The sequence below is a fragment of the Rhipicephalus sanguineus genome, chromosome 8 (assembly GCF_013339695.2).
Source record: "Rhipicephalus sanguineus isolate Rsan-2018 chromosome 8, BIME_Rsan_1.4, whole genome shotgun sequence".
Classification (NCBI taxonomy): domain Eukaryota; kingdom Metazoa; phylum Arthropoda; class Arachnida; order Ixodida; family Ixodidae; genus Rhipicephalus; species Rhipicephalus sanguineus.
In genome coordinates this window covers 112,194,849-112,266,937 of record NC_051183.1, presented here as the reverse complement: position 1 = coordinate 112,266,937, position 72,089 = coordinate 112,194,849, and the positions used below count along the sequence as shown (strand labels likewise).

Sequence of the window (72,089 nt, the reverse complement as noted above, 5' to 3'; positions counted from 1 at the left end):
CACAAACACTAGCGCTGTGTTTGTGTCATTTTATGTGTGCGTGAATTTGTCCTTTTGTGCGCTCCTTCATCAAATATCATGGCTTACCAACTAGCCCATCAGTACATATTAAGCAAGCTCATAATCAGATCGCATGTTTGGCACATAAACCCCCAGAGATTAGTATTATTATATGTACTTTGTTTCATCCAGTTTTCTAGCTCCATTTGAATTATTTTTTAGTTGTGCAATAGCGGAGAGCGCTTTTCTACTTACGTGAGCATTTTTTATTCGCACTAGAAAGGTAGCAGCTTACCTTCAGTGCTGCTACGAACGACGTTTGTCCCCGTTCTCAGATGGGAATCACCTTCGTATTCGGATGTGCTCCGGTTACCCATCGCGCCGGGTGCTTCGTTTTACCGCGATGTTCCTTTCGTATCGTCCATGTCGTTGTACGGGAAACTCCAGCGTAATTACGCGAGGAGTGACTTGCTTTGTCTTTTAAGCTGCACGTTTGTGTCAAGCACAGTTTCTATTAAACTGGATACCTGAATCACGTGTTTCATTTTTCTTTGCCAGACTGGCAACGCACATATCCAATTACTTTTTTAAGCAATGCAGCTGGAATTTCAATCTTCTCTTTTGGCAAACAGGCAACCACCTGCAACAAAAGGTAGCGGCAGCGTGAACATTTACTTTTGCATGAAATGTTTACAACTCACCAGCACACGCTGAACATTAAACATCCAAAGCAATCGATCAAAAGGAAACAAAAAGAAAAGGACGCTTGAGCTTCGCCTTCCAGAGGAGAACGCGATAACGTAAGTTGGCCCCGTTCAAATAGAATTCACAATCGGTGCCCTGACTCCGCCTTTCGGTGGACACCTCATCGGCGCGACAAGAAATGAACCTCTGTTCGCGTAACATTGAGAGTTTCAAACTATCCTAGAATGATACTGCAACTACAGTTGCGCAGTGCCCATTACAACATAATTCTTCTATTTTCGAATTGGCGAGATGGTGCGCTGCCCTGCGCAGCTCCCACCTCGACGATCAGTTATGGGCCATCCAGCAAGCCCGCGAGGCGGCGAAGAGGCAAGACCTCGACGTCCCCACGTGGGAGGCCTAGGCCAAGGCACTTAAATTGCTGGTTCTTAATAAAGTTTATTCCTCGTCCTCCTCCTCCTCGAATTGGCGAGGTAGCCACTATGTATCCGTAAGGCAACAAGCGCACCTGCGCAGTTGCACACTTTGTTGGTGCTGTTACTTATGATAATTACTAATGATACCTGAGCGCTATGTAATGGGTGGACCTTTCAACCACCCATTCGTTGCGCAATTTACATGTTTTGACGGCTGTAGCGATTCTACGCTGCTGCCACGTAATCCTAAGTGCGTTAAGGAGAAGCTTCGCACTACAGGACATTCATATAGGGTTCCGAAACTGTGTCAAGCACTGGCGCTCTCCGTAATAAAACACCTGCTTGCTACGCAGAATGCCTATGTTCGATTACTAACTAGTCAAACAACAATGTCGTTCCTTTCTTTTCATGATTTGCATGTCTCTAAAATGTTAACTTACGGACAACGTCGATTTTTTGCTCGCGACCAATTACACAGACACCATATTTTTTTTCGAAACGAGCCCTTTAACGCTGCCGTGCTAAATGTAATCAAATGAGCATCCCAGCCCTGACAACTCAAATGGCACCTAATTCTTCTCTAAATACGTCATTCCTTGACAGAATTGTTGAGCCTGCGAAGAATTGGAAACCTGCCCAGAAGCAGGTTTCCAATAAATTGACGGGGATAAGGGGGCGCCTGTTTCGAAACTGTGTCGACATTTTACACGATAGGAGACATTGCACCCACGCGAACATTTTATTAAACTGGATGCAAAGGAAAACTTTGGTTGTTTGGAAATATCAGCCACATGTGACGAAAACCGACTCTATAAGCAAGTTCGAGTACGTACAATGTTACAACGAAGAAATAAAAGCTTGTGCGCTATTTTTATAGAGTTGATGTGACGGCACCCGTATGTGCAAACGCCTCGTAATAATATGTTTCATTTGCATACAGTATTTTTCACAATATGGGTCACATCAGGGGCAATATTGTCTGACGCATTTAGTTGTGGGCGAGCGAGAAATAAACTTTATTTTGCGACTAGGCTTGAGCTCAAAGGCGGGTTGCCTCATCAGCCCAGGTAGTCATTGCTCGCTGCTGCCGCCCGAGGCCTACCCAGCGACCATAGATTCAAGGAAGCAAAAAAAAAAAGAAGAAATGCAATGTGTCGCCGCACAAGCGAAGCAATGAATGCGATACCAAAAAAACTGAAATGTTATACGAAGTTAGGCTAACAGTTAACTCCTTTAGCATACGACCTCGCGTACTCAGCAAAAGGCTAGCGTAAAGATACACGGCCGCTGCAGCGAGCGAAGCGATCTTCGTACGGTCGATGGCCTCAACGCAAACATCGCGATGAGAGCACAAGTATAAACGTATTAACCGTCTGCTGATCTGTGTAAAGATGGGGCGCGCGACCGCGTGCGAACACGCACGGCCAGTCCAATTACGGAGCTCCTGCCGGAAAACGTATCTCCCCCTCTATCTGGGACCTTCCATGCACTTTGCGGGTGACGGAGACATCCGGGCATGTCATCTCCGCTTGAGCAGTGACCGCGGGCAGCCATCGCATGCTCGCAATCGCACATAGGGCATACGACCCGTGGGGCTATGTTATAGATTTGGTCTTTATAGGGCGACTCAAGGCGGCACCGGCGCTGACGGAGACAGCAAAATTGCGCCGGAAGTGACCACATAATTGCTATGTCAATAAAACAAGTTCGATATCAGTTACACAGAGAGACAGTAAAAGAAATACTCATTACTACGAAAAACTGCGCAAACTTTCCGCCTTTTTTTTTTTAAGAAACCCCCTTACCCCTCCCCTTGTGTTTTCTTTGCGCGAAACAGCCACATCCGTGGCTTCTGAAAGAACATGAACCGACTAGCCCAACAACGTGTGCTTCTTCTTAAACTTTCCCTTGTCCAGTTTGAGCAGTTTTTCGTACTAATGGAGTACCAACTCACCCAGCACTCAGTCCTTTTGAAGAAATGGTCCCATTTTCCTAACGCATCGCAAAATAGTTGACTTTATAAACAAAGCTAAACTTGCCTTGGACAGTGTTGTAGGCAGGCCCGTAGCAAGGAACTATCTTCCGGAAGGGGGGGGGGGGGCACTTGTTGAAAACCTCGACAATTTTAGAAAAACGCCTATTTTTAGTCCTTAGTTTTGGTGAAACACCGATCTTCTGGAGGGGGGAGGGCGGGGGGTTCAAGGAGTACATGTAAGCAAGATTCAGAGTGGCGACAACTCCGACAGAATTTCCATTCTGTTAAGGAGCACGCAGACGCGCGCTAAGGCAGAGACCTCAATTATAACGGCCAGGTTTGCTATATTTCTGCAGTTTCACCCGCGTGTGTATCACCGTGTTCGCCTATCACCTTAAGAAGAGGTGGCGTCCGCGTGAACGACTTCGACGCAATATGGCGCTCGCCTTGACAAAGGGTGTCACCACCCTGCTCCCAGTGGAGTTGGAGCTGACTTCGAGGAAGGAAAAATAGGGAGAGGCCCTGACGTCACATTCGTGAAGCCTCCACATCGCAAACACCCGCATCGCCTCCTAGCGAAGGAGCCTCGAAACATTTCGCGATTTCCATTATGTGACTTAGTCCGAGCAAACGCGGTAGCCATTACACAGCAGCTCCTTCGTCAGGCTCACCCGGTATCCCTCTTTACCCTTATGCTTTCACTTGTCACGCCTAGAAAATGGCCGAAATACTACCGTGGGCTTGAAGAAAGAACCAATCCAAGTGCCACAAGGTGATATGATTGTGATAGCGCCACGTGCTGTCGATAGCATCAGCAAATTAGGCTTTGAAGTAGTCACGTGAGCCAACCACGATTGCTTATAATGCTGACATCGTTTTCTTCTATGCACTTGCATTTTGTAGTGCTGGTCTTGCGGCACGATGCAGCAATGAAGTGGTTGCTACTGCTTTACGTTCGTCAACGGACGCACTTATGACGTAACAACTGGCGACCAGTGTGATTCGAACACACAGCAGACATACATCTGGTGACTTCGGAAAAACAATTCCAGGGGTGCTATGCAGGACGGCCCGAGCTTCTCGGGCACACGAGTTTGATTGGAGCTCGAACTAGGGCGGTCATGATAAGAAGACTGTGCGGAGCGCCCGATAGCAGCGTTGATAAAAACGTCGACAAGGACGAGCATGGCGCCACAAGCGCATGCACGGAGTTTACGGCGGTTTTGAAAGGAACACCACGTGCGAACGCGTCAGCGCCGCCACTCAGTCAACATTTCAACAGTGCAGCGACGTCAGCGTGATTGTCACGCTATCGTTTTTCGAACTGAACATCGCGCCTCCCACAGGCGTGTTCGTGGGCGTTTGTCCTCTTTCGGGCAAGTTCTTTTCTTCCACCTGCAGCATGGAAATGTCCACTCTCGAAGACAACAAGGGAGCACACGCAGCACTCTCGTGCAGCTCGTTTCGCTTCTCTCGAATGTTAAATAGACAGGTCAATGCTACTTACATTACACGTCTGAATATTTTTCTGTAGTAACGAATCGATAGACAATATCTCCACAAACAAGTAAATAGTAACATCTCTCGCCTCAAATGCCACTAGGGGCGCTTGCCTCATGGCTGTGAGTGGTTCGTCGTGAGCGCGGTGAAATTGAATGCGAGACATTGTAGCCACGTGATGATATACCCTTTAGTTCTCCGTGCGTGTGTACATTGTCTGTGCGAATGAACTCGCCGCTCGCTGGCGTAGCGACGTCGGCACTCATCCTCGGCAAGAGCAAACGCGGTGGGCAGACCTTATCTTCACCGCGGGCGTCTGTCAATCAAACTGATTGACGCGAGAACTTGGGAACAAACTCGTTGACTCTGAAAAGGCCCCAGTTCAACTCGTGAGTGTCATAGTTCCGGTGTGCCTGTCGTGCGTTTCATGCTGTGGGCGCTAAGCAGCAGCTTCTCTGCATATAAAATAATTGGTTCAGCTTGCCCTACTTGTGCAAGACTGGAGCCATCGGAGGAGCTTGTGATCACCTAGCTTCTTCCAGCTTTTTACGTGGCTCGTGTACTCAGTCTGCTCTGTCTGCTTCGAAGTGAAGACCATGACAGTTCGGTCTCAATTTTGATGCTATCAGTTATGTAGGTCTTAATTACCATAATATTAGGGGTGTGCGAATAGTGAAATTTCATCTCGAATCGAATTCGAATCGTATAGTGCCGAATAGTGACCAAAAATATCGAATATCGAGTCGAATATCGAATAGTATATTTACGCGAAACGTGTACCGCCATTTACGGCATGACAAAGGAAAAATCACTGACGCTACGGCTTGGCGGCAGCTTTATTACGCGCTTGTTCGGGAGATTTTTTTCCCCCTTTCATAAGCGCGCATGCATGTTTATAGAGGAGCCGCCATCCCAGTAAGCAGCGCCACTCCTAACCTCCCAACGGCAAATAGAAGGGGGTACGGTAGCTAGTTCTTTTCCCCTATGATAGCGTAATACGGCTCATCTTACAGTTGTAATGTTGTGCTTCATCGCAATCAGTGCTGTAGGCCTAAAAATCTGCGGGCGCCCGTTCCCAGCAGCGTTTTAATTGCGCGCAAGAACAATGGGAGTTTCTGAACGAGCGGTGTGGTGCGGCAGTGGCGACTGCACAGCGTGAACCAATTTTCACACGTGAAGCCAATCACCGAGTGTTTTGCGGGCCAAAGTCGGGACGTCTTACGGAGCATGCGGCATACGCGACCGAACTATGCAAGAAGTCCGTGCATTAGTTTTGGAAGCGAAGTTGTGATGGGCTTGACAGTTATCTCATGCATTCTTTCTTTTTTTGCGTACGCAAATGACATAATCTCCTTTAAAATAAACACACGCTCGCTTTCGAACCATGATATCGGTGAAAGTTTTAAGGAAAAGCCTATTGCAACGACGTTAGCGTTAGTTTTAGCCACCCCACTAAAACCAAGTTGCACCATTGGCCTTTGTCGCGTTTTATGTATTCGTCCTGTCGAATAATTCGAAACCTCGAATACTAGTTATTCGAAAGTCGAATCGAATTATTCGATTAGTTATTATTAGATTCGAATTCGAAACTCGAATATTCGCACACCCCTACATAATATTCAATAGTTCCGTCTCACCCTATTGGAAAACCCAATGGCACTGTCCCAGTGCCATACAAGATTATTGGACAACTGTGGCTCTGGGTACTGGGACGCTGGCACGTTGCATAAATCACGCTGGACGCTGGCGCGCTGTACACTGGGACACCACGTACGGGACGAAATGGGGCTTTTAAATTGTTTTTTAGAAACTGTAGTCATGCCCAGATCATCATTAGGGCTGAAACACGAGCACTGCGACAAAAGAATCTAAGAAAAATGTTGCAGTGGCTTAGCTCGGCTATGCCAGGATAACGTAGCGTTAGCAAATGTTCAGCTGATTGTTCTTAGCTTTCCTCATTGTCTTACTGCTGGTCCAATGACACACACATGGTATACGTATTATGTGGCACATGCATATTTATTTTGCCAGGCAACTACGTCGGGATCCGATGAGTTAAGCTTCTTCGCTCTTCTGCGTCGTTGAGCAGCATTTGCGCTCTCCTTCTCCATAGCTAAACCACACTTGCAAACGCCAGTCAGAGGCGCTATCAAGCGGCTCCAGCGCAGTGTCAGACGGCGACTGCATAGCGAAGGCGAATAGCGGCGCGCGCGCCGGCGCCAGTAAGTCTACCTCGGCTATGACGTCACTCCTCTGGAAAGCGAAGACCGGCGGCAGCGAGTCGCACGCAGCAGCGCCGGAGTACGCGGGCGGTGCCGGCTCCAATGCGCCAGCTGTGTGACATCATTGATCCTCGCGCATGAGCTGTACGGCTCTTGAGGAGCCTCGCAAAACTGGCTCGGTTAGGCCAGTGCATCTAACGCTACAAAAAAAAAAACGAGCTAACGGGAGTCGAACCCTCCACCTCGACGCACCGTACATCCTGAGTCTGACACGTTACCGCTACACCACACGTGGAAGACGAGAGTCCTGTTTTTTTTTTCTTCATGGTTAAAGCTACTTCCGGTAGCCAGTATTTTCATTTTTTCTCGTTTAGAAACGCCGATTTCAGTCTCTTTGTGCTCGCGAGAACCTAGCAGAAGATAGTTAATTTGTTTGTTATGTGCTGCCTAGGATCAGAACGTCTATCTGGCACGTTTTGCCGGAAAACATATTAGCGCAACCCCAGATGTGTTGGGGCAATCGCACTGACTCGCTAAGCAGATATTCATACCTATGTAGAAAAAAATGTGACCTCTACTGCACACTGAACATTTTAGTTTTCGCCACCCATTTGGACATATTTTCTGACCTTTTGATTACTTTCCGCGTTCCATACAGCCGCCGCAGTAGTTCACTCTAGCCGAACCGACCATTAGACTTAGAGCTGTACTCCATGCGCCACGATCGCTGTGAAGAACGTGGATATTAAATTACGAAGAATCTTAACACCGTTCAAATGTAGTTTCGGTCATACCTGAAACAAGCGAGGCCATATTTGCACTTCGACGACACAAATCAGAAGCTAAATTGCCGAGATTGAGCGTTACGTTGGCTCTAATGTTGCCGGTGAGGTGCGGCTTTCAGCGGTACGAGCCCAAATGGAAGGACTGACTGCTAGAGGAGGTTGACGTTGAATATCAGACGAACACTAATGTCATACTGTGCTGCGAATGATCAATTCTTTTGATGTAGTTATATGAACTACATTCACGACGCTCGATCACACACTTCAGAGAAAGCGCACGCTCGCGCGCTCGACAGATAATTGTTTTAGCGTATACGTACGTCCGTCTCTAAACTACAACTAAAGCTATATTCGTGTAGGACACACAATAGAATAATATTTTGAAAATATTCGATCAGTTTTAAATGCGAAGCATTTCTTAGCGAACCTCAGGCACTTTCGCCGTTTCTATCTACGTATCTATCTATCTATCTATCTATCTAGCCGCCTACGTCGGGGCGCTCTTCTGGTCGCCTCCATAACTTGTAATATACCAAAATTGGCATAGCAGGGGAGTAGTGTATGACGAACACGATTCACTGGTCATGACATGAATAACGCAAAATGCCCGTCGCGTGCGTCACGGAACCCTTTCTCTCAGTCACGTGTGGCACATACCCGTAAACCAGAGTTAACGTTATGCGGGTATGTGCCACAGGTGAACAGAGTCTCAACCAACACAATAGCCGCGAACACACACACTGACACGCAAGAAAAGTGATAATAATAATATTTTTTGGGGTTTTATGTCCGCAAACCACGCTGTGATATGAGAGACGCCGTAGCGAAGGGCTCCGGATTTTGGCCATCGGGTATTCTTTAACATGTACCGATATCGCACAGAACACGGACATCTTGCATTCTGCCTCCATCGAAAAGCGACCGCCGCGGCCGGGATCGAACCCGCGACCTTCGGGTCAGCAGCCGAGCACCCTAACCGCTACACCACCGCGGAGGACGCAAGGAATGTGAGGAAACTGAAGACAGAACACACCTGGAAGACGCTGACGTGACATTCACTCGTCCACGTTGTCCGCAACGTGGACCACGTGGATTACGCAACAACCGGCGTCAATGTTTCCTACAATAAATCTGCTGAGGGGGCCAGGCCTCTCATCATTACCGGTGACTTCAACATCGATTTATCAAGACCCAACAATGCTTGGTGCTTATACTGCGTGAAAGACGGATTGGATGTGGAGAGGGCATCAAAAGACCTCGCTGCCACCTCCACGTCAGGAGGCATAATAGATCATTTCATTGTAAGAGGCATCCAGGATTTCCACCAGCTGCACTATACGTCCCACTTCACTACACTTAAACTCCTCATAGCCGCGATTACGAACGGATCCGAATTGAAAGTTCGGTCCCGCGGTGCTCACTGATCACGGTGATGATGGTGTTATTCAAGAACAGTCAAGAACCCCTTGCACACATACACACGGGTTAGTGAAGGGTGCTTGCGTTCTCCGTCATAACGGAGAAGTATAAGCATAACATCTGTAATTGTGACAGTAACGTACGTCCAGTGCGCCTGCGCATGCCACTCGGCTGTGCATATATCTAGGGAAACTTTCCTGAATGAAGCTTAGTTGCAAGTAACGCCCGTCCTGTGCATCTGTATTCCTTCTTTGTCCTGTTCGGATTCGCGCTATCCAGTTTTGAAAAGCACTACATATCAGCTTACCGCGTCTGGTGTTGGTAACACCCATGTTGCTGTTGTCATCGTTACGCAACTGTAAGCAACTGGTTATATATTAGATATGCGACTCTTTAACATGTGAGTGTGCATACCCCTTCCACATTTCTATAACGTCATTCCGTGACGTTTCGCTCAATGTGAAAAATTACGCCAATCACCATCCCGCGCATGCTTCGTATAACATCGATTCCCACGGTACGTGGGATCTGCCCATTTTTTTTCTTTCGACTTCTCGCCATGCAGTACGAAATCTTATGCGAACTCCACGCGGCACGCCTAGTTCCTTCCATTTTGCCGTCACTGCCTCCCAGTGCGCTGTAAAACACTGGGCCACATTTTAGAGTATTCGCAGCGTCTTTCGGCGAACTGGGCGGTACTGGCCACGCTGTACAGTCTGTCCCACTGCGTCCCAGCGCGCTGTAGTACACTGGGACGCACTGGGCAGCGTTTTCAATGGCAACCATTGCGATGAAGGGCACTGGGAGGCGCTGGAAACGCTGTTTTTTCCGATAGGGTATGTGTTAATGTTTTAATTAACGCGACATTATTTACTCAGGTTTAATTAACAAGGTGTTATTTAGTGCGGGCTAATTAGCATAATCTTAGTTAGCACGATTCTAACTATATTACGGGAATGAGTAAGGCCCTCATTAGCTTGGTTGTAATGAGCGCCCCACTACTTAGCGCCATGATAATTAGCATGGTCTTAATTTCCTGGGTCCTGGCCTTACACGGCTTTCATTAGCAATGCCTTATAAGATGCGCCTGAATTAGCTCGGCGTTAGCATGACTTGGTTTAATTAGCTTGGTGATGGCATGTTCTGACTTAAGTGGCCAGGTATAGCGCCCAGCCAATTAGCTAATCAGCTGGGCACACGGGCTCGGGGAGCAAGTAGACGATGAGTGATGTTACGAAGAGGGCGCGCACCGGCCTAGGAACGCGCTAGAATGTACAGGGTGACCATCATCAGGGTGACACGTGGCCTCGGCGATTAGATCCGGCCACGGTGTTGTAAGGCGCTCGGCCGGCGCTAATCTCCGAAACCGTGGTGCTGATTATTCTAAAGGATACTTAGTGCAGATATTAAACGCTTAAAAATAATTTAAACTATCCCTACGTACCGCTAAAAAATATCGTCAGGAAAAGTTTCTAACACTTTTCTTGCATGCACTGTAAAAAATTCACCGTACGTTTTACGGTGAAAGCATTCGCAGCTGATGCCTGCAAACTTGTACTGTAAAATATTGTGACCCGTATTGAAGTGTACGGCATGAATGCCGTCCTATAATGATATCGTGTAGGAAAAATCTAGCCGCCGTTTTTTCACTCCACAGTACTTTTCCAGTAAAAATAAACCACAGCCCGTGAATTTTGCGTTGCACCAATTTTGTGTTATCTAGTGTTTGAGCCTTTAAATATACGGTAGTTACACGGTATTCATCGTTACACGGTGGTGTGTAAATAATCGTTACACAATGTTGTGTAAAACCTCAGCAGCAACGTTTTCTCATGTTGTAGCAGACTGTAAAACATGGAGGGTACTGTCAAACATGCATACCAACATTTTCGGAGTTTCTAACCTCTAGGCCGTAGTATGTGACGCGGCCCGGGAAATGAGCACAACGACATTTCGTTAGTTATTTAGATTTGCAGTGCAAAATGAAGACTAATATCCCATTAACGTATAGGTAACTGTCTACCAATACTACTGCAACGGAAATCATGTATATTTGTCAACTTACGTGATTTGTAATGCACCCACAAGATATTCTCGATCTTCAATGCCCACGCATTTCTTGGTGTGCAGTTCATTCGACCTGATTTACACAGTTGCAGCGCTGCTGTTTTTCTACTATGCAGGTACCTATGGCACTCAGACTAAGCCTAAAAACTGCATGCTTTGAATAGGACACTGCTGTAAAATGTGAAGTGCAAGTATGCTGTGCACGAAGATATAATACTGCTATTTATTGCTATACTGCAGGGGGTAATACTGCTATTTATTAAAGTTCTCCACGCACCTGGATTCTGCATTTCGCATATGTCCATTCCAGGCAGAAGAAATAGCTTTGTCATAATCTCTTTGTAACATTTTGACCCATATTACACTTTTTAGGTCCTCAAAAATCTGCAAAAAACAAACAAATGAGCGTAAGCCAATACAGTATTCTGCTCTTCGTGGAGAGACTCTATAACACTACCAACATCTTTTAGGCTATGGCGGTTTAAATTACAGTACTCAGGCTGTTAGTATATAATGAGCGGTCACAGCAGAATAGAGCATCATAAGAGTAGAGTGATTTCAGGCAGTGATCTTCTCACGGCACCTTTGTATGAAAGAAGAAATCGGTTGTAAAGAGACAGATGCCTGAGTACCTCAGTATGTGCTTTACTTCTATTATGAGCCTAAACAAGTCCGCTCTGAAACAAGGCATCTCAAACTTTCCTTTTATTAACCCGTACCTAGTAGCTGCACCAGCCTCAGCGCCCTAGATTTAATAATTTCAGCTTCCCTTGTCCTTTTTGTCACCACTACAACACTTGCTATTGCTTCGAATCCACACCTTCTTACAAAGTGACGATCTGTTCATTTTTTTTTGCACTTAGCGCAGTGCCCATTCATATATTTTTCTTGGTTTCAGCAACTGTATCATTACCACCATTTATTTCATAGTTTATTCCGTTCTCTTCCGGCCCTTTCATGTTAACCTTTCATTTAATCTCAACCCCATCTATTATCCTGCCCTATATACTTGAGTAGCGGTAATATATAGCTTACGCAAGCTTTCGTCCTGACAGATACTGGAAAGCCGCAACTATGGGTACCAGCGAAGTGTATTTCACGCGATTCTTAGTTTCTTAATTATTCCACTCTTAGGCCTGAGTTAATGGCAACTGCATGGCCAAAGCAAATGTACTTATTTATCAGTTCTATTCATTCACATCGTATGGTTAACTGCTGTTCTGTTCCTTACCAGTTGAACATTAGGTTTTCCTCCAAATCCTTGTTAGGGCCACCCTAGCGCTTCACTTTTTTTTTTGATTTCTCCACCATCCTCTGAAGTTGTCTCGTGATTGAAATAATGAAACGTTATCATCAAAAAATTTCAAGCCGCAAAAAATTCACTGTAAGTTTTTACATGAAAAACTCTCCAATTCCATTTCTCTGATGCCTCCTGTAAGCATGCAACGAATACCATTGCATACGTAGTCGCTCTATACCTGACACTTTTTTAATTGCACTTTTACCACTTTTTCAAGGGGAACTTAGCTTGGGGCACAGTCAGAATAGATATTTGACATATGCCTCATCTGTAGTCTAGGTGCAAAACGATGGCCTCCTATTTACATTGCATGAAGTCCACAAAACATTTGGTCTTCTAAATAGGTAACGCAGCTGCTCTCAGGTCACTGCACATCACCTACTGTCAACTTATGATGCGTGAAATGAAATGAAAGTAGGTGGACTGACGCTAACAAGACCACCTGAAATTAAATTTAACATTGACAGGTAAAAACTAATCAAGCTAGGAAAACTATACAGGTGACAAAGTAATCAATGCGCCCATCTGTAATCTAATAGTATAAAAGCCATAGGAGAATGCCGGAGAACAAAATGCAACAGGCTTACTTAGTTTATCCCTCACGGTTTCTGTGTTCCTCTAAGCCAACATTTCCCTCTCTTTTACTGGAGGTGTCTTGATAGCAACATTGGCCAGCAAAATAGCTTCAGGCTAGGTTGTATTTGCAAAATTGTGCCTCCATACAGAACTGGAAAATGCTCAAGTGGCATCTCCAGCAGAAGCTACTCGGGCATTGAGCGAACCAAGCTGCCCAAAAAATGTGTTTCCATTGTTGGCTTTATTTTCGTGCACTTATAAAGCGCGAATTGAAATAAATTTCAAGCATACTTGAAATAATATTTCAAGTATGTACAACCAGCTAGCCCAGTCAGCTACTTTATTAAGTTATAAAGCTTTACTTTAGCCAGTAGTTTTAACGTGTGAAGTTCATTTGCTGTAGTGGTAGGATGGAGAACTGCTATGGTCAGTTATATTTAATACTTCTATCTCAAGGAAAGGAAGTCAGGAATTGTGCTACTCACCTAAACATTCCATTCAGAATTGGTGATTTTTTTTGTCAAACTGAAGACTTTTGAATTCTATTTCCTTGCTTTTTTTCTTAGCCTTGCTTCCAAGATCTGGGATAAGCCAAAAAGTGCCCTGTACCAAAAGCAGGAAAATGCAATGCTAAATATTGCAGTAATGAAGCTGCTCATGAGCTTGTACCCAGAGTCATAGTTTTTTTTTTAAATACATCCAAGAATTATGTAGCTTCTAAATGTTGAAGTTTGGTGTCTCAAGGCTATCCATAAGTGTTGTTTATATAGAGATTGCTCCTTCAAAATCACCTAATCTAGCATAAATGTTAACCACTAACCTGCAGCAAAGTTTAACTGAACTACAATTGATGTTATGCTGCAGCAGTTGCGTAGTGAATTAAGCAACTGCCTCACATGCAGATGGTACGAGGCCCGATCCCCAGTGCGGCTGGGCGTCCGCCAGTGATGAAATAGGTACAAACTTGCCTTGGCCAGCTGCTCGGCATATCTGTGGTATATCTGGGAACACTTGGAAAATAGGTCTTATATGTGACCTTGTATTGAGAAACATATCATGAGCCATGGTCCTCTTTGGCCAAAGTTGCCTTTGCACTACAAAATTCTTCGTGATTTGCGGCAGCATTATACTCTTACCACGTTGTTGACTAGTTGCACACACGCTCACTGGCACCATCTGCCAACTTGAATTTGAGGATGAAAACACCTTTAGCAGAAGTCCTACAGGATGATGGGACGTCACATTCGGACGTTAAACCCCCGGCATACCTCAATAAAGGCACAATTAATATGTAAAAAAAGACGCCTCTTAACTGCAACAGCCTATGAGATAGCATTCAGGGCATGTAGTACATATTTATACGCTGATGCACCCCTGGGTATGTGAATTATGCAACTATTGCAAAGACCTGATTTTTGTTACAGTCCACGTTGAGAATGAGTGAGCATCGAGCATGAACGAGAAAGCAGACAGGTTGGGTGCTTTAACTATGGAACAGTGATTATAACTGGGAGCTTCAAAAAAGGCACTCAGGGCAAAAAGTTGGCGTTCAATGGCAAATTTATGCGCCTTGAGATTGCTTTGCTAATAAAAATGAAGTTTTTGTAAGCTAGAAACGACAAACGTGTAGTGGAAGCGTCACCATTACCGGCCATTTCACAGGTGCACTGCAAAATTTTGGGTGTGGATCACAGACAGTGGTCACGCATTTACCGCCACTTATTTTCAAAGCTAAATTCACGGAAACTTTCCCCTCATAGAAGTAATGAGTTTGAATCAAATAGGAGGAAAACTTTTTTGAACAGTTCTTACAGTAAACACGTATTTTCCTTTCAGGCAAACGTCCCCATTGTCAGAAAGAGACACAGGCGATTTTCGCTGGCAATAACCATGTGTCCTTAGAGCTGCTTCAAAGTGCCAGGCCTGTAGGTAGAGAAGGCTACTATTGGGAGGTGCTTTCAAGAGAAAAATCTGTAGAATGCTTGCAGATACCACAGCAAGGACAAGACGCCATCTTTGCAGATCCCCTGACACCAATATTAAAGAAACAATGCTTATGTTAGCAGCTTTTTTTCTACAAAAAGGAGAAGAAAATGCTCTCCAGAATGATTTAAATACACACCTTTGAACAAATTCCAGAGTAGACTACAATCTTTCAGCATAACATGCATGAAAGGAAACGTAACTGGTAAATAACATGCAGAATACTGTAGTTAAGTTCTCCAGCCGCTCCCAACACGTGGCGATCAACTAGAAGGTACTCCGCTGGGTTCCTCAGGTCACCACCTATGGTAAAGAGAACTTTCCATGAAATGGCATTCTTATTAGTTCAAGCAGCTCCATTTTCAATTTCAGCATGTATTGTGCAATTAAATGGCAGAAAAAGTCAACTAGTGCTAATAAATTGTGCGTACTGACACAGCTCCTGTATGATATGCTGATACAACTGCAACAAAATGATGCTAACTGGTCTCAAGTGTGATAAATTTTTTATTTCAAGAATCTTTGTCACATTTTGGAGCTTTGAAGAAACGCAAAGTATATTCCTCCACTTAGTGTGTTAACAGAGGAGGTGCACATTTTGCAACTACACAACCATCCAGTGCTGAAATACAAATGTATTTTGATAATCTAGGTTAAATACAAAACCAATAAATTATTCTAGGCACAGCTTACAGTTGCAACCATCTAACTTACTCTGCATGGCTTCAACAAACATCCCATCCAATCGACAGGCATCCAGCAGTTATGCGTACGGGCATCAGTTCGGAAAAGTCACCCTGCGAGCTGTAACATTAAAAAGCGGGCATGCAACCTGCAATACACGTAAAAAAAACGTCGCTATGCCGAAGTCATGTCCAGCTTTCTGGGACATCGACTACTGCGGCAAAGTCGACCCCAAGGAATGCGCTCGGGGTAACTCTATAGGAAGGGATATTTAAAAAAATTATTACTAAGCAATGCCTCATTTTTCGCAATTTGCCCTCAAGGTACTTAACGCCGACAACGTTCTTATGCTGTACATCGCGATTAGTTTTAATCCGTGAGCAGGATTTTTTTCCCGAGACACTTCTGTGCCTCCACTGAAAGTGCATGGGGTGGTTGTTTAAAAGTAAAATGTAGCGTAACGATAAATTATTCTCAATTTGCGCTCTAGTGGCAGGTACACAGGACAACCTTTCTAAGTGTTTGCAATTTGGTGTGACTACGCCGGGTGGAATTTCGTCCCGGATAGTTTTTCTCATTCTATACTGCGGGAGAGCCGCCCAACAGGCGTAAAAAGATTGCCTGTCGCTAAAATGACGGAAAAGCGTAGGTGTGCGCAGGGTTCCCCATCGGGGGGGGGGGGGGGGGGGGAGCAAACGCTCATCACAGCATCCCTCACTCCCTACTAAGTCAATGTACGGGGCAGATTTCGCGCCCCCCTCTCAGGTGATCAGGTGGGGCGGTCGCCCCCCTGCTCCACCCCTGTGCGCACGCCTATGCCGAAAAGTGCTTGTTGATTGCGTTAAAACTTGGGAAAAGTGAGCAGACGCGATGCAAATTGTCACTCCGACGTACAGAAAATTAGCAATAGTAATAATTAATAATAACGAATCGAAAAATTTATGTTAAACTTATAGGGCCAGATATCAGTGTGGAAGCGCATGTATAGTACAGATGGTATTTTAATTTCTAGTGTTACGATAATTGATAGATCATAATTTTATATAATATACTTGTACTGTTCATTGAACGAATAATTAACAATGCTGGTTAATTATCATTATTTGATTGTATGCAATATAGCTGGCCCGTAGCCAGGAATTTTTTTCGGAGCGGGGGCCCACTTGCCGAAGACCTTGACTATTTGAGAAAAACATTATTTTCATTATTTATTTTTGGTAAGAACACGTACTTCATCGAAATTTCGGAGGAGGGGGTCGGGCCCCTAGCCCCCCCCCCCCCGGCTATGGGCCTGCGATATATTCTGTGGTGTCTAACGAATAGTATCTGAGATGGCAATATAGCTTTTAGCGCAAAACAATTCTTAGCGAACCTCGGCGACCTTGAGCGTATCTATCTATCTATCTATCTATCTATCTATCTATCTATCTATCTATCTATCTATCTATCTATCTATCTATCTATCTATCTATCTATCTATCTATCTATCTATCTATCTATCTATCTATCTATCTATCTATCTAACCGCCTACGACTTTGTGCTATCATGGTCGGTTGCATCATGGGGTGTATACCAAAATTGCCATTGCGTAACATGACTGTATAACAAACATAAATGACAGGCCGTATCATAAAAATTATGACATGCATGTCATAAACGACACGATTTATGTTTCATTGTTTTGGCGCTCTTGAATCCGTTTCGTTCACTTGATCTATACCAAAATTTGTATGCAATGACAACGTGTATCATAGTGTATGTCAAGTATAACTGACAAGCCTTAAGGAGCAAATCATGAGAGGCATGTCATGTAATGCATGACTTATGTGCCACGCTCATGGTGAGCTCGCGGTCGTTTCGCGCGCTTGATACACACCAAGATTAGTGTTGTGTGACGTCACCTAATGGCGAACATTTATGAGAGGTGAGGATAAGAAAATAATGACTTGCATGTCATGTGCGCCATGACTTACGTGTCACGCTCATGGGGAGCTCGCGGTCGTTTCGCGCGCTTGATATGCACCAAAATTGGTGTTTTGTGACGTGACTACATGAAGAACATTTATGACATGTGAGAATAAGAAAATAATGATTTGCATGTCATGCAAAGCATGATTTACATGCCACGCTCGTGGTGAGCTCGCGGTCGTTTTTCTCGCTTGATATACACCAATGTTGGTGTTGTGTGACGTGACTATATGACGGACATTTATGACGGGTGGTAATGAGAAAATAATGGCTTGCATGCAATGCATAGCATGATTTGCATGCCACGCTCATGGTGAGCCCATGGTCATTTTTCGCGCTTGATATACACCAATGTTGGTGTTGTGTGACGTGACATGACGGACTTTTTTGACAGGTGGTAATGAGAAAATCAGGACTTGTATGTCATGCATAGCATGATTTACATGCTACGCTCATGGTGAGGTTGCGGACGTTTTTCTCGCTTGATATACATCAATGTTGGTGTTGTGTGACGTGACTATACGACGAGCATTTTTGACAGGTCAGGATCGGAAAATAATGAATTGACTGTCATGTGCACCATGACTTGCATGCCATGCTCATGAGGGGCTCATGGCCATTTCGCTCGCAGGATATACACGGAAATTGGCGTTATGTGACGTGACTATATGACGAACATTTATGACAAGTCAGAACAAGAAAATAATGACTTGCCTGTCATGTGCGCCATGACTTACATGCCACGCTCATGAGGAGCTCATGACCATTTCGGTCGCTGGATACACACCAAAATCCCGTCCCCTCCTTTTTTGACAAAGGAAATACTCATTCATTCATCCATTCAAAAGACACTTGACCTCCGCCAAGTGAACAATGACGCCAAGTGACGAAGTATTCACTTGATGTCATCACGATGCCACAGATCGCAAAATTTTGCTGCGTCACACGAAGACATCAATACATGATGCCCCATGATGTCAATAATTGACATCGTCGACTGGTCAACGGTTGGCCGATCCTGGAGACAGTGCGACCGATATAACAGGCGGCCTCTTCGCGGAAGATGTACAGAAAGTTTAAGTAGAGCGATACGCCTATTCGTGCGTGTTTCGCCGCATCAGTCGTTGGTACGGTCTTGCGTGGTAATTATGAGCCCACCGTTCATTGTTAGCACACCCGAGTAGCAGCGCTTATGAGGAACGCGACGACAGCAGAGGCGGGGATACGCCCGTCAGCTCCACCGGTCATCCACCTTCAGAGAGTGAAATAGCTCCAACTTTTTTTAGCGATTCGCCTAACTTTGTGATGAATGCACGGACATGCACTTCTCTCGTTTATACTTTGTTGGTAATTATTCGTGCAGGTAGTAGTATTTTAGCCTCTGTTTTGACAAATAAAAAGAGGAAGAATTTTTCAGCGAATAAGGTGCGCTGTTGCATAGTTACATGACCCTGAATCAGATAGATTTATTACTGCAATTACATTTATCTTTAGGCAATGAGAAATACAAATTTAAGTCAAACCTACTGCTAATACTATTGCAGCAAAATGAGTTGAATCAACATTAGAGTCGCGCAATAAATAAATTTCCGGAATATTTGTTCAGTAAGTAGTCAACAGTACTAGAGAGATTACAGCTGAAGAATTTTGTCAGCAACATCCCGGTCATTTATTGGAGCATTCTTGGTCTGCCCCTTCCCTTTATTGCAGCATTATTGTTCGTTGTTTGTCAAATAACAACATCCACCCTTATGTTAGCAAAAAACAATAGCTTGGAACTTAAGAAAGCGCATAGTGTGAATAGCTAGACTCTGTCTTTAGCCTATAGCACTTATGTTGTTCTAGGCAAGCTTCACTCGAAAAAAAAAAACTGCTGGATTTCATTTCGTACAATTAGATTTCTACATATGAAGAGTTGAAATTGTTAAACATTTTGCAAGGATCTGCAATTGTCACCAACGTGAGCTGTGTGGTGGCCTTGTGTGCGGTTTTAGAAAAAAACCTTTCCAACACAACATTCCACAGACGATTAAAAATTGGCGAAGGTTGCACTAAGCCGCGCAAAGCTTGAAACAGCGAAACTGGACGATTCAGAAGACTAATCTGCTTGCTTCTAGATTGTTTCTAGGCCTTCCTAGGTCATGCAGGTTGTTTCTAGGTTGCTTCTAGGTCGTTGCTTGGCTTTCGCTAGGTGGTGCTAGGTTGTCTCTACGTTGATTCTCAGTGCAGAAAGGTTCGAGGTAAGCCACAAACAGTCGCAAAACGACAGGATATCCAAACTGCAGAGATAGAACCTCGCGCTGAAACCAAGCGTTCGCACCTTTCAGAGAGCTACGGGCGCGTCGTCGTTTACCCAATTTCTGTGGCTCACACCGTTTATTATGATGATATGTTTTTGGTTCGCCGTACAAGGACCCGATTTGCTAAACAGCTTCGCTGTTAAAATAAACGCAAGAAGGTCTCAAATATATGTCAATCGCAAAAACGATGTAGCTTGGGAATCAAGTGGCATCAGCTGCAGTTTGTGACAGACTCGACTCTTTGAAACCTGTTTGGACTTTTCTTCAAGAGTGCTAGATGATGAACTGAATTCTTTCACCCAGCCAGGCAGACCTTTGTCAAAGGTGTTTACATAAACGATTAGGAAGAGCGCGTAGCACCATGCACAGACAAAATACAAACATGCAATAGCTAATGGCATTTGTTACGTACACCACATAGAAAAATAAAATATGAAAGAAAGTCGATACTTCTGCGGAACACCAATTCGTTTATTTAGTGACAAACGAAATACACGCGTGAAAAGAAAATATGCGCACTTTCCTGTCAACTCAACAACCAGAATTACGATCCCACTACTTCAGGTGTTTCTTCATGTACTGGTATACATTTTTTGAAACCCAGAAAATCAGTATAGCATGAGATCTCGAAAAAAAAATTTTCATGTATGGCAATAAAGGACGCCTCATCAAGCAATAGGACACTCCCATTCGGCATAGCGACCACAACGACGTTCTTGCAGTGGGGTTCATGAGAGTGCAATATTGCCTAAGGTGGTGTAGCGTGAAGTAGGACAAGGCACGCAACGACAATGAAGACTTCTACTGATTCGCGCTGCACCACTTGAACAGAAATTGGAAACCATCTAACCCACATGGCTACTCTTCCAAGTACAGTAACAGCTCGTTAATTCGGTTTTAACGGGAGTGGAAAATATGTCCCAATTAACCTAAGGCTGAATTATCGAAAGTATCAAGACAACAATAATCACATGTCAGTTACATCAATACAGTTTCATCTTTTTGGTGAATACGCAAATCCTGTACTTATTCTGCGTAGGAACAGTGTAAAAGCCGCAATTTTTCTCTTTCTGTGACTTCATTCTCAATGCGAACACGGCGCCAGACATCCGCGTTAAATTTCCCGAAACGTGCTCTGCACCTCTACCTGACTACATACCGCAAACACCACCGCGCGCACGTGTTGATAGTCCCTTCACAAGTAAAATGGCCGGCAACCGATAGCTCGTCCGTCGCGATGTAGCAAACAAATTTTCTGCCCACATGCCGACAGCGGCTCCAAGGCCTTCATCTTCAACAGCCTACGCCATGTTTGTGTTTTGTGACATTGCGCGCGGGTCGCATCAGGCTAGAATGAAGCTGCTGAGTGCCCGATCCACATGTGGACAAACGTGTGCTCACTGACTGATATATAATAATGATTGTTGCGGTTTGTCGTCGCAAGACAGCGGTATGATTATGATGGACGCCGTAGTGGAGGGCTCTGGAAATTTCGACCACCTAAGGTTCTTTATTGCACCTAAATGTAAGTACACGGGCATCAAGCATTTTCGCCTCCATCGAAGATTCGGCTACCTCATGGACATAGCGTTCCGAACAGCACCACCTCGTTCAAATTGTTTATGAGTGCTGCGTTCACTTTTTGGCTCGGTACTTTTGCGGCGCTTCGCGGATCGTCCAACTCAACCGGGTTGCCACCAAATGTGGCCGCGTTAACGCGAGTTGGATGCCATTAAACAATGCATATTCTTGCCAGGAACAGGAATCGCTTCCGAATTATCTGATTTTTCGAATGAAGAATGGTTCAATTAAAGATTTTCGAATAGGCAGCGCAAAAAGGGCAACAAATAGGTACACATAAAAAGACGTAAACTCAAGCGCTTGTGTTTGCCTCTTTTTATGTGTACGTATTCGTTGCCCTTTGTGCGCCGCCTATTTCAAAATTATGGCTCACCAACTAGCCCATCAGTGCATATTAAGTAATGAATTAAGAAGCTCATACTGTGATATTATTTCCAATGAATTGTGACGGTGAAGAAGACAACAGTGAAAATGGTAAAAAATGAATTCTTACTGGGCGAACAATATACAGCAATAAGGAAACGCTCACAAGACGACAGTGGCGATTGCGATTGTCGGTCGACGATGTTCTTATCTGTGACTGAAACGCGTTGTCATTTGTGCATACAGCATGTGCAGATACGATGAAAAGAAGCGTGAACAGCGCGGCGTACTGCTTGCACCTCGCTCTGACTCGTGGCCAAAAAAATCCCCCGCGATTACGATACTGCCTAATGCCAATTCTGAGCGAAGCTTCGTTCTGGGGCAACGCCAAGTGTGTCTGAATTTTTGGCTATCCGCAGTTGTAGCAAAGTAACATTCGTTACATATGGCCACAGAAACTGCCATCGCTCGAGTGTTACGCACACCACTTTGTGCATTGCAGGCGTCGCGAAACAAGCCAAACGCCGACAGCACAGCGCCGTTACGACAAGCGAAGCCAGCCGCTGTGCGCGTGCCAGCCCTGCATGCGCACGAGCTCTGACCGAGGGGCCAGCCTGCGTGACGAAGGAAGAAAGTGAGGTTAGAGGTCAGTGGCTCGTGATACCGACAGACACCGCGTTTGCTCTCTTTCGTTTTCGTACACTCTATCGGTTACGCTAAAGACGCCAGCCAATGACGACGACGTTCAACGCATGAACGGGCGCACAATAGCTGCGCTCTAAAAGATGCTACAATAGCTCTTGAATGTATCATGGATGACTCTAGTCATCAGCAGCTTTTGCTCGGGGCTGTGTCCGGCAGCGGTGGTGGCGTCCGCGCTCCACTGCGCATGCGCCTACTCTCCCTCCCACTCTCTTCCTTTACGAAGGTGTCCGGTCGCCTTCTCTCCTCTCCTCCCCGTTCTGCAGCCGCGGCGCAGCCTTTCCTCCTACGTGATGCAGCGGCGCCGCAGCCAAATACAGCCTGTAACCCACTCTCTCCTGTCCCTCCCTCATTTCATGTGTATATAAGCGCGTGCGCTCGGTCAACTTCCGTCATTCTCGCTTCGCTCCCGTTAAAATTAGTTGTAACGTCAACTGTCGGCGCCACTCGTTCCCTCGGTGCTAATGGAAAGCAACACAAAAACACAACATAGTGTTCATCATCATCAGCCTGTCTACGCCCACTGCAGGGCAAATGCCTCTCCCATGTTCCGCGAATCAACCCGGTCCTGTGCTTTCTGCTGCACGTTATATCTACAAACTTCCTAATCTCATATACCCACCTAATTTTCTGTCTCCCCCTCACGTGTTTGCCATCTCTTGGGATTCAGTCAGTTACCCTTAATGACCACTGGTTATCCTGCCGACGTGCTACGTGCCTGGCCCATATCGATTTCTTCTTCTCGATTTCAACTACGATATCCTTAACCGCCGTTTGTTCCCTGACCCACTCTGCTCTCTTCCTGTATCTTAAGGTTACATTTATCATTTTCATTTCCATCGTTCGCTGAGTAGTCCTCAATTTAGGTTGTCCTCAACGTAGTGATAACACACACTCAATACAAACCTCACACACTAACGGAAACGCCGAGTAAACGTAACGGAAATTTGGTCTGCGCCCCCAATGCTGCTTCGCATCCCATCATGGTTCTCTTTAGTGGGAGATGGTGTAATTTTTATTAGCATCCAGGCTACAACCGCTTGAAAATAAATGCGATACAGCAGATAATTTAGAGGCCACACTGTTCGCGTTTCTTTCCATCCCCACTGGACGAACATATCAACGTTATCATTGGTACTGGCGTAAGTTCCAGGATGTACTCATCTGCAGGCGTCTTGCATGCACTCTCAGTAGAACATTAGGGTAAATTCTACAACGTTTCTGTAGATTCAGTCATGGCCTGCGCTGAGCGGTACCAGGGGTAAAAATTTTTGGACGTTGAAATCCACGGTCGTCATGAAGAACGAAAATACGTGCCAGCAGTGTCGCACGCGTTTCTTTCAACGTCGTCGCATTAGGTACAGCCGCGGCCACGTCTGTGTATAGCGCGCGAGCAGCCGGCCGCGCTCTGCGGGGCGACACCTTGCGGTAGTTGCGGGCTCTGACGTGGTGTGCCTAGGAGCATGTGCGGCCTTACAGACATGCAGACCTGCTTTGCACGAGTGGCAACGTTGAAAAGCGCGCTTGTAAGAAGACGCAACGCGTCTTCTTTAGGAATCAAGGTGCTGACAGCGCCCTGAGGGAGCGTGCATCTTCGGTTAAATAAGCGCACTCTTCAACGTTGCCACTCGTGCAAAGCAGGTCTGCATGTCTATGAGGCCGCGCATGCTCCTAGGCACACCACGTCAGAGCCCGCAACTGCCGCAAGGTGTCGCCCCGCAGAGGCTGTACACTCCCGTATTGCTGTATTGCGTCATGATTATACTGATTATACAATGTGCTCTGACGTGTCACGCAACACACTCTCAATGATGTGCTGAAACCAGCCATGGGCCCCTTACCGGTAAAAAGTTCAAGTGTTACAGTTACCTAAGCCAAAAAAAGTAACTCTGTTACAGTCATAGTTACCAAGTTTCCAAAAGTAGCTTGTGACAGTTACAGTTACCGTGAAAAACTAACGCCGTCACTTATTCGTTACTGTAGAGAATACTTGATTACATACAAACATTTAATAATAAAGTACGAAGTAGAATGGGCAGTGCGTAACGAGTGAAGACTTCGTCCAATTGAGTCTATTAAGGTGAAAGCCTGTAATGTCTCATGCTCACGTCCCTCAGACCGTGGCCATTCATGATACAGACCCACAATTGTGTCGCTGATTTCATTTGGGAAGCTTGAACGTCTGGTAAATTTCGTTCGGTATTCTAGCATCGCTGCTCGGCCAAACATAATATTAACAGTAACGACGAACCTTTAATTACACTCTTAAAAAAGTTAGCAAAACGCTTGTAACCACTTGCACATAATACGAGCAGCTGTTACTAACTTTCTTGGACCATTACTAACTTTTTGCTGCATTTTTGCTACCTACGTAGCAGACATAACTTGCAATGGTTACTACCTCTTGCGTACGGTACTAATGTTTTGCCACGGACCTGTTAAACGAACTTCTTGAACGATCCTTATATGTTATTATTACGAGCTTTTTAGAGCCTATTTACTACCTTGTGGTTCCATTCAAGTTCACTGAGGCGATATCAGTAAGCTTAGTACCCCGTCTTGGGTACTGTTATGTCTTTAACAATGCGAGAAGACAGCGAGTAATCATTACTGTAGTCGCTGCGTGCATGCGCCCCGTTACTTACCGATTCAGGTAGTCGGAACGAACGAAAGCGATGAACTCGGACAGCCAAAATAGAAGGCGAGGCAGCGCTGTCAGCTATCCACGCTTGCCGCCTTTATTTCTCGTGCGACACGCCCGGGAGCCGATACAGTTTAACACGTGAATCGTGTGCCTTGTCTGCACTGTTGCGGCTGGCCACTAAACCGCAATACTTCGGACCACGCTTGCGCTTCCGCGGGGTCGCTTCTGCCATTGTGGAAGTGCGCATCTTCGCACAGCAAGCCTGTCGGTTCAACGTACCCAGCTGACGGCCTCCCAGTTACCCGCACCGAGAGAAGAACGCGTGCGCACGTGCGCTACCGCTACGCTACCGTGAAAGGGGCTGAGTCGGCCGCGCCACGTTCCAGAGCTTTCCGACAGAGCCGCGGCGTGGCTGGCGCGGCGCTGTCGTCGCGCCGCAAACTTGAGCTTGGGTTCCCTATTGAGCTCCATTACTCCCCTTTCGGGTAATTTGACCTTAAAGTGTAGTGACGATTTGTTCATATGCGCAATGTCTTTATTTTCTTTCTCTTCCCCTTCTTAAGCATTCTATTTTCCCCAAACTCCATCGTTCGTTCTTGTGTTTTACAGGGATGACATCCAGGTTGCCCTTTTGTGAACATTGCAGCTGTTTAACCTAACAGTTAGTCCGTGCAGATACCAGAACACTATCATCATCAAGACCCGCCACGCGCCATTTTTGTCCTCTCCTTCCTCTTCGTCCTCTTCGTCCTTCTGCTTCCCTCCTAGAACACGCGCGCAGGCTTGTCCGGCGTAAGATGCGATAATTGACAGGCGACAGAACAAGTACACGGCGAGAGGAAGAAAATGATAGGAAGAAAGAGAAAGAGAGAAATAGAGATAAACAAAGCGAAGAAATACAGACAAATACATAACGCAGAAAAAATGGACATAGAAGTATAAAGAAAGAAGCAGACAGAAAACGAGATGGAAAAAAGGCGAAAGTTTGCACTCGGCCACGCAAGGCTTGAGGCAAAGCGCAACTGGCCAAGCACAGCGCCGCTCGTACTCGCTTTATTGCTACGCTGGATCCTGACGCAGAGCTCGCATGCACGCAGCATTCCACTCAGGATGTTCAGCAGTAGCTTCTCGTCGCCTCTTGTTCTCCCTGTCTCTGGCCGCTTTTTCTGGATCTGGTCGTCGTCGACAAGCCTCGATTCACGATGGGCTGCTTCTTCATCGGGTTACGTAGTACCTTTGCACGTCTCGTGGCGGTGTCTTATCGAGCGGTGGAAGCACGGCGGGACTCGGTTGCGCGAGATGTCTCCGTCACTGGGCGTACCTTAGGATAGCAGCTGCGTGCTTGTCGCTACTGCGCCTGCTCGGTTTGGGATGACGCCAGGCATTAGAGTAGCTGCGGCGTTGCCGGTTGCCATGGCAACGGCGCCAGTGGGTTTTCGTGAAACGCGTCCACATCAGCGGCGGCCTAAACAGCTTAGCTGTTAAAGAAGAAAGTGAAACACAGAATGTGAGAGAGATAGAATGAAAGAAAAAGAGAAAGAAAGAAACACATAGAAAGAGGTAGAAAGAATGAGGAATGGAAAAATAGAGAGAAAGAAAGAGAGAAACGAAGAAAGCTGAACAATGAAGAGAAACAAGGCAGGCGAAGCAGCTCTGCACTTTTTTAGTCTTGGCACCGCTAGGGGGAAGCTACCTTAATTTTTTACAAATTCATTTTGTTTTTATTTGAAAGAAGAGCGTTCTGTTTTGAAGAAACAAAATGGCGGCATGTGCGTTACCACCCGTGTCGTCGTTTTGTGTTTCATTTTGTTTTCGCCATTTATGAGTTATTTATTTATTTATTTGAAATACCCTCAAGATACATCAAGTACATTATAGAGGGGTGGGGCAAGTACACGATTATATGTAACACGGAACAAGATACGAAGAGAGAAGAAAAAAAAGCATAACAATCATTCAAGTGAGTACAGTATCAATATACAATAAAGACAAATAGAAAAGGATAACACCGATATAAACACTGGTTATACAAAACATACCGCTGGATTGACTAAATCCGATATGAATCTGTAAGGATAAGAAGACAATGCACAAGAGCACAAGGCCAATCTGAAGTTCTCCTGAAGGAGGTAAATGCTACGACGATACTGTTCTGACCGAAACGACGAAGCACATGGCATGGCTTCGATGCGCCGGTGGCGCGTGAGAGATAATGCTGACATGTCGCAGAGAATGTGGTACTCTCGCACGAGTTCTAAAAGACTTTTCCATTACTATGCCGTGATTGCAAGCAATGCCTGAAATTCAGAAAAACGTGCAGACCAAGCCGAATGAGCACTGAAGCGTCTGCGACACCAAGGCCTTTTTCTATTTTTCAATGCCAGTGCAAACGCTCACTCATCAGTATGAACCGTTGGTCCTTGGCATCCGCGACCGCCATAGGCAGAGCGCTGCCGGTGCCGATTAAAGAGGCCACGGTTGGTCCACTTTAGTTCACGGAAATGACCTGGTGGGGTGCCACCTAAAGGATACCACTAGGGTGCTTCGATGCGCCCGCCCCCGCTTAGGGTGCTGCCACCTTTTGTACCAGTTCCGCCATTGTAATGCCTACATTAACATTTCTAATTAATGAACTTCTTCAGAGTGATGAACTGTCTGCTACTCTTTACCATTCTGAGTCCGTTTGGTGCAAGGTCCGACTTAACAATAGAAAGTGCTTGGCACTTGGTTCCTTCTACCGATCTCCTAGCTCGACTAACCCAGAATCAGTCGACGAGTTATCACGATTTTTAAACACCATAAATTGCGACCTCATTCTTGGAGGAGACTTTAGTATGCCTCTGGTTGGCTGGAAAAAATGGTAAACCTGTGTTCTCCGACTCGAGTTCACTGTCCTGTTCTTTCTCAGAGCTTTTCACGACTAATGATCTGACTCAATTCGTATTTGAGTGCACGAGACAAGGTCACTCTTCTGTCAGCATTCTGGATTTGGTGTTCGCTAACTCTGAGTCGTTGCTCCATGGTGTAGTTGTCATTCCAGGTATTACTGACCATGACTGCGTCGTTGCCACTTGGAATAATATATCACTAAGATCAGCTCACAAACAACCTCGAAAAGTTTATTTTTATGAGCGATGTGACTATGCGTCATTATCTCAAAAACTTTGTCGTTTCTACCTTGAATTCTGTGAAGTCGCCCAGTCACTCAACATTGATGAATTGTGCACTGTTTTTCGTGATAAACTGATGACTTTAGTTGAAGAATACATTCCTTCGAAACTGTCAACAAGTCGACGAACCATAGGTAAACAAGAAAATTCGAACTTTAATTAGCAGGAAACGCCGCCTCTACGCTGCATATATAAAAAATTGCAAACAGAGCGTGTACCAAGAAATGCGCAACATAGGCTACAAAATAAAACATTCCATTAAATCAAAAAAGGAGAAATTTATTCTTCGCTCGATGTAGCGCTCATAAATTATTCTAAAGAATGCTGGAAGTTTATCACAGTTAACAGTAAAGAGGTGAACGCGATAACAAATCGATTAGTCGACGGACCAGCAGTGTTTGATCACTACGGGAAGGCTTGCTCTTTTAACTCCTATTCTAAATCCGTGTTTTCTAACATGTGCGCTAATCAACTTCTTGTAACGCCAGATTTACCCTACGAGAATATGCCCCTGGGTAATGTCACGTACAGTGGCGTTTTTAAGCTGCTTAGTAACTTGAAAAACAATTTAGCTGGAGACCCTGACGGCATACCAACCAAGGGTATCAAAGCATGGCCTCAGGAAATTGCGAACATCTTAGTTGTTTTGTACAATAAATCTCTACACAGTAGTTCAGTTCCAACACAATGGAAAACAGCAGGTGTTGTTCTCTTTCATAAAAGTCGTCCCAAACATTCTATACAAAACGGTAGACCAATTTCGCTAACTTCTGTATGTTGCAAAACATTGGAACATATCATTTACAGTGGTGTGATGAAACACCTGCAAAACAATGGTTTCTTCTCCCATGCTCAACATAAATTCTGGTCTGGCTTGTCCTGCACAAGGCAGTTGGTTGAATCTTGCCATGATCTTTTTTACTCCTATGATTCTGGATTTCAAGTAGATAGTATTTTTTTGAATTTCAAAAAGGCCTTCGATACTGTTCCTCATGATTTGTTATTGTATAAATTATTATCTCTGTATTCACCCTGCTATAGCCGATTGGATTAGAAATCACCTTTCCGGAATAACACAGCATGTTACGATTAATATTGTTAGGTCAACTGGAATTACCTTTATTTCAGGCGTGCCACAAGGATCTGTTTTGGGACCTTTGTTAGTTTTGATTTATAACAATGACATTGTACGGGTTCTTCAATGCAATGTCACACTATATGCGCATGACTGCGTCAGTTAGAGGAACATTATAAAAGAACACAATGTTAGCCTACAGACCAATTCAAATAGAATTCAAAGTTGGTGTTCCACATGCTGTATGTCTTTGAACAGTGTTAAATGTCAATTTATATATTTTACCCGCAAACATTTGCCTGTGTGATCAGACTATTACTTGGACGATATATCACTTGAACGAGTACGACCTTACAAATATCTTGGGGTTTATTTTTCAGAAAATCTCTCCTGGACTAGCCAAATTGAACATGTACCCTAAAATCTTACCGAATGCTCAACCTCATTAGACGCAATTTTCACAAAGCCCCAAAAGCGTTAAACAACATTAAAATGCGAATGTTCGCCCTATACTTGAGTACGCTTGCGCAGCATGAGACCCCGACACCTCCTGTCTTATGAATAAATTTCAGCGTATCCAGAATCGCGCCTTCGCACGCTATTTACCCTTGAAATAAATTAACTTTCCCAGCAGGCCAACGAAGCTGCTAAGTGACACGGTCTCTCCGTGGGCTCCAAGATAGCAGCCCAGGCCAGAAACCCGCGGAAAGTAAAGAAAAAATTATTCGTTCAATACCTACATTATTCACTCACTAACTGCTTATTCATTTGGCTTAAGATATGCATTCCTTGTGTTTTCTCTATAGAAGGAAATATATGTGAAGGAGTACATTGCGTCGCATTTCTTTAGAACAAGTCGTATGACAGTTCAGAAGCCACTGCAGCCTAACCGAAGTGACCAAACGACAATATTTTTACGGCTGGCATCTGTAACAGAATTAATCTAATGTGTTATGTAAGGAACCTTTATGAATGTACGTACTCTAGCTTTAAGTGTTCTTTGTCTATTATCGAGTCACATTTGTTGCGCGATCAAAAACGTTCTTACTGGATATCTAGTAAAATTTCACGTAGCTGTTAAGTGCACGCTGCACACTTTAGAACTACACAATTAATACATTGTGCTGTCGACGTTTCTTCTTTTTATGCAGCATCAGCAAGCTAGCAAGCACTCTGCGTCCTGCCGTCCTCTCCACCTTCAAGTGCAGCAAAACATTTGCGTTGCTGCAGGTGTCTCTGTTGTAACATCTTATTGTGTGCTATACGAAAGGACAAAGTTCTTGGAAACAACCACTGCAGTAGCTATGTGGGGAACACAATTGGCGTATTTGTGTTTTAAAGAACTCTCAACTCTTTAATGCGAGTTGCATCCTGCTTGAAATTCTTTTTAAAAAATGTACTTTTTATATAATTTGTTAAAAGCCATGAAATATGCGCACACAGTTCCTATAAATGGTGAACGAAGCATTCGAGCACGGATGCCTGAAGTATGTGCTAAAGTTATAGGCGGCGTCATTCCAAGCATTTTGCTACTCCAAGGAGAAACAACCGATATGAAAGCTACATATATATGCTTCCTTTCTGCGGCTGTCCTCGTTGTGATTACCAAGTAAGTAAATCTCAACGAATGTAATATACGTCTAGCTGGAGTTCATGGTTAGCCTATATTAAACATAATTGAATTTTGCGCTGCATTTATTTATCTTTACTATGGTTTTCTTTCGGATCCTCTCCAACTATGCTTGAAGTGAAGTATTACATATATCGAAAGCCACCATATGTGCTAATGTATCATTCAACGCAATCCATCCGGATTCATCTGCGCAATGTGTGCTAGCTAACTAATGAAAGAATGTGCCGCGTGAAAAATATTATTACTAAATGACGCCTAATATGAGCATACAATTCCGTTACATGAAATAACGTTGGTCTGGGTTGATTCGGGTTCTCAATGAACGTTTCTTACTATACAACAAATATTTGATAATTTAGTGACCCCATTTATATTAGGCTTTCAATTCCATGAAACGAAACAGGATTCTATATAATCACAACTGTTCTGTTGTAAATGATTATGGTCTAACAATTGATCTTTGCATTAGAATACTTAGGCAATTTTTCGAAAGAAGTATCAAAAACTTCCTTCTAAAACGTAGGATGTTCCCTGCAATTGGGCAGCACTGCTTTGTGGCAGTAAATGAGTTATTATTGCAGTGGCGGCCTGCCAAATGACAAGGAACCTGATCCAGAAACCTGCACACCAAGTGTAAGTATGTTATGAAATCCATTCAATAGGTTAGCCTTCGCCACTAAAGTAAATGGCGCCGGGACTTGCATTTATTACGGTTCACTTGCGGGCGCCAAGTGTTGCGCCCATATACAAAGAAGGAGACAGCGCATGGCTCGCAATTTACATCATTTACCATGTATTTCCTTTTGTGTGGTAAGTCAATGTATGTCTGCTAACCCTATGACAAAGTTTTAGCAAACATATTCCGTGTACAGCAGAGCTGCTATGCTCCAGTTTTTCCGCGTGTTGTGGATAGAAAATTATCACCATAATCAACCGGAACGCGCTCTCATTATACTCTTCACCTTCTCCTTCGCTCCCAGAAAACGTGAGCCTATTTCTCCGGCGTGGGATACATTAACTCTATGAGCGAGAGAAAGATTAGAGGGAGAGAGAAATACAGAGAGTGAAGGAGAGAGAAAAAATTCGGCAGATCCCAAGCGTTGTGAGAATCGGTTTCATGCGAAGCAGTTAGCGAGTACTTCTATGCTGTAATTTATGGCTTTGAGCCAAGCGTTACGAGGTGGTTCGACGTGTTTTTCTAAGTGTAGTAACTGTGTGCACATCGTGGGCTCACCAGGCACGTCGACAATCTGGCAGTAAAGGTTAACTTATGATGCGACGTCACGTCAGCCCTCACGTTAGAGTACATACGTCAGTATTATCGAAACTAAGTGCAAATTGTGGTGCAATCATGCGAATATCATACCCAAGTATCCTCAATGTATTCATCCAGAGTCGAGCAATGCTTAAATATAGCTTGCTGAATCATAAGAATACAATTGTAATGTTCATTAGACTGCTATAAAAGCCGAGCCAACACTGAAACCACAGACGTTAATCTGATATGAAGCCTGCATTGTAGGAGTACATATGTAGTGTTTATTGTTTTTTTTTGTAAAATTAGATAGCCAGCACCAGTACCACAATTGACGTTGCACCGACATTACGCCTGCATAAGCTGTTTTTCCAAACCAGTTAAAAGACCTGGCGTGGCTGTGTGGTAGAATACCTGATTGCCACGCAAAATGCTTGGGTTCGATTCCTGCTGGAAACCAAAGTTTTATTCTTTCCATTCCTCTAGTCAACGCTGCCGATGCCGGTTTTTCTTAACCTCTCGCATTTAAATTGCCAACGTCTGTTCTCGCCGTTCCTGAGTAGATATAAACTGTCAATCACATGAGGCACATAACCGTACACCGTGGCCTGTGGTAAACGGGTATGCGCCACACGTGTCTGGAGAAAAGGGTTTGACGACGTACGCGACAGCATTTTCACGTTATTCATTTCATGACCCCACATTCATATTCGTGAAACCCTCTTACGCTCCCATGATAATTATGGTCTACACCAAGTATAGGAGGCGATCATGAGAGCACCCAAATGTAGGCGGCTAGGTAGGTAGGTAGATAGATATATAGATAGATAGATGGATAGATAGATAGATAGATACGTAGATGGAAACGCTCAAAGTGCCAAAGGATCGCTAAGAAATGCTTCGCATTTAAAAGGCACAGTTTTGCCGCAACGGCGAAGTAATGAATGGGAGAGGAACAACTTGGAATATAACGCGAAGAACGGAAAGCAGCTCAGTATTTCGAGCGCGTCCCTCAAGCGCTAAGGACGCACGGAAAGAACGCAAACTACCAACGCCATCTTCCAAGTGTCACAGCTCGACACTTAGCGGGCTGCTCAAAGATTAAGAATCAAATCAAATCAAATATTTATTTCCACCGTGTACTTTACAGATGGAGGACAACGGAAAAAAAGCTGCCTATAGGCGGCTTGACTAGTCCGTAGCGCGTAATGTATGGCGTGTGGCCAACAGCAAATAAAAACAGTCACTTAACAAGTCAAAACATATTATCAGTGCAGAATAAAAGTAATACACAACAGCCCCAAAAAAAATGCAAAGAAAAAAATACAATACAATACGACGCCAGGATAAACGAAATTAGCTTTCTTCTACAAACATCGATCTAAGTTTTGCTAAGGAACAACCAAAAAAATCATAATTAATTAACTGAAAATGGTTTAGCAACGATGGTAAAGAACAGCACGAAAGCTCTATGCCAGTATTCAAATGGGGTGTGACAACATTCCAATGCTCTCTGTGTCCTGTTTTATAGCAATGCTCATTTGTTTCCAAATGTGCTAGGGTATCTAAATTACGTATATTATTTCTCACTTCATATTTAAATCTAGAACTCAGCCGATAATAGTATTATGAGACGACGCCCAGTTCAGTATTCGAAAGGCTATATTTCTATGTCCAAAGCGGCGCAGCCCGCGTGACAGACGAAGATGATGATTACAATGGTTTCTGTACAGATGAAGATGAACTATATAGTCAGCGCTCACACTATTTTCCCCCTTCGCGAAAGCGGGCAGCAGGTTAAGGGTAGGAACGCCGAATATATGGTTTCAGGCGAGAGACATGAGCGATCGCGGTGCTGCGGCGACGACGATCAGTAGCCGCGCTGGCTGGAGCGACGCGATAGTTCACGGCAGATGTCCTTTCCAGCACGGTGTATGGACCGAGATATCTATGAAGAAATTTTTCACAGAGCCCAGGGGTACGAACAGGTGTACACAGGGGGACTTCGTCGCCTGGACGGAACGAAACAACTCGACGTTTCGCGTCCAAACGGACTTTCCTCTTGTCCTGAATGGTAGCAGTGTTGGCGCGGGCAATTTCACGGCAGCGGGCGACGCGAGCAGCGAACTCTTCTGGAAGGGACGAAGATGGAACAGAGGGCGTGGATAAAAATGTGGTGTCCAGAACAAAAGTCGGTTCACGGCCAAACACGAGGAAAAACGGGCTGTAATTCGTCGTGCGTTGTATGGCAGTATTATATGCAAACGTGACGAAAGGGAGTACAGTGTCCCAGTTTTTGTGATCTGGCTGAACATACATGGATATCATGTCGGACAAAGTTCGGTGAAAACGCTCTGTAAGACCATTTGTTTGCGGATGATATGCTGATGTGGTCTTATGTACGGTGTTAGAGGACTGGAGGACTTCAGCAAGAACATGGGAAAGAATGTCTTGCCACGGTCACTAAGGAGAACACGAGGGGCACCGTGGCGCAAAATAATGGCGCGCAGGACAAAATCGGCTACTTCCGAGGTAGCACCAGAGGGAAGAGCTGCCGTCTCCGCGTAGCGAGTTAGGTGGTCCACGGCAGTAACAATCCAGCGGTGACCGGCTGGCGTAAGCGGGAGGGGTCCGTATAAGTCGATGCCCACGAATTCAAAGGGAGCGGACGGGCACGGCAGAGGTTGTAAAGGGCCTGCGGGAAGAGATGTGGTACGTTTTCGGTGTTGGCATGACGCGCAGGAACCGACGTACTTCGCCACACTTGTTGAGAGGCCAGGCCAAAAGCACCGAGTTTTGATGCGCTCGTAAGTCTTGTGAAAACCCAAGTGGCCAGCTGTCGGGTCGTCGTGCAGGGCTTGTAAAACCTGGAGACGAAGTGAACGAGGGACGACTGGAACCCATTGGTTACCGAGAGGGTGGTAAATGTGCCTACATAACGTTCCATCTCGAAGTTTAAAACGTTCAAGCTGTCGTCTTAAGCGGCTGTTGGGGGCACGGGATAAGCCAGTAAGCCGATCGATGATTGTGCGGCAGTATGGATCTGCATGTTGGAGCGAGGTGAGATCTGTGGATGAAAGAATGTCCACTGAGGCCACGGACTCTTTCGGACTACCGGCCGTCTGCTTGGTCACTTGGCTGGTCGGTGATGAACAGATTGAAGGCGACACTTGGGCGCTTGGCGCGAGCGGGCACCGCGACAAAGCGTCAGCATATTGGTGTTGCCGACCCGATCTATATGTGACACTGTAGTCATACTCTTGCAAACGCAGTACCCAACGGCCAAGGCGTCCCGACAAATTCTTGAGAGACGATAACCAACACAGAGCATGATGGTCAGTGACGATTGTGAAATGCCGGCCGTATAAATAAGGGCGAAACTTTTGTACGGACCACACGACGGCGAGGCATTCTTGTTCGGTGATGCTGTAATTTCGCTCAGCAGGAGAAAGAGTAGGCCACGACTTGTTCTTCGGAAGCGTGGTTCCGCTGCAGCAGGACGGCACCGATGCCATGTCCACTTGCGTCAGTGTGTAGGACAGTGGACGCTGCAGGGTCGAAATGCCGAAGCACTGGCCGCGATGTGAGGCATCGCTTGAGAGTGTGAAAAGCGGCTGCGCATTCATCCGACCAGACAAAAGTTGCGCTCGCGGTCAAAAGCTTGTGCAAAGGAGCTGCAATAGTGGCGAAATCACGCACAAAGCGGCGGAAGTACGACGCTAAGCCGAGGAAGCTGCGAAGGTCTTTAGGTGTGGTTGGTGTAGGAAAGTGCAGTACTGCAGCAACCTTGTCGGGATCGGGCTCAATGCCATGTCTGCTGACAACGTGACCTAATACCTTGATGCTGCGGCTGGCAAACCGACACTTCTTAGTGTTTAGCTGGAGACCGGCCTTAGCTAGACAGGTCAGAACTTCGTCTAGCCGTTCCAGGTGCTGTGAGAAGCTGGACGAAAAGATGACGATGTCGTCCAGGTAGCAAAGGCAGGTCTTCCATTTTAATCCACGCAGTACCGTATCTATCATTCGTTCGAATGTGGCTGGGGCATTGCAGAGGCCAAAAGGCATTACGTTTGAATTCAAAGAGTCCATCAGGTGTGGCAAATGCAGTCTTCTCTTTATCGGACTCGTGCATCGGGATCTGCCAATAACCAGAGCGCAAGTCGAGGCTCGAAAAGTACTCGGCACCTTGTAAAGTATCAAGAGCGTCGTCGATCCGAGGCATAGGATAGACGTCCTTACGAGTAATATTGTTCAGCGCTCTATAATCAACGCGAAATCGCACCGAGCCATCCTTTTTTTTAACGAGCACAACAGGAGAAGACCACGGGCTTGCCGAAGGCCTGATAATGTTGCGTGCGAGCATATCGTTGACTTGTTCTTCTATAACTTTGCGTTCAGAAGCTGATACACGGTAAGGGCGGCGACGAATGACACGAGATCCGTCTGTGTCGATGCGATGAGCGGCCACTGTTGTTTGACCCAGGCCATCGGAACAAACGTCAAAGCAAGCGTTGTGTTTCATTAATATGGTCAGCAAGGCATCAGTCTGGGTCGGATTGAGATCTGTACTCAAAGTGGCCTTTAGAGCACGCGATGAACCTTCCGCGGGCGTACACTGTGGAAATGACGAGTCAGTTGAAACAGTAAACGACACATACCGGTGCGTCTTCGGTAATGCTGGCAACAGTAGTCCCCTCTGGCAGCAGTAGGGCTTCTGGCGTCGTGTTGTAGGCGGTGATGCTTGCATAACCACGTGTGAACCTCACTAGACAAGATGCGATGGCGATGCCTCGAGAAATACAGCGCTGGCAAGGTGTAACCACCGCGTCGCCATCTATAATGTCTCGTGACCTGATCGTGAGTACACGTTCTTGCCCTGAAGGCAGAAGAAAATCCGCAGCTGTGACAAGGTTGGGCGGTGAAAAATCGGCAGCAGAAGAAAGCTCAGTGTCCGTAATACGAATGAGAGGTTGACCGCACGAAATGACAGCCGACGAAGCCGATAAGAAGTCCCAGCCTAAGATTATCTGATGAGCGCATGAAGAAAGCACAGCCAGCTGTACATGATGGCGGACTCCGTCGATGAGAACGCGCGCAGTACACTGTCCGGTCGGGCAAATCGGATTGTCATTAGCGCCGCATAACAGGGGTCCGACATAAGGAGTTTGCACTTTCCGTAGACGAAAACACAATTCGCGGTTAATGACTGAAATTGCGGCTCCAGTGTCTACAAGGGCGTCAACACAAACACCTTCCACACAAACAGGCAGTAAATTTGCTGGGCGAGACGGAGGAGTTGTGACGTTTCGACAACGAGCAGTTTCCCCTCCAAAAACTGCAGCTTCTAGTTTTCCGAGTGGCTGTCCAGAGAGATCGGAGCAGGACGCAAGGGTGATGTCGTACGCCGAAATGGTGACGGAGAACGGCGGCGAGGTGAATGAGAAGGACGAGGCATGGCTTGGGAGAGTGGAGGTGAGGGCGACCGACGTGAGGAGGATGGATACGGTGCTGGAGCGTAGGCATCAGATCTTGGGGCAAAGTCTCTTTCATAAGCAGAATAGCCACGTCGTTCATCCTGCTGACGGCGGCGGCAGAAACGGGATATATGGCCCCGTATGCCACAGTAGAAACAGACAGGGCGCGAAGGACGCCAGGTAGAGTAGTGTGACTGCACTGGTGCCTGTGCTGCCATCGACGCCAAATGGTCGCACCCAACGTCCGCAGGCGCAGATGAGATTGGTGCAGGGGCCCGTGATGCAACTTCTGCGTACGAAGGCATGCGAAAGGGTACAGGAGACGGGGCACGTGCGACGCTTGTCATCGATGCCAGTTCGTCCTTGATAATTTCACGCAGGTTGGGGGGAGGAGAGCGGACAGGCGAAGTGGTTGTGTTGCCCGGAACAAGGCCGTGAAGTTCCTCTCTGACAATGGTGCGGATCAGGGCTCGCAATTCATGTTCTCCAGCAAAACGAGCGTCAGAGGAGGCGTGTGGAAGGCGCATGGAATAGAGCACGTCCAGGCGTTGGCATGTGGTGATTATGTCCTGAACTGTATTTGGGCTCTGAATGACGAGGGCAGTGAAGGCCACAGAGTTCACGCCTTTTAGTATGTGACGGATGCGATCGGCCTCCGTCATGTCACTTTGGGCACGGCGACAGAGAGCCAGAACGTCTTCAATATACGACGTATATGATTCGTCGGGCCCTTGGATGCGGGTTGCGAGCTTCTGCTTTGCTACCTCAGAGCGTCCTGCAGATGTACCAAATATCTGACGGAGTTGTGCCGTGAACGCTGCCCAATCAGGAAAGTCACTTTCATGGTTGTAGAACCAGGTTTTAGCTACTTCCCTGAGGTAAAAAGGAACGTAGCGTAGTTTGTGGGCCTCGTCCCAATAATTACAAACACTGGTTCTGTCATAATTATCGAGCCACTCCTCGACGTCTTCACCGCGAAGGCCGGAAAATACCGGAGGGTCTCGTTGCGACGTACTCACTGTGTAGTTAGGCCCAACTGGCTGAGCAGAAGCGGTTGCGGCAGCGGAGGCGCTGTTTGTGCCATCACTGTCGTTTGCGAGCACAACCGTCGACCAGACCGGAGCTCCAGGGGTGACCGGTAGAGCAAGAGGACGTGGGAACCACAGCACTCTCCACCACTTATGAGACGACGCCCAGTTCAGTATTCGAAAGGCTATATTTCTATGTCCAAAGCGGCGCAGCCCGCGTGACAGACGAAGATGATGATTACAATGGTTTCTGTACAGATGAAGATGAACTATATAGTCAGCGCTCACAGTATAGCTTATGGGCTGTTATAATACGGGTTTTATGGAAGAAGCCTGTGGTTGTTGCATTATACTCAGCATTGTAAACATTACGTAGATATCGTTTCTGCATAATGTAAATTTTTTGTAAATGAGAAAATGTAGTTGTACCCCAGACAAGTTGGCAATAGGTAATGTGTGAATAGAAATAAGAATTGTAATGTAATATTTTAAGTTTTGGAGAGAGAATATATCTCAGTAGACCGACTATACCAGTTATTCGACCTAGTTTTGTTAGTACCAAATTTACGTGGGATTCCCAAGAAGGAGGCACCAAACGACCTTCTTTCTTACTTACTTCTTTCTGTTTGAACAGCGTGCTCCTTTCGCGAACGCGGCCGCTGCAGCGAGCGAAGTGACCTTCGTATGCTGTGTAACTTCACCGCCGACATCGCTGTGAAAACACAAGACAGAAAAGCCACTCCTCTCACGAGATATGCGCGCGCGCAGGCGACCACGTCCTGTAGAGCGAAGTACACCTGGCGAGGCAGGAGGCGCGCGCGCATCGCGACGACCCTTAAGACTCGTCCCCTCGCGCCCTTCGCGCCATCTCGTTGGAGACCAAGAAAGCATGCTGAAGTAAAGGGTGTATATAAATAGCTAGCTGTTAGCTTGTTGAAAGAGGTACACCTCGTGGCCTAGCCATCCAACGCCACGCGCTACGGCGCGAGAGGTCGCCCGTTCGAATCCGCACTACGAATTATTTTTCTTTGTAGCTCATATATATATATATATATATATATATATATATATATATATACAAACACCATATATACTAACATGACGGCAATTGCGACGGACATATATATATATATATATATATATATATATATATATATATGTCCGTCGCAATTGCCGTCATGTTAGTATATATGTGTGTTTGTATATATATATATATATATATATATATATATATATATATATATATATATATATATACCGGGTGTCCCAGCTATCTTTAGCCAAGGATTAAAAAATACAATATTAGAGGCAGGCGAGTGAAATCAGTTGCAAATTGCTGACAGCCACCTTGCGCGCTACAGACAATATTTTTGTTTTGTAATTAACTAATTTGTTAATCAGGACGATTTTACCAATTTGCTAAATATTGACTTTAGGCAAGAAATGCTGCTTGCAAAGTTCGAGAGCGTCTTCGGAAACCCCAATCGCATCATTTGCGATAAAGAAAGTCTCACGTATACCATTTTTTCCAAGCTGCAAAGAAAGCCCGCGAAATACAAAAAGAACCACGTGACTAGCGCGCTCGCGCGCCGCGAGGATGCTGCCCTCAGCCGAGGTTTGAGCGAACGAAATCACCTGCGGCCGGGACTCGCCGGCTCCGTTGCAGCGGTAGGCCTATAAGTGGGCGGCGTTTCCTTGGCCCGTTGCCAGCCAGCTATGCGCGTGACGGTGCAAGTTGTAGCAAGCGCGGGCCATGAAACCACCTTTAACTTATCGGCCTACCGCTGCAACGGAGACGCCGAGTCGCGGCCGCAGCTGATTTCGTTCGCTCAAACCACGGCTGAGGGCAGCATCCTCGCGGCGCGCGAGCGCGCTAGTCACGTGGTTCTTTTTGTATTTCGCGGGCTTTCTTTGCAGCTTGGAACAATGGTATACGTGAGACTTTCTTTATCGCAAATGATGCGATTGGGGTTTCTGAAGACGCTCTCGAACTTTGCAAGCAGCATTTCTTGCCTAAAGTCAATATTTAGCAATTTAGTTAAATCGTCCTAATTAACACATTAGTTAATTACAAAACAAAAAATTGTCTGTAGTGCGCAAGGTGGCTGTCAGCAATTTGCAAGTAATTTCACTCGCCTGCCTCAAATATTGTATTTTTTAACCGTTGGCTAAAGATAGCTGGGACACCCTGTATATACGCACGCATTATATACTGACATGACGGTAATTGCGACGGACGACGTTGACGGGAAAAACCAGCCCGGTGTCCGTATAATTGTCGCACTAATGCCTAATAATAATATTTAATATTAATACACTAAGGGACAAAGAGAGAAATACTTGGTGCAAAAAAAAAATTCCTGGTGAGGCGCGATTCGAACCCGCGTACCCGCCATCCGAAGGCGAGCGTCGTAACCCGTCGGCTATCAAGGCAGTCTAGGATAGCATAGCATAGCCTTGAATACTTTTGTATAACATCAGGGTGGGAAAGGAAAATGATGGTGAGAAGGAGAAATGCAAGGAGGAGAGATGTAAGCGCGAGGGGAGGGAATGGAGGAGGAAGAGAGTAAAGCATAGCATCGAAAAAGAGATTCAGTGAACGGCACAGATGGAATACAGAGAGAGGGAGAGAACGAGATAGAAAAGGGAAGCGAGAAATAGAGAGAGGAAGAAAGATAAATAACGATAGAAAGAGCGAGAAAAAAGATGGTTGATCCCTCTGTCATAGGACTCGGTATAACACGAATGTGAAACGTGCCGTCACAGAAATACTTGATTGCTTTAGTGCATTGGTATATCAGAGCTTGTAGAATGTCTATCGTTGTTTGGCAGATGTAGCAGCGCCTGATGTGGATGCACTGAGGTTGACGCCTAGTGGCACATCTCCGTACCGAAGACTAACTCTGCTTGCTTGAAATACGAGCGCTTAACGTAGACAAGGCCTTAATAGAATTAACACGCGGACAGGCGCTTGTCCATGTGTTATTTCTATTAAGTCCTTGTCTACGTTAAGCGCTCGCATTTCAAGCAAGCAGAATGAATCACCAACTAGCACAGTCAGCCATTTCGACGACTAACGCCCATGATCATGATTTAACCTTTGCGGTAGCTGAAGTTCCTAATATATGCGTGGAAACCGCATATGCTTGAATCCCGCACAATTAAGACATCAACAAGCACATAATAACACTGATACTCGGCATGCACTCATCCAAAGCGCCTTGAAACGCGAAAAGAAACGCTACGCGCGTTGTGTCTTCACTCTAGCCTGGCGGTTAATTCTCACATGGCGAGCGGGGAACGTGTTGCGACAGCCAGGCGAGCGTCGGAGAACTATTTTTCGATATTTTTCGATAAGGGTGTTTCAGCTTCGCTAACGTGAAAGCTGCGGAGGGGCGAAGCATGCAGTGGGCGCCGGTGCTTCCCAAAGCAAAATCACTGCTAATGGGCAATGAGACACTGACGAACACAGAGACCCGCAGTCCTCTTTTAGTTAATGTGGACGCTGCGAATCTTTAATGTTCAAATACACACAAGGCAAATCTCCCACCGGCACTACATTGCAGGTCAAGATCTAGTACCTATTTATAAATGGGGTGGTCGCAAACAGTTGTGCAGCATGATCATTCGTTTTTTTTTTTTTCAATCAAGAAACTCGCTAGCAGACGCAGCCGGCGTCGACCAGCGCTGAGGTGGTGGCGCCCTCTCTTGCTCTCAAGCAAATGAATAGGACGTGAGGGTGCACGCCGCGACAGCAGACGACAATGCACCGCCGACAAACCGAGACCCTAAGGTGATTCGCGCCGAAAAGTCCCGTCGACAGGAGTCACACCCACGACCTCTCCGTCTGCAACGATGGCAGGCGGGCAGTTAGCCCACTGCGCTAACGCCGAACACATAATGGAGCCTACACCAACGCGTATTTTATCTTTTATCCTACACACTCTCTTTTCACAGCGCTCGGGGTTTGCGGGGTGGTGTCGCCGTCTGGACGTGCTAGGGAGAAGTAAAGCGTGGTCTCTGCAATTAGTTCCAGCAACGCGCTGTCGCTACGACCGTCCCATTCGGAGCGTTCCTAATAGGAGAAGTGTAATTTCTTCAAAACTGTAACACACCACGAGGTGGCGGCTTTAGCCCAAGACTCGTTTATAGCATCCATCCATATGTTTTGGAGAACAAAAAATTTCCAAAGCGCGCCACCGCGATTCGAACCTGTGACCCATCGCTCCGCAGCTCAGTTTGTTAGCCCCTTAATTGCCGATTAAATTACGAAAATTGTTCCAAAGTTGCCAAATTTTAAGACGTGAAATATTTCAGTAACATGTTAAAAACAGAAAAATCCTTGCAAATATATTTGCGACAGATGAAAATGCTTTATTCGCCATATTTCCCACCGTCATGCAGTACCCAGGCCCGTAGTCAGAAATGTTTTCCGTGAGAGGGGTGCGCATTTGATGAAAGCCATGAAAAACACCTATTTTCGTTATTTATTTTCGGTAAAATACCCCCCCTTCATCAGAATTTCTATAAGGGGGTGCGCCCCCCATGGCTTCGGGCCTGCTAAAGCCCCACACCTGGGGCATTTGATGTGTATTCAGAAAGAAATTTCGGCAACTCCAGAAACTAAGGGTTTCATTTCCCTTCCCGTGAAAAAAAAATACTGCTCCTCGGTAGTTCAATACAAACTAGATGAGGCTACCATCCTCGTCGTAGGGTTAACAGCACGGCACTGCGCCAACGAACGGCGATCACTTCGCCGTTTGGTGTGCAAAATATTGTGATGTGTCTGCTACGTACAGCTAGGCAGGTGTTGCTGAAGCGCGTTATGTTTGCAATTTGTTTCTATGTAACGCCGCGCTGTAGATGGTAGTCTGTGAAATCGATTGCTACTCCACGAAATATTGTGTGGAAATATTTTTCAACTACTCAAGTTTGTAAATCTTGCGAAAAAATTAGAAATATGCAATAAATGTGCATGCTCAACAAAACTCAGAGGCAGTACACAGCGTATATTGCTAATTAAAATCACCATTATGTCCCAATCGAGCTCAAGTTGAAGTTGAAGTTTATTCGTTGTTATTGTGTGCAAAAAACGAGCTCACATAATACATACAGCATCAGGAGGTCCCAAAGTGAGACACTGTCAGGGGGACCTCCTATCAATAGTATGGTACATAAAAGGTAAGTAGCAGCAGCAAAAGTTAAAAGTGCGAACAAAAATTAAAAAATGCATTCAATAGAAAACAATGAATACTGAAATAGAAAAAGTTAATTTACCAGAACAACATTATACAAAACTAAAAAATACACATAAGTAGGAATACAAAACAAAGAAGTGATGATGAAAATAAATTTATTACAAATGAACAAAAGGCTCTTTTAACAGTTTGTGTTTCATGTTATGTTTAAAAGACTGCAATGAACGAGACAACTTAACATGAAGAGAGATATGATTCCAAAGATGAACACCAAAGAAGCGTACTGTAAATCTGCCATAGTTTGATCTGATTTTAGGTAAAAGAACATTATTATGCTCTGAAACCTGGTATTATTGTTGTTGACGAGGATATGGAAAGGAATACTGTCTAATGATATTTCACGATGAATGAGACAGCGTGTGATGAGCGACAATCTATGATGAAACAATTGTTGAGTGGGTAGGATGCGAAGATGTTGATAGATGGGTAGAGAATGGCAACAGAATGGGCTAAAAGTCATTCACTTGATCGCCTGGTTTGAAGATGTTGAAGTGGTTTGAGATGAATGGCGTATGTGTCAATAGCAAATATAGATAGTTATTCATTACGTCTTATAATATTTTTTAAGCAAGAAAAGTTTTGAGGTGTCTCATTCGTGGCTGTCTTCCCATTTGTTCATGCGGCAGCTTCCCCGTTGAAGTTCCCTATTGCCTACAATGGGGAACTTGAAAATTTATTTGATTGCTTAAAACAAAATGCAGTGTGATAGAGCTTGTCATATAGGTAGAACAATTTATTTGTGTTCAATCGAGGTATAAAGATCATTTTTCATTTAGGCACCACAAGCTGACAGTTGCATCTAAATGTGGGCCAAAATGGTGATATTGTCAAACTTCAGATTCTTTTTGCAAGCTTAGAAACTTCGGTGGCGAAAAATATTTTCGAGGCAAAATTTATTTTTTGTGTCGTAAGTATCATAATGCAGTTCAGATAAAGGGCATTATTTTCTGAGAAAAAATGTAAACAGCGTGTTTTGCCCAAATCTCTGGATGTGTATATAGCAGAAAAATCACACTAACGCTACAGAGTTTCGAACACCTTAGAAAACATATTTGCTAAATATTGCCACGCTCGTTTCTTCCTTGACTCCTCGCATTAGGAAGCGGATCTTCTTATCCTCAGGCATAGCTTACCTACGACACTTGTAAAGGTTCCGAGGAATGCGGCGTGAAAGAGATCCCAGGTCATCAGGGTGACCTCTCTGTTCTCAAACCAGGTCCTAGCGCCATCTTCAAGGGCGAAATTTATAGGGCGAAGCTTCTCGGCGTAGTCCCATTTATTAAATCGGGCAACTCGGTCGGATTCTTTCAACCAGCTTTCCGAGTCTTCACCTAGCGATCCGCGAAAAGCCGCCGGCTCTCTGGGATGATGCAAAACGACTGTTTGAGGTGACACAGCGGCCGTCAGTCATGACGCCTGTCGTCTTCCTCGTCGAGGCGCTTGGCTTGTCAGGGAGGGGTCCGTATTGTGGTGGCTGTCCTTCTTATCTGCGGCTAGCTCGAATCTCCTTAATGGTGTCGGTTTGTCCTTCGCGACTTGGGCTGGGTTCACGGCTTGACGGGGGTGTGCGGAACATGAACGAACGTCACCTCCACCAGATGTCACGTGGTCGTGACTTTGACGAAGGGAGCAGTCGGCGTGTTGAAGACGAAACTCTTTATTTGGGTTAACTTGGTCCCGAAGGACAGCCCAAATATGCGAAGGACAGCCCCCCCCCCCCCCAAAAAAAAAGCTTGCTAATTTGGTGCGCCTTGGTGCGTTTCCTATTTCACACACAATCTTCAAAACAGTGTCAAGTATAGAATATACCATTTGCAACATTTCTGCGGAAGACCGATCTCCTACGGGCAGCGCAACAGAAGAAAAAATATTTCGGAGCGAGCTTTTTCAAAAAATGCTAGTTTTCAAAAAATAAAAAAAAAACTTCGGTCTTAATCTTGACGGCAATTTGTTATCGAAGAGCGCTGATGTCAGTGAAACCACATTTTTAATATCATGAGTCCTCATTTGCTTTGTTCACGAGATATAACGGGCCAAAATGACCATTGCTGTGTTTATTCACTTCAGTGCGACTGGTGGTTGTAATCAGCTTGAATTGTGCGTAAATCTGCAATTTTTTTATTATTTTGCTGCAGCAAAACTTTGCTATGGTGTCTTGTCGACAAGAAAAATGTATTCTCAGATTTTATTTGCGTCTAGCGTGTGCTGGGTGGGCTGCTTGCGCTCTGAAGGGCTAACGGGTACGCAGTTTGCAGCCCACAACTTAAACTTACCCTGCCATTATTCGCTAATCAGGAGTACTCGAGACACCGCGAGCACATGCAGTAGGTGACTTTGCCAAACTCGCCTTGCATACCAAACAAAGCGTCTGTATGCAGCGACAGGCCATATTAATCTGACTAAAGACCAGAATCACCAGGCGCGCTGTTATCGACGTGCTTTCTCACTGCCTGCTTGCTTAGCTTCCATTACGTGCACTGTGCGCTCTAACCTGCTTCCCCATTCGACACACAGTGCGCCTAAACAACATTTGTAAAAAGTTATCTTAGTCATTTCCGAGCCGTTTATTTCGCTTCCCGGTATCACATGTTTTCGGCGTCGCAGATAACGTCTTCCTGTATCACCTCGACCTTTTAATCAGCGTTTCATCAGCCAGAAAACGTGCGGTGCTGCATAATTAAGCCATAAGTGGCCGAAGATGCCCAATTTATGATGTTTTGTCGCCGCTTTGCTGAAGTGCTTTCCCGTGTCACGAAGAGCAGAGGTCACTGGTGGCGCCAGACGGACATTATCCCTAATTTTGACGAGTGTGGCCCACAAATTCTTTATCGCAGCACAAAGCGTTTAAACAACATTGGTCATAAATTCTGAAATCGTGAGCAGTTCTGGAAGCTCATTCATGACAGCAGCGCAGAAGTGAGAGAATGTGTGCGGCGCTGTTCAGTATAAACGCTTCAACTTGGTCTGGCTGTCCACTACACGCGATGCGCGCGGCCCATGGCTAGGTGCGAGTATTACAGAAACTTGAGAAAATTTTTTTTTCGTTCCGTCAATTTTTCTCGCTGCTGTTTTTGTTGTGGCCTACCTCCAGAAGCTACTGTCCTAAGCTGAGGATCTTCGCGACACCTACGAGGTCTGCTAGCATTGCTTTACGCGCCTCAAGGATAACCTGTATACATCTATGAGAACCACGATGAGGTAGACCAGGCATTTCTTCAGGAAGAACAAACGATTGATATTTTGAACAGGTGCACCCACCTATCCTCCGATGGTTGTAAGCGCGAGGTTGCAGGCTGCAAACTCTGTACAGGTTAGCCTTCTAGAGGGCGACAGCGGCCCACTTTTGCATACGCTAGACACAAATAATATCTGAGAATACAATTTTCTTGACGACAAGCAACCACAGCAAAATTTCGCTGCAGCGAAACAATTAAAACTGCAGATTTACACACAATGCAAGCTAATAACAATTATCAATCGCACTAAAGTGAGCACACACAGCAAGGATCGCTTTGGCACGTCATATCTCCTGAACAAAGCAAATGAGGTCACATGATATTTAAACTGTGTTTTCACTGACATAAACGCTCTTCGATAAAATATTGTCGTCAAAATTGAGACCGGGGCTTTTTATATTAATTTTTGAAAATGAGCTTCTTTGAAAAAGGTCGCTACTGATCCTATTTTTTTAATTCTCTTGCGCTGCCGGTAGAAACACGATCTACCGGTAGGAATACGATGTGGCACTGTTTTGAAGTTTATGTGTGAAATAGGACACGCGCCAAGGCACAAGACACTTAAGAAGCTTTTTTTTTATATTGGGCCGTGTTTTGTATTTTTTCATATCTTTTTTTTCATTTTGAGGACGGCATAAAGAAAGCATGGATGTAATTCACAGTAATGCCTACTAAAACCATTACAAATATTTCGACATAACCTTTAAAGTTCGCGATAAATTCGGCCGTGAAATCCGAAAATGTTACGGTGAGCTAAAACAGGACTCCCAGGCGGCCACCTTCATATATTTTTCGGCGCGCTGGGAGCGTTTCTTGGAAACAAAATTTTCGGTTCCGTGCGCATTAAATGTGCCCACATATCATATAAAAACCCAGGCAAAACAAAAATATCGACCGGACATGCATGTTCGATGTCTCATGGAATCATCCTTATACACATGACATCAAGGTCACCAATTATCTAACCTGAGCCTTTGCACTATAAACAACTGACGAGTGCGACGATTTGGAGAACGTTCCTTTACGCATTTAATAAAAAAACGAGCAATTATGCTTAGGCTAGTGAAATAAAAAAATGTCTTGCTTCCTTATTCGTGAAATGAGCGCATTTCCAAGCTTTGTATTAAATAGGCGCTCTTTCGTATTAAGCCTTTACGTTTCTCTCTTTTTTCCCACACTAGTGCGATGGATTACAGGTGGGACAACGCTGCGGTGTGAACTGCACTTGCTGCTACCACACACGCTTCAACCAATTTCTAATCTGCATAGCGGATTCCTCAAGGACACCATATTGTGTTGCGCGGCCGAACAACGCAGGAGGGTAGATCACGTGCATTGTTCGCTCTGACCATTTACTTGTTTACTTACATGTTGTTGTCGCATATCTCATGGGTTACGAATGTGTCATGCAACTGATTATGCAGTTACACAAAAATGTTGAACCTAAGGCAACGAATAAATCAGTGTTTACTCAATAAAAATACTGTTGTCATTATTCATTCCGGTGCACCGCAGTTTGTCACTACCGAAACTGCGACACAGGCAGTAGGACTGCCTGACGTGTCAACGCCATTGCTGAGTTGAGTAATAGATTCTTGACGTTGTCGCTATTTCCCAAAATGTCCGTAGGCTGAAAAATTGCCGCACACGAAATGTATACCCTACCCTTTGTTCTTTTCGTTAACGAACAGTTTATCGCTTCATGAAAATGCCCTAAGTTTGTTTTAGATTTTTTGTCAGACTGAAATACTTTGTGGCAAAAGAATGTAACAAAGCAGAAAATCGTACCCCTTCAACCTCTTTTCTCATTCCCAGGATTTGGGGACATTTGTGCGTGGCGCCATCTCACGGTGGTAGCAACAGCGTCCTGCCATAACTGAAAAGGAAATGGGCGAAAAAAAATCATATCTCTTGAAAAAAGTAAGCTATCGAAAACGAATCGGGGTTCTATACAGTAGAGACCTACAGGAACGTCTTGCTAAAATTGCAGTATTGCTCTACAAAGCATGTGGTTTCCCAAGTCCACTCAACGCCACCCATTAGAAACACATGGGGCCCCGTTGTAAAATTTTAAATACTCTAGCTGGGAAGCCACGCGGTTTGTAGTGTGGCGGTATAATTTTAACAGAATGTTGAAATAAGTGTCCACTGTATAGAAGCGGGAGTCGTTTTTGATAATGAACTTTTTTGGTCAGATACAATTTTTTTCGCCTATTTCTGATTTAGTTACGGCAGGCCACCGCAGTCACCGACGAGAGATGGCGGTACGTGCGTATGTCCCTAAATCCTGGTCATGTTTCCTGTGCTGAAAAGTTTTAGATCCACTGTCGTTTATCATATGCGAAACATTTCTTGGCAAACGAAAGGCACTTTGACCGTATCTATCTATCTATCTATCTATCTATCTATCTATCTATCTATCTATCTATCTATCTATCTATCTATCTATCTATCTATCTATCTATCTATCTATCTATCTATCTATCTATCTATCTATCTATCTATCTATCTATCTATCTATCTATCTATCTATCTAGCCGCCTACGTTTGGGTGTTCTCGGGGTCGTCTCCTTAACTTTGCATATACCGAAAATGGCATAGGAGGCATAAGTATGACGAACACGATTATGAAGTCATGACACGAATGACGTTGCTAGTCTGTCGTGCACGTCATGAAGCCAATCCTCCCGCCACGCATGGCACATAACCGAATACAGGTGATTCACAGTGTATATCAATCCAGAGATTGGAAATGTTAACGTCTTAGCGTGAAGTAGTGCCGTGTCGCAGTAAATCCGCTGCCTGCATCGGCGGCGTTGTCGATTAACGAAAAATAGCGGTGGAAACATAAAATAAATATTACGGCCTAAGCCGGAAGTGAACGGAGACATGCTGCATGGCAGGCGAGTATTTTACCACAGAGCAATGCCAGGGCTTCAAACCGCTTTGGAAAACACTGTTTACAAGCATCGCCTTGGGACAACGCCATTCCCTTTTATGCATTCAACACTTTTGACTCCGCAAGATATAGTCAAGCGTTGCTCGAATACGCCGACAGCCACTGCATATGATATGCACATGATGTAAAAGCGATGTCTGTATTGATAACCATGTCAGGAACATTAGGTATGTCCACTCATCAAGCTTTTGTATATAGATGCTACCCCCCCGTCCCCAGTAGAATGCGCCGACGACCGTCGCTTATGATATAGGCGTCATCGCACCGTAGCGTGCTCTTTATTTTGATAAATCTTGCACCTCTCTCGCACACTTGCTACTGCAGTTCAAATTCTTCTCAATAAAGTGTAGGAGGCTGCAGTCTCCATTGTTGGGTGCTTCAATGAGCGACAATTCACCGTCCTGGCACGACGGGTTGTGCCGGCCAGAGGGTGCCTGGGATAAGGGGCCTTCCCACCTTCACGAACTAGCCACTCACCAATAAAACTTTTTAACCACGGATGTGTTAGGCTTTTCTTCAGGCCTTGCAGAGTCCGCAGAAGACTATGATCATCATGATCGGTATTTTTCATCTTCTGCTCACTTCCCTAACAATTCGTCTTCGTCATTCACTTCATTTTCCGCTTCGCTCCCGGAGGACGTGCACCGATTTTTCCGGCGAGGAATGGAATAACTCTGATGGGTGCGAAAACGAGTAGAGACAGAGAAAGAAAGAGAAATTCTAGACGAAACAAATTCATGGAGAGGTGGGATTCGAACCTGCGTACGCACGATCCGATGGTGAGTGTCGTAACCACTCGGCTACCCAGGCATGCTAGCAGAGCTTAGCGTAGCCTTGTACACTATAGTATAGCAAGGATATGGGAAAGGGAAGTGACGGCGAGGGAAAAGAGCAGGGTGGTATATCAGCACTAGTCCGCAGGAAAATGTTCTGTATGCATAATGACAATCCTTGCAGGGTGAGAAATCATCAGTTCTACAAATTTATACAAGCGCTTCCCACATGCCACTTGTGTCCTATAGAAGCTATAACTCTTTTTGCTACGGCCTCGTATTTGCAGCTTGCACACATATCGGTCGCTTGGAGTATCTGTAATTACAACATAAGTCAACGCATGCTAGCACAGCTACGTATAAAAGGTTGAAAGTAGTTTTGTTGCTGTTTGTTTTTGTCCTCACATTTGACAGCCTGTAAACTGCTTTTCACATTAAGTTGCTTGGTGACAAACCTAATGCTCCTCTGGCACTTGCAATTTATTCTTGTGGCGCATTTATAAGCATCATTATACTTTTGGTTAATCTGCGACGATCCTGAAGAGCCCCTTTGCTGTGTTTAAATCCTACTCGGGCCGCTTCTCGGGAAACTAACCAATGCTGCCTCCTGAGGTGAGGCTGCGTTGACGTCTCTGACCGCAAAAACTCTGTTGACCCTTGCTCCTAAACGAAACCTAATCGAAGTTTTTGTTGATCATGTACCCGTAAAGCCCTCCTCGACATTGCAGCTCAGGTGTCAGCCAGGCGCTCCGATTGCTCGTACTCTCACCGGTATTCTCAAAAGGGCTACCTCTTTCTGTCGGGCACCAGAGCAAGCTCAGGCATTTTCAACGCTTACGAGTCGCCATGTAAATCCACCCGTGTTGGGTTATTTTGATCTGTTTGCTTACACAGAATTTCGAACAAAGGCAAGTGGCGTACACAATGAAATTGTAAAGACAATAACAAATAATATATACATTTGTGCACTTTAATGGAATGAGAAAAACATAGAGTGTAATACTAAAGACAGGAGAGGGTTTGTTTGGTTGGTGTATGATTATATGCAAAGCTTTCAATGAGATGCTTGTAACGAAAATGGTAATACAATAATAACAGAAGAAGATAAGAATTCACATAAGGAAAAACAACTACAAAGAAGGAAAAGTGTGAACAAGAAAAGTAATTCAACGGCAGAAGGAATCACTTTTACATATGTGACTAATGCGCTTTTATATATTATAGAAGAAATCTGCAACAGAAAAAAAAAGAAAGACCAAGGCATTCGAAAAATTCCTCTAACATGTGAAAGATGAATAGCCTCACGTTCAAATGATAACCAAGATAATTGGTTTATAAGAAAAGAAGGTAACGCTTACAACGTGTAGAAATAAAATGTTCATGTCGCCACAACTAAAAGATATGATGATGATGATAATGATGATGATGATGAAATAAAGATTTAATTTGCCACGGCAGTGTTCCCAAGTTTGTAAGCTCGGAAAAAGGAATTAAGCGAAAGAGTGTCATTACGAAACGCCACGCGCTAGGAATTACTGTCAGCCTTTCTTTCGTAGAACTCCACAATTTGTAGTTATAACATTCAATGATTTGCCCTTTCTACGCAACTGCGACTTTTCTCATTACAAAATTATTTTTGTTAATTCTACCGAAAGAACTGACTGGCGGCTAGCTGCATTTTCTTAATGGCAGTTCAACTAAACGTGTTAATAGCACATTGAACCAAAGAAACTTATCCCAGCCGCTTGATGTAGAACTGTTACTGGGCGCTGGGGCAACTAAACCTATTGTGTCGATGCATTTTTAATAATAATATGAAACGGTTCCATAGGATACGACACAAGAACACACGCACCGTTATTGTGCTTTCATGTCCTATTCTCTGCCGCCGTTTGTATATAATGAATGCTTACGTACTCGCCCAAGTGTTCGGTACTTTTATAATGCGTACCTAGCACGATGTCACGTAAGCATTAAGTGCAAGCTGTAGCATTCCACAGGCACCAACGAACGCTTCGTATTTAAGCCCCACTTTTTGATGTAATAAAGAGAACACCACCTTCTGCAGCTTCAGTTGCACGTGACGTGCATTGTTCGCTGATCTAATTCTGCGATGCGTGGCTGCACCTACCTACTACACGTAACAAAAGATGTGACTCGTGCTGTATTCAGATGTTCTGGAAACAATTTGCACACTACCAGATGTTCGCTGTCGTTTTGGCCTTGCACAACATGTTTGATAAATCATTTTTTTTTTCAATATTTGATGAAGAAAATACAAGAGTAATGTACACTCTCTCAAATTGCGTGCACACAAAACACCCAATTATTATATTTCAATAAAATATTCAAATGGTTTCACTGATTCCGTGCCAAGCTTAAGCTATCCAAATGAAAGCTTTGTTTGTCTACCTGCTTTCTTCGCTGGCCTTTTCGGAGTAAGTAAAGATAAATACTTATAATCAGTACTGTAATATACACATATGATTCTTTTTCAGCAGATATCTGTCAAGTTTGGAGCCCCCTTTATTACATGTTTTGCAGCACTTTACATCATATCGAGTACATATATTCTCTCCGAAAATTGAACCAATACGAATACTCACGAATACCGGCATCCACTGTTACGTTGTTACGAGGTCAGAAAGTTACATAAAGGTCACAGTTACAGAAAGTTGAAGACATAGAACATAACGATCTGCTGAGTCTTACACGTCTTTCGTTTTACGGACATTTCAACACGTTCGAATAGGTGCTTTTTCTGCATTCCTCTTTCCGATCCGTGCCACCTCTATGGTGATAGGTGGATCAGAGGTTGGTCGACTCGGTGCGAGTGCCCGATGGATGCTTCTGGAATGTTCCATGGTCCGGTGTCACCACTGTAGCGGAGAGGCAGAGGAAGAAAGATGCTGCTACATGCGTTACCGAAACCAACAGATTTGTTCGATTACCCACACGCTCGCCTCCCTCGCGACTACGCCGACCTAGTTCTCGTCGCTGCCTCGGCACGCCAGCACGCGACAGTGGTGACACAGGAGCATGGAACATTCCAGAAGCTTTCACCGGGCACTCGCACCGAGTCGACCAACCTCTGATCCAACTATCACCATGGCGCGACTACCAGATGATGCCGCGGCGCACGGCATCTTGTTACCGCCGCCATTCCCCGATTTTTGGCCAAGAGGTCCAGCTATCTGGCTCATCAAGATGGAGGCTGGTTTCCACCTGCGTTACATTGTCTCGCAGCAGGACAAGTACGCGATCACGGTAGCCATACTTCCTCCTGCTTTGCGATGCGTTGTGCCTTCTCTTGGACCACAGTCATATGACCGACTTCGAGGTTTCGTGCTAGCACTACCGCAACCGAGAGTACCACATCAATTACTCCCTGCCGCGGTAAACGTTGGTTTCGAACCTCAGACTGTCCCGGTCACCTTGCCCACACACGCCGACTCAAGTTGTTCGATTCTACTAGATTCTGGCGCAGCGGCATCAGTCATTGCACGACGTGGTTTTCGACGCCGCGGCCCGGACGAATGTGTGCATATCACGTGCCACGACTGAGTGTCGCCTGCCACCAACTGTTTTGCCTTCCACTCCTGCCATCGCCGAGGCCAGAGTTCATCTACCCGTGCAACTCAACCAGCTAGCACCGACATTGTCATTAGATGTGCCAAGGCCAGCGGCGGCACAAGAACTCGCAGAAGCTGCGCATACCTCTCCGTCAAATGAACAAACAGGTCTGTTGTCAGACGCCGCCGTGCTACTCGAGTGTTCTCGACGCTCACAGCGTGCGCGCTCCAGCCAACGGGTAACTCCTGCAACGCGTCTGTCGCGCTCCCACCCTGCTTCCCCGTCCCAGCGGCGGCGCTGCCGGGTTTCGAAGTTCATGCTCTTCAGTGGAAGACGCCAGCTGAGACTTTTCTTGCGCCGCCGTTTCTCTGTGCCAGCGGTTCTTACTCAATTAGCAAGTGGCGTGCGACCTAAATGGAAACGTGAATGCCATGTCGTTTTCAATCAGATCACTGCTTTCTCGAAATCGGAGCGATGCCACCTGCTTGGAAGCGCAAAGAAACAATCCCACACCGACCGTCTCCAGATGGCCAACGAGGTGCATTTGAAAATACAGGTAACAGCTACTTCTCACCCTGTGGAACGTAGCGGCTTGCATAATTCTCTCAGGATCTCAACCCGTCCTCTTCGCTAGTCTCAGCCCCAACCTCCTGAAGAAAACTGGGGACCCCTTCGCCACTCCGCTTTCTCGACCAGGTTTGTTTATTGGACACTCTTTGACTACGACTCCACCTACACGGCGGGGGGACCCTGCGGCGTGCTGACGTGCCGACGCAGGGACGAGAACGAGGTCGGCGTAGTCGCGAGCAGGCGAGAGCGTGGGCCATCAATAAATCAGTTGGTTTTGGTAACGCACGTAGCAGCATCCTTCTTCCTCTGACTCTCCGCTACACAATGTTTTCATTATAATGCTGGATATTGTAGTACACATTGTGGCAGAAGGTGGGTGTTGTGTGCCTCACTGAATGCACATATTGCAACTAAGCCGTCCACTCACCCCCTGAGCAAATGGGAAACCCAGGCTTTGTTAAACTCCATGCCTTTCGGCTCTCTCTCTCTCAATGCGTCTGCGTGCAGCTGACTACTCTAAACGGGGATTCACAGAAAGTTGGAGTTCACAGCAACAGCTCCAAGCGGTAAATGTCTATTCTAGGCCGAAGGACAGGCCTACCGGGATCACCTGTTGATGATATTAACTGGCGTCTTTCAGTCTCGGTTCAGAGTAGTCAACCGCACATAGTGCTCAAGTTTTCTCACTTGTTTGGTGGGGACAAATCATCAACCACTGTGTATTCACCATGTGCACTGCCATATCCAATATCAAGATGGATGACATTTCATCATTATGGTGTAATAATTGTAATAGATGGTTCACAAACTTTCAGTAGAGATTGCGCAGTTATTGCACTTTTATCTCTTGACGAGCAACAAAGTTGAAAGTATCAGCACCAAGACACATTTCACGACATTGCACGCTATACCCAGTTTTCATAAAAACAGGCGTAATCGTGATTATTTCGCTATACGAGGTATATCTACTTTGTTTCAGCCTATTTGCCTACATTTACTTCCCTTGTTGATTATGTAAAGCAATAGCGGGAACAAGTTAGCTACTTACGCAAAACATCGTTGTTTCTTAAATTGAAAAAAAATGAGAAGCTTGGGATGAGTCCTAGAGCAACCACTGCTTGATATCGTGCCCAGACGGGAACCATCTTCGCACTCGGATGTGCTCTAGCTAGCTATCCACTGCGCTGATTAGTTCGTTACGCTGTGATGCGTGTATTAGTATCTTGCAGTATAACTACATAACTAGTGATGTGTTGTTTCTTATGTTGCATGTACCTGTATCAAACGCATATATTATTTCACCGGAAGACCATGTGTGATTTTGCTTTGCCAGAGCGGCACTTGATACATATATTTATTTAATATAAATGCGGTAGGTAGGATGGAAAACTGGGCGAGTTGGTGCAGAATAATCGTGGCTAAACAGCGCGAAAGACACAGAGGAAGACGTGAAGAGGACACAGCAGTGCGCTGCTTTCAAGTGAATTTTTATTGGAGAAGCGCTGTGCCGTATATACATGTCCTCTTTGTCTGTGTTTTTCGCGCTGTTAACCACGAAGAAATGCGGCACGAAATTCAATATTCTATTTTAGCAAACGGCCAACAGCCTTTAACATAGGCAGCAGTGGCTTCAACTATTAATTTTGCAAAAAATCGTGTGATGCAGCAACAAGCGCTTAGCTTTACGCATTAAAAAGTGAAATAAATAAAATCTTGCGAAATGTGCATCACAGCTCTAACAATAGGAATGACGCTTCAGTTATTTTCGGCTACGTCATTCCTTGACGGAATCGTGAAACCCGGCGGTGTTGGTGTCAGAAATTTATTTCGGGTTTCCTTCTGGGCGGGGACTTCACATTTCAATTCGTAAGGTTCATTATAGCGTTCACTGCGCTCTCTATTCCTTCTAATCTATTGATTGTGACATACTTTATTGTATTACTTGTGGCTGAAGCCACGCCGCAGAAACAGAGGCTTTTGTGCTGTTTTATACAGTCGCTACAATGACAGCGTCCTCATGCAGAGACCCTTCAATTCAGTATGTTTCATTCTCATATGATGTTCTGGATAACGTGCGTCACACAATAACCAGCAAAAACCGGAAATGTCTGACGCCAGCTTGATATAGAGACAATGAAAAATGCTAATTTGTTGTAAACGCATTCCCCCAAAAATGCGTCTCAACAAGAGAGCTAAGCTAGCATTGAAAAATTGTAACGTGGCAGTGTAATGATAAGCTCGTTGTGCCACTGAGCAATAAAATATTCGGCAGATCCGACCATTCTGGGAATCGACTTCATGCGAACCGGTCGGAGAGTGGCAGGGTACACCGGGTTTTTTGCTTTGCGTCAAGCGTTACTAGGTGAAGCGATGTCCCTGGATAAATTTAGTAGTTCTGGACATATCGGGTACTTGCCAGGCACGTCAACTACACTGTCGGGCATAGTACAGCTCACGGTCCGATGTAACTTCGAACGTTGCCACTCACGTTAGAACAGATGCTTCAGCTTTATTACAATAAAGTGCATACTACGGTGCGATGAGGTGCATATAAGTAGCGGCAGTCACCGCATTCGAAGAAGGCTTGGCTATAGCTTGCGGAGTAAATGTTTATTACGTTGTTCTGAAAGCTGATGGCCGACAATGTAACCATGATTATCATTTCCCCGAAATGAAGCTTATACAGGGCCTTTTCCCTTAGTTCTTTGATGCACTGGTGTGGCTTTGCGGGAGAACAATTGACTCCCATGCAGATTGCCTGGGTTCGATTCCTGCTCAAACCGTGATTTTTATTCTTTGCTTACATTGAGATTTTTCGTTCACCGACAAAACCATTGACTTCGGCATCTGATTTTCTACAACATCGACTCATTAACGTTGTCGTCGTCGGGACGTTACTATGACGACACGTCTTCACTATGGCTTCAGTACGACGTCATCATCGCGTCATAACTTGTCGTCTTGGTGATGGTGACTTTTTGAAACACTCGTGTTTACGCCACCGATGCCGACGCCAGCGGTCACTTTTCACGTAAGATGAGGCGTCTAAGGCTTTCGCCTTAATAAAATTATGCAGACAACACCAAATAAATTGAACAGCCACTTGCAGTTGAGAGTGCCAGAAAAATGTTTGCAAACTTTTGCTTCACCATGGTATGATAATAGAGTGCATATTTTTCAGTGGACAATTCTACTTAAGGAGGCATAAATTCAGATCACTGTATTTTCTGTCCTGTTTTCCCACATTGCTGCGGCTATTGGTTGATGCAAATACATTTGACCATAACTTTGTAAGTAGTGTTACGCAATAATGGCAGTGCGAGTTTTGTGTGTCTTCTGCTGAACGCTTTGAAACGGTCTAAGGCGGTATTTTGTCAATACCTGACAAACAATTAAATTAAATCACGAGAATAGTACCTTTTGAAGCAATAAAGCCAATAGCACATGCAGTACCGCGAGTAAAATGTGCAAAAATATGTTTTGCAAGAGATCAATGAATGTTTAGCAGCAGCCTGTCCTGCGGGAGCTGCAGACCCGCCTTGCAAGACTAGCAGGTAAGCTGTTGTGAGCGTGTTCGTTTCCCAGCCACTTTGGCCGCGTGTTAACGAGGGCGCAATGCAAGAATAATTGTGTGCTTTGATTTACATGACCTTTAAAGATGCCCAGGTGGTCCAAACCAACTCATATTTTCTGACTACGGGTGGCCAGCTAATAAAATTGTTTCTGCACGTAGAGCCGCAAACTTTATTACGTTGGAAAATGCATCTTTCCGTTTAATGGTTCAGTGCACTATCTACAAGAGCAAGCAATCGCTTCGACATCTGTGCCCTGCCGGGAACGCGTTTTTTATAAACTTTGGCGTTATTTCGCGGCAATCCTGACGGTTATAGTCCCCTTCGGCTAGCTCTGTGCGGTGCGCAGTTCTTCTCCTTGTGCCCCTAACAAGGCATTCCTCTTCGTGGAACTCATGCTCATATGTTTAGGGTATCATTCTAAACAGGGTATTTTTTTGTATATGATGCTTGTCACACACGCCAATACCGAGGGACTTCTACATTAATAATATTTGATCGCGAGGATCATGTCCATGCAAATACCCAATGAAGATAACTTACACCTTGCACACGTTACTGAATTATATCGGTTGGAAATTCTAGTGTTTTGAATCTAGAAACTAGAATCTATTTATGAAGAACACGATAGTGAATTTGACTACATTGATTTCGACTAGTGTGTTTTTAAAAAAAAGCACGCACCGAAATCTTTTACACAAAAGAATTGCAGGTGCAGAATTTGGCCCCTGCTTTGAGTTTCTTCTTCTGTTCCAGCGGGAACAGCTTGTGATCAAAGCCCTAGTTGTTGGCACAATGAATACACTGTGGCACTGAATATTTCGTGCGTTTATTAAATGCCTTATATTATATTAAACATCTAATAACGTATAGCGATGTGCAAGACATCAAATAATGTGGAGAATTTGTCAAACAAAATGTCACAGTTTTGCCGCAAGGGCGAAGCAATGAACACGACCCCAACAACGTGAAATGTTATACTAGCATCTTTTATCATAAGGCCTGGCGCCTCTCAGACAAAACGAGCAAACGCAGCCGCTGCAGTGAGCGAAGCGACCTTCGAAGTGTCATGGCTTGAAAGCAAACTTTGCGATGAAACGCTACACGTATTGCGCTATGAGCCGTTGGCTGAACCATGGGCGACTACGCCCGGACGGTCAAAGTACGTATTTTCGGCTATAACTCCCATTCGGGATTGGTTCTTCTCTCTTCACCATCCACTTTCTGTAGCTATAATTTTAGCTCTATATGTAGGTGTCATTGTAACTGCCGGAAAGTTAAGATCAACACATTCCGGAGTGATGGTGACGGCTTTTAGGTATTTGTCTTCCTACGTTAGTGAAGGCCATGATTCCTGAAAATTCAGCGCATTGTAATAACTGCAGCCAGCACATATAAGTCTGGATACATTGGTTTAGGTTCCGGGCTGTAAGAGCCTATTTCTGAACGAAATGTCAGAAGCGCTAGCAAATGCATCATTGAAGGGTCCGGTTTTAAGAAGAAACCCTTACATGGCTCATGAGGCGAAAGATCCGATGTTCGGCGCTGTCTTCACCGCACAATCATCCACGTGACAGCGTCAACGAGGGCTACACTCTTTATCCCGTTACGGCGGCGCGGTACGCATCATAGAAAACTTACCCGGAGGCGCGGCACCGGGAGCGTATAGATAAAGAGGCTACGCGTTCGTAGGTGCCCGATAGGTTGACGGGATAATGGAAGGCGGGGAAGAGTAGTACGTCTCAAAATCTGAATCGTCCGCGCTAAGTGTCCTGCACTCAAAACTTCATAACAATAGGATAAGATAACCCGTATTTCTTTCACGAAATCCGCCAGCGTTGAAATTCATCACAGGCGCTACATTTAAGGGGAGATAATTTCCTTGTAGACGCTAACTGCATGTTTAGTAAATAGCAAGCGCATTAGAATTTCCACACTTGGAGCGTCATTGACATAGTAAAATATGTGACACACAAACGATTGTACTCCTAATACCTAGGCTTCGCAGTCAAATTCTATAGCTGAATTTAAATTCAATTCAATTATTGTCCGCTACAGGTGAATTTTATGTTTATTATCTAGATTGTATACCTATATCTAAGACCAGGACACTATAGAACGTTTCCTAATTTCCTGGAAAAAATGCTGTTTTGCGCCTGCTAAGGTTAGGATAGCTTAGTATAGCTTTCTGCTTGCTTGAGTTACAATGAAATCTTTAAAGTTTATATTATTTGAGGATCTCGCCCCTTGGGCACATCAGCAAAAGAGCTCTGAAGGCTCACAGTACTTTCTAATAAATTCGTGAAGATTCAGGCAATACAATCATCCAGTACTCCTTGCTTATCTTTCCACAATGTTTATTCCTTTCTCTTACATATTCCTCGTTTCATAAATTTTAGTTCACGCTCTGCCCATTTATCTAACCCTGCAAGATTCAAATATCATTTGCTGCTTGATGTTCTCTCTCTGTTTGGCGAAAAATTAAATATTTCATATTTCAAGTGTCCCCTAAAACTACCTGTTTCATGGCCAATCAACGGGCGTAGTTTTGAGCTACAATATTTAAGAACACACCTGTGTTTCTACTACTACTACCATTCAACGCCATTACACTTGGGGCTCATCTTTTATTGAGTACTCCTTAATGTGATCTCAAGTGTACAGACCATGGACATATGTGCCGTCAGCGTCGCCGCTATGTTCAGTATCAAGTCCAAGTGTGATAACATCGCTCCGCTCGTTGTAGGTTCCATGTGCGAGTGAACGCTTGTGAGGTTAAGCGACGATCGTGGCTCAGGCGGATAGGATACGCGCCGACTCTCAATTCGACGCGCAAAGACCCATGCGGCCGTCCCGGACGAGGGAGCTGCGTTGCGCCCGGAGTAACTACGTACAATGAGCACGTGGGCGTGGCAGCGCGGCTTCACTGTTGACAGGAATAACTGATCGTGTCATAGATTTGTACACGTATCCTCACAGCTCCGCTTGCACTGAAGCGGCAGAGAGCGCGAAGGTCCCTTCTCTAGCGGCAGTGGTCGCATTTCCCTGCGCCAGCGTTTTGCTTAGATCAGTCAGGTCGGATCAATCAATCAATCAATCAATCAATCAATCAATCAATCAATCAATCAATCAATCAATCAATCAATCAATCAATCATTCAATCAATCAAACAACCAATAAATAAATAAATAAATGAATCGTGAACTTTTATTTCTCCACAAGAACGTTGCAGGTAACGACAGAAAGCCCCCAGAAATGCATCTTGAGAAGACTCCGGCCACCTCCAGAGTCGAGCAGCATAGGGGCACGGCACAAAATGTAAATGTCAAGGAAAAAACAAAGAATATATCAATGTGAGCACTTTAAACGAGTGAGGAAAACTTAGAGATCGTTAGCAAAGACACGAAATTGTTTGTTTGGTTAATATGGGATGATACACAAAGCTTTTTTAAGATACTCGATAATGAAAATAGTATCACAGCATTAACGACAGATGATAACATTTAAGCCAAGAAAAACACCCGCAAAGACCAAAAGTATATACAAAAAAAAAAGAAAATCTACGACAGGACACATCAATGCTTATTAATTAATTTCTGACATGCAAAAAATAAAAAAAATAAAGTCCGAAATCTGAAGTCCGAAACACTTGCCCAGTTCCTGTAACAGGTGAGAAATAAATAAAATGTCTCAGATACCAATGAAAAGGAAGATATTAGGTGCTGCAAGAAAAACGATCATTCACGATGTGTAGAAAAAGAACTAAGGGCACAAGCAAATAGTACGAGAGAAAATAGAATAATAAGGAAAGGCCGTCAGTCAAAAAACGCCAGGCCTGCGCAAAAAGTGCCGCACAGTCACAGCGAAAGCTGGAAATGCGGCATTTCCTGAGCCCGTTGTAAACTCTCTTGAGGCTACTAATACAAGTACACCATAGGTATCCACTACGCCATAAATCATAATTTTTTGTGAGGTTGGGAAGCACCTACTACGCCATTATTCGTCATTCTGTGAAGAAGCGACGTACCAGCTACACATACATAAAGAATTATGTGCACTTTGTTGATGCGACGGGCGATGACAAGGAAGAATTATGGCTGAGTTCTGTGTAGGGGTTAGAAGCATTAAACGACCCACCAGTTACGTAATTCACATTGTGTGACGCCCGGTCGTTACTTCACTCTCCCACCACGCTATAAAACAAACGTTAATATGTGAAAGAAAGACATAGAGGGATATAACTTTATCGAAGCCCTCAGGAGATAAATCATGGTGGCCTTACGAGCTTCCTTGGCAACCAATACAAGTGCACTTGTGAGGAGCCCACTACGCTACAAATGATCATCATTTTTGTGAAGCAGGAAATCAGCCACTATGCCATATTTAGTCATTCTGCGGAGAACCTTGGTACCCGCTAAACATCTGCAAGACATTATGTGCGCTATGTGGATGCTGTGCCTGATGACGATGAAGAATAATTGGCTTAGTCATTTGTAATGAGTTGGAAGTATTCAACGACCCACTCGTTGCGCAATTCGCACTGTGTCACGTCTGGTTTCGGAATTGGCGTTGTGTGACACCTGGATGTTATTTCACTCTTCTACGACGCTCTATTACATATGTTCGTGTGGTACCTTCCCGACATGAAGCCTGTATTGGGCTTTTTTGCAAAGGAGGTTCAAGCACAGACACGGCTATGTGGTAGAACAATGGGCCGGCAAGTAGAGTGCCCAGGTTCGAACCACGTTTCATTCTTTATTTGATTTTTTTATTATTTTGTGCAATAGCGGTTACGGATGCCGGCGGCAGGGGCGGCGGACGGCTACGGTGTCTATGACGGCCATCGTTGTAGTCTCATAACAGCTTTCGCTGTAAAACACCGCACGCAAGGAATTACCTGCCAGCCTTACTTCGTATGACTTTGCAATTTGTTGCTATAGCATGTATTGCTTCACCCTTGCTGCGCAACTGCGACTATTTTTCTTTAAGAAAGTCTTTACGTCATTTTTAATCAACGATCTTTCTGAAAAAAAGTATATTCCATCACATTACCTCAAGCAAGGCACGCGGCCATTTGGCGGTAGCTGCAGCCTATAAGAGCGGCTGGTAGCTTGCCGCACTTTTTCGGGTGGCAGCTCGAAATAAACCTGCTAAGAACACAACGCATGTACAATATTAAATGAGGTGCTTGATATTTACATGTCATTGGCGTTGTGTAGAAGTAAACTGAGTGTAAGTTCTTTTATTAATATTTTGGAACGGAGCCATATATTACGACGAAAAGACTGCATGCCACGTGAACTCAGGCACCGTTAATCAGCGTTCTCGTCCTATTCTCTGCAATCATTTGAAAGTAATCAATGCTTACTGGCTTGCGCAAATCTGAGATGTTTCATAGTTTGTATCTAGTACAATACCACGCAGCCGTTAAATAGATGGTGTTGCATGCATTTACCATAACATACCAGTTGACACAGCGTCCGGCAGACGCCGTCTCGCCGTTATTAACGACAGATTAGTAAATTGGTCATGGGGGCGCGACTCTCCGAACTGAACTTGGGAAGCCAACTGGCGACCCTTGACCAGGCCCGTCGTGCTGCAATTGCCAGTGTGCCCCCGCACAAGGGACTCCACCCAAAGTAACCAAGGAGCCTTATGTTATGTTTATTATAGCTGTTTCTCTTTCTCTCTCTTTCCATCTGCACGTGACAATTATTGTTCGCTGATAATATGCAATGAGTGGCAGTACCGACCTACGTGACGTAACAGAGACGTGGCTGCTGCTTTATCCATTGTTTCTGAAACAACTAACACACTACCAGCTGTTCACAGTGGTTTTTTGTACATCGTATGCTTTGAGCAAGCAATACGTCTTTTTAAAAAAATATTTCATGAAAAAATAAAAATGTTGAACAATCCCTCCACATGCGTCTACACAAAGCCTTCAGTGGTACTTGGAAATAATAGTAGAGCATTTATTGCTTCAGTACCAAGTTTAACCGTTCCAAATGAAAGCTGCGCTTGTCTTCCTGCTTTCTTGGCTGGCCTTTTCCAAGTAAGTAATGGTAAACGAATATAAGCTATACGTTATAGGAAAACATATATTATTCAACTGCAGCAGACGTCCGTTAAATTTGAGGCCACATTTAAAACGTTTCACTGTATTTTTCATCCAAATCCGCTACTTAAATTGACTGCGAATACTGAACCAATAACTATTTCACGAATTTCTACAACTGTTGCTATGCTAAGAGGTTAGAAAGGTCATTTACAGAGACCCATCGCTCTATCCTCTTCAGTCCGTGAGTACCCAAATGGGTACATTTGAAAAGCGTGCGCTATGCTCCTGTACGCCTTGTGCACCGCCTATAGAGGCGCCACTGATAGCCACCTAGCCGGCGGCGCCGACAGTACGCGCGGGAAGCCGAGCAGACGACAGCGCTTTCCACAGCTCTGCTGTGAGGAGAAGAATGAAGTTCGCGGCTGCTGATCTGTATGTTTAAAAAACTATTATTGCACTCTTTCATTGATGCGTACGTGTATTTTTGTATATGCATTGCTATTATTTATTTATTTATTCTTTTTATTGGCATCAGCATTCAATACTCAAAATATTATTTAAAAAAAAAATTTTTTTTTGTAAGACAACTTCTTGGCCAATCCCCCTGAGTGGGTATGAGCCATGCAGTAGAGGCTACTACTACTACTACTACTACTACTATTTCCCCTGCGTGCGGGTGCCAGACAACTAATTCTGCACTGGCAGCTGTGGGAAAGGCGTGGGCCTCTACGAAAGTGGACTTGTGCACGATGTTTGCCACGAAGGAGCGCTTAACTAAGCGCACGTCGCCGATTTCGAACGATGGCATGAAAGCCTGGCGCCGACTGTTCGTGCGCGACAGAGCGCGCGCATCGAAAAAAGAAGTATAAAAAGGCGCCAGGAGCGCGCCCGCGCGCCTCTTACCCTCTCCGCAGAAGACGCCCCCGACACAGCTAACGAACGCGAAAGATCGGGATATTCGAGAAAGCAAAGCCGAGCCAGCGGCGCCGTCTGATTCCGCAGACGAATCGGTGAGAGAATCTCGCCCTTTCCTTAGGCTCCGCTGTGCTACGCACAGACGAATCATACGCACCTTCCCGAACCCAGGCGCGAACCGATACAGGCAATGCAAGCGCAGCAAGCGCGCGGGGGCAGACTCAGTCAGTGAGAAGTTAGTCGGCGAAGAATTTATGTCGTACTAGTGATAGCATCGTTCGCCCAACCGCAGAAGACGTGTTGTTTGATGATCTAGTGCTGTGAGTTAAGTATCAAGAGATGACAGTCACAAGTTCTGAAGAGGGTCGCCGAGAAGACATGTGATGACCGACTGCGGAGGAGAACGAACGTCCGCGTGGAGTGAATCGTCATGCCGGTGAATATCAAAGGTGCGTCGCGCAGACCAGCGCAACACGATCCAGCCATGAGGTGCAGCTCGTGGTGAACATCCGCTTTGTTTTGTTTACAAAGGTGACGTCTCAATCACTTCTTGTTCTTTCTGAAGTCAACCATTGCTGCATTTCTGTTTCTGTAAAAAATAAATATAGAACTTCGCTTGTAATAGCACGGTACATGTACCGCGCTAGTACAAGCTAAGTTCATGGATGACCAACTCGCCCGAACTACAACACTTCTGAAATATAACACGTTTGAGCGAAGTGCCCTGCACGGCGGTCGAACCGAACCAACGCATGCTCAGGCTAACTTTGGTTGTCTACCAGTGTCAACATGATCGAGTGCATCCAGCGAGCACCGTTATGACAGAACGAAAGCATTAGAACAAGTAGCGACGTGTTAACCCGCACACTGACGAAGCGGCTCGTCTTTGCCAACGAACAGCGGCGATCCATTGCTTCCGTCGCTCTTGATCAGGAGGCTTTGCGGTAAGTGAGTAAAACCGTGTTCCGGGCATGTTTTTGAAGGTGTTTGAGCACTCCACGCCACAGCAATTGTTATCCGTTATCCCTTGAAGTTTCCGCCACCACACATACGACGAACGTTGCTTATTTTACTACGGGAACGTGAACAACACGGAAACACACGTACAACGACGTAGGAAACCACGGCGGCCGTCTGAAGCTTGTTTTCCCGAGAGCAATGATTGAGTTCGCCGCCTATGGCGCTTCCGTCGGCTCGCACTAGGCGTATAGTCGAAGACCGCTAGGCGATAATGGGTTCTTCTGGACGCGGAAGCATCACTTAACAAAATCCCCACGAGATGTCGTCGCAGGTTCATGTATGCTCTCGCAGTACAGACGAGTATGGCGGCGTCACGGAAAGAAAGCGCGCGCATACTACATATGTGTTCTTAAGTATTGTATATGAACCTTAGGATATATTAGAGAAAGAGCATGGAAAGTTTCGGCCTGTTCCTACGTCTTGCCTTAGAAATAGCACAACTTATTTACAACTGTACCGAATTGGGTACTTCAGGTCGTTACGTTGAAAATAAATTTGATCCTGTTGATTGCTACAGGCAAGTTACTCAGCGATGAGGAGATTCAAGAGCTACTCTTTCAGAGCGACATTGACTTGTCTGATGAAGACGACATTCTGGATGAGCCACGCAGCAGCACTGAATGCTCAGGCAGCAGTGACGATGATGATGAAGTTGAAGATAACGCGCCAGCTAGCCACAAAGGTTGTGGCCCCATTTGGAAAGCGACAGAGTGCGTGCTCCGTTTCAGTTATTTGTTTTGAAGATAACAGCATTATTTGACTGCAGCCCATTGAGTTTACCTTGTGACTGGTACTTTTTATTGCAGCTTCCCTCTCAGGTGCACTTCGGACTCTGCGCCGTGCCAAGTCCACTCAAGGTTTCCTATGTCTCCGTTTGCTTACTTTGCGAAGTATTTTCCGGAACCCTTTTGGAAGCTCTGCGCAGAACAAACAAATCTCCATTCTGTTCAGATGCGTGACCACATGTCAGTGCGAACGTCACCGGCAGAAATGAAAAAAACTTGCCGGAATACACATGCTAATGGGCCTTCTCGGATTCCCAAGAGCAAGGCTCTACTGGTCCCGCATATCGGTTGTGCCTCTTGTCACAGAAAACATGACACGCGACCAATTCTTCGAGTTACGTGGTATGCTGCACTTCGTGGACCTCAGCCAGACAACCGATGCACAAACTGAAAACAAGTTGTTCAGAGCGGAACCCATCATCAAGTCCTTTCGAAAAGCGTGCCTCGAGCTACCGCGTCCAAAAGCAGTATCTGTCGACGGACAAATTATTCCATTCAGCGGACGTTGTCCTGCCCGACAATACGTGCCCAGTAAACCAAATCTCGTCCGCCTTAAGAATTTTGTTTTGTCGAGTTCTGGTGTACTTGTGTTAGATTTCGTCATCTACACAGGTAAAGGAACTGTTCCTGAAGCCGATACGAAAGAACTTGGCCTTGGCGGGGCAATAGTGACTCGTCTTCTGCATACAGTGCCGGAAGAACAACCAGTTCATGTGTTCACAGACCGTTTTTTACAGGTTTGAAGCTCGCCGAATACCTTCTCCGAAGGAATGCACATCTTACCGGTACAGTTATGGCAAACAGAACTGGAGGTGACGCATCAAAGCTTCCAAACGAAAAGAACATGAAACGAGGCGAATCGTGCTGCGTTGCCCGCAGTGATGGAGAAATGTGTCTCACGAAGTGGAAGGATCGAAAATCAGTCATGATTCTTTCGACTGCCTGCGGCATCACTCCAGAAGGCACTTGCAGAAGATGGTCGAAGGAAGAGAGGAAGAAAGTAGATGTGCCGCAGCCGCACTGCATCAAAATATACAACAAAAACATGGGCGGTGTTGATCTTGCGGACAGATACGTGTCCTATTACAGGACAAAAATACGTACGAAGAAGTGGACCATGAGGGTATCTGCCCACTTTCTAGACCTAGCGGTCGCAAATGCCTGGATTGAATACAGGAATGACTGCAAACTCATGGACGTTGCAGCAAAAGATATTCTCGATCAGTTCGCGTTTAAGAACCGAGTTGTGGAAACGCTAATTCGCGCCCACGTCGACGAAATGCAAGAAGCCGTAAACGAAGTAGAGCAGGAAATGGGCGAGACTGCTGCACTCCCTAAACGTACCAAGGTGACTTCCATGCCGCCAAGTGAGCTCCGATTGGACAAGTACGGGCATTTTCCAGAGCATGTGCCCTTAAAGTCTCAGATGAGTTGCAGCGGAAAAACACGCGTTAGATGCACTAAATGGGACCTGTTTCTTTGCTTTCTCAACAGAAACTGCTTTCTTGACTTTCACTCATGTTAGGCCTGTTGCGCCCAAATGGGTACAGCTAATTTCTCGTCTGAAATTACAGTTTTCGTTTTTTCTTCTTCAGAAAAGTATTTCGGGACTTTCAAATGGTTTGAATAAAGAGTTTAAAAGCGTTTACCCTGGCTAGTTTCTCCTCAGGTCTGAAGAGGCTATTAAATGCGAAGCATATCTCAGCGAACCTTTGGCACTTTGAGACTTTCTATCTATCTATCTATCTATCTATCTATCTATCTATCTATCTATCTATCTATCTATCTATCTATCTATCTATCTATCTATCTATCTATCTATCTATCTATCTATCTATCTATCTATCTATCTATCTATCTATCTATCTATCTATCTATCTATCTAGCCACCTACGTCTGGGTTCTCTCATGATCGCCTCCTTTACTTGGCGTAGACCAAAATTGGTATGGGAGCGTACGAGGATTTGACGAATATGACTGTCGGGTCATGACATGAATAACGCCAGAATTATGTCACGTAGGTCGTCAAACCCTGTCCTCCAGACACGTGTGGCACATTCCCGTTTACCACGGGCAGCGGTTTACGGGTACGCGCCACAGGTGATTGACAGTTTATAGATACCGAGAAATTTCGAGAACAGACATTGGTAACTTAAATACGAGAGCATTAAGAAAAACCAACATCGGCAGCCTTGACCCGACGAATGGAAAGAATGGAAATTAGGATCCCAGCTGCAATGGAACCCAAGCATTCTGCGTGAAAATCAGGTTTTTTACAACATAGCCACGCCAGGTCTGTAAACTGGTTTGTAGAAACAGCCTATGCAGACGTAATGACGGTCCAACGTCAATTGGGGTTGTGGTGCTCGCTATCTAATTTTACAAGAAATCAATAAACACTACATGATACTCCTCGTTGTGCACTCCTACGATACATGCTTCATATCAGATTACCGTTTTGTCCAGTGCTGGCGCCGCTTCTATAGCAGTCTATTAAACATTATATTTTATTCCTTTGACTCAACAAAGTATATTGAAGCATTGCTCGACCCCAGAGTAATACATTAACGAAAGTTACGTATGGTATCCACATCATTGCACCGCAAATTGCACTTAGTCCGCCAGCACGGCGCAGTGTCCTCTTCATTTCTTACCAGGCTGGGCGATGACCTCATGCTGACCGATAATAATTCCAGATTGATTGACAGCCGCTTTGTAGACTAGGCTACGTAGGCCACATACGGCCAGGTAGTCTACGAATACAACAAGCGTCATTCACTGATGTTGGCCTACGTAGCACTATCCAGGCCTACCAGCCTCGACGGCCTGTACCTCACCAACGCGAAGGGTGACTACAGGATCCGACATATCACCGGCTCTATCGACATACAATTTGTCGACGAAATGACCGAGGCATCCACAATTTTCCAGCAGCTCTACTATGCCTCATACTTCACTACACATGGACCCCTCGTCACCGCGATCACGACCGGATCCGATAACAAGTCATGACCAGCTCCTGGTGCTCAGTGACCACGGTGATGATGATCTTGTTCAAGAACTGTCAAGAACTTCTTCCACACATGCACACGGGTTCGTGAAACGTACGCGCGTTCTCCATCATAAGGGACAAGTATAAGCACAAACTATCAGCTTACCACTTCTGTTGTTTGTAATACCCACGTTGCCGTTGACAGCATATCACAACTGTAAACAACTGATTATATAACACATATGCTGCTTTTCAACATATATGTGTGCATATAGTTTATACAACTCTTTAGCGTCATTTTGTAACGTTTCGCTCAGTAAAAAAATTACGCCAGTGTCACGTTCCCGCCACATGCTCCGCATAACATCGACTCCCACGGTAAAGGGGATCTGCCAAATTTGTTACTACGACATGGAACACTGCTCTTCTGCGTGCAGTGTTTTATCACTTTTCGACCTTTCGACCCATTCGACCCCGGTCTCCCTTTCATATGCGTGTTTTGGATCGGTGCCTTTCCTAGTCCTCGTACAAGCGGGAGAAACGCAGGAGTTCGTGAATGCGGGCCTGCAATGGGCTTATCCTGTAACTCTAATGCTAGTCGAACCCTGACCTCCCCTCATTCCTTGGTGAATAATTTAAAATGGAGAACGCCCGACAATCACCAGAGCCCCCCTCAACCCCCCTCGCCTCTAAACCCCATCGCTTAACCGACAAACTAGCTTTGGGAGCGAGCTTTGGCCAGCTCCAATCACGAGCGTAAGCGAAAGCTCGTCGCGACAGCCGTTTACACGGTATAAGCTTCCTGTACTACAGACGCATGTATTTTTAGCTACATTCTGCAATTAAACATGTTTCTTCGCACAGATTGGACATATCTTTAATGCATCCAATCTCATTGGAGCTCCTGACAGGGCGGATAGAAATGATCGTAGCAGCCGAAGACTCAAATTGAAGTTCTCCTGGAGAAGATGTTCAGAAGATAGCTGAACAGTGATCTTATAGCGTAAGCAGTTATGAGGTCAAGGCAACAGCAGATCTTCGTGGTGTTATTGTACGCCGCCGCCTCCACTAGTGGGCATCGCAGCTATCGCGCCCAATAAGATAAGCAGTTCTCGCACCGAGCCACGCCAGAACTTGTACAAGTTCTGGCGTGGCTCGGTGCTAGAATACTACTTATTTCGTTAGACAACGTCTTCCAAAGATACCCTTTATCCACGTCATGTAGGCGAGGAATCACGTTACGAGATTTAATATCGCATGTCAGGAAAGTATATAATTACACTGGACGTTACACCATGCAACTGCGTAACTATTTGGTGTGAAACCTCCCCGCCCATTACAAAAGGGTTCAGCCTTATTTCTTCATGATCAGCCACAGCATCGACAAAGTGTGTTAACACGTATCAGCTTATTGGCTTACAGAAGCGTAGTGGGTACTTCGGTACTGCGCAAGTGATAGAAATGACATGAATGGCAATGATGACAATAGTACGGATGGGGTTGTGGTAATTTCTCAGTGCTGGTAGCGACCGCGAATCTCAGCTATGAG

General features: G+C 45.2%; 2 long non-coding RNA genes across 2 annotated transcripts in view; both read left to right on the top strand.

Annotated features, from left to right (window-relative positions):
* Positions 1–30,863: 30,863 nt before the first annotated feature.
* On the top strand, positions 30,864–48,785 carry LOC119402940 (uncharacterized). Its single transcript, XR_005186010.1, has 3 exons — positions 30,864–31,045; positions 31,651–31,702; positions 48,502–48,785. It is a non-coding gene; the product is annotated as an uncharacterized LOC119402940 (long non-coding RNA).
* Positions 48,786–64,723: 15,938 nt separating this feature from the next.
* Positions 64,724–72,089, top strand: part of LOC119402320 (uncharacterized) — a 13,148-nt gene continuing 5,782 nt past the window's right edge. Inside the window, exon 1 of the long non-coding RNA XR_005185744.2 lies at positions 64,724–64,822. This is a non-coding gene — a long non-coding RNA (uncharacterized LOC119402320). The remainder of the gene's footprint in view (positions 64,823–72,089) is intronic.